Below are 72,089 nucleotides of genomic sequence, written 5' to 3'. Positions count from 1 at the left end.
TTTAGTTAACGTAGAAAGAAAACTTTCGGTCATTTTAGCTTAAATTTGTTGTCAAGGTCAAACGTCAATGTCTCATTAGACAGCCTTCCATTGACAATGTGGGAGAAGACAGAATGGTATCCATATGTATCAAACAATATCGTCGTCACTTGAAATGTTTGAGATCAAGGTCTTAAAAGAAAGCTCTGATCATATGGGTGTAGACACTTGAATGGAGTCATAACGTATTACACCTCCAAATTTTGCGGCATATACTAGTATGCAATTTTAACCTTCTGGTTATATATCTACCAACAAAATCCTTCGCGAGTCTGATCAAAGTCCATGATGTCGATGAGAATAACGAACAGCTCATAGTGAAATATAGACTTGGCGTAAATCATTCTACATGTATTTGCTATTGCGTGTCTAAATCAATGAAGTGTGTTCATTCTGGATATATTTGATTTGATATGGTCACGCCAGTCCCTGTTTAAAGTGATGTATACTTCCTTTTAAAACTGACGTTTCAAATATCTCATAGAAACCGCTGTTTCCAGGATAGTGTCGATGACCGCTGTAGAAATTTTGTGTTCGTCTATGTATCACTTACTGATTTTATAACGACAGGCGTGTGCAAGGCACACACAGAATAGTAATGGTGAGATGTGTAAATATGACACGCTTAAATCTAAGCCGTTAAATACCTGTTACAGCAAGACACATTAGTTACCGCTTTTAAAATGACAGTTGGAGAGGCAGATTATAGCACGAAGAGAATGGGTGACATGTCCACTGTTCCATGTAAAACTGTTTGTACCGAGGTTATGTTATACTTGTGTGTGTGTGTGTGTGTGTATGTATGTGTATGTGAGTGAGTGAGTGAGTGAGTGTGTGTGTGTGTGTGTGTGTGTGTGTGTGTGTGTGTGTGTGTCTGTCTGTCTGTCTGTCTGTATGTGTGTGTATGTATGTATGTAGGTATGTGTGTATGTATGTATGTATGTATGTATGTATGTATGTATGTATGTATGTATGTATGTATGTATGTATGGTATGTATGTATGTATGTATGTATGTATGTGGGCACGATGTCTCAAAAACTATCGATTATAATGAAACTTGCTACACATCTTCCATAAGTGATATGAATAGATTTTGGTAAACATCAATGAATATTAATAAGTCATTTGCATAATTGATGGAGTGGGTTGTTAACGAAAGTAATAAGTCGTATTGTGTCAAGGATACTTGTATGGTCTATCCTGTACTGTTAGCCAAAATTTGTTTTTAGTTTCCTGGAAGAAATTTAGGATATTTAGGATACTACACTACTGACTCTATGCATCGTACTATCACAAACGTAGTCAATTCTATGTACATCCCACAAAGTGCATTGTTATGTGTGATTTAAATACACAAAGCCATGACTATGAGCTGCTTACCATCAAAGTTGGACTGTCAAATCGTTGGCGAAAAATAACTAAACTCTTTTAAATTGAGACTTTAGGAATCAAGCAAGCAAGTAAACTAATGTGAATGAAGCGAACACGGAAATCAGAAATGAACCATAGTTACTGCTAATATACGGCAATCAAGGAATGGCCCTAGGAATAATCCAAACATTTAGGAGTACTGTGCCTTTCTTTGTAATGACATGCCTAGATATAAGCAACTGCCAGACGCATTGCTGTCCATTTCGTTTCTGATCTCGATGTTTCCAAGAGTTACATATTAAAATAATGATGTATTGGATAAATGTAGTAAAATATGAAATTGCTGCCACTCGAACATTTCTATGGCGATAACTTGTGTTGTTAGTTTCATTTTGATTTCACAAGCCGTCGACCCAATGTCATGCTCCACCTAATTAGTGCGAGCGTTAATTTTAAGTTGCTAGGCATTAATTACAGGAAAGAAATACCGACATCGTTCAATTTCATAAGTTTATGTTTGTATCAATTGCAACCAATTTCCCATTTTCTCATAAAATAAGACCAACATTAATTGAGTTATTGCAGGTCTGAACCCAATTGTACCGAGAAGATACATTTCAAAGGCGGGCTCTTTTTCAAATACTTTTCCAGCTGGTAAAATAACACAAACCGCCGATGCTCTCCAGTTGATAGTGGATTTGTCCGTTCTATGAGGTATAAAAGATGAACGACGCGATTAAACTGTAAACGTCGTACCTATTTCAAGCTAGTATGACATTGTAGTGTTCGGAAGTTGAATATAATGTTCAAAAGAAAACAATAAAACGTTACAGACCAATGTCCACTGATGACGCACGTGCCACCAACGGTCCACCATTGGGCAAAGGCTAATGACGTATGGTTATTCTCATTCATCATCATGTATCATTTTCATTGGCTATTATTGATTACGTAATAATAACAAGTACCTCTGCCGTTACTGTCAACGTCAGACATTAGGATCTGATGGCTTCAGTTATCATGATCATTATACATATATTTTAGTCTTTCCATTTTCTGAGTGTCTGTTAAATGGGGTAATCCTGTAGACATCTCAAATAAATCAATACATAATTATCAATAACATTCTTGAGAATCTATAGTGAGAATTACTAATGGAATAGGTCACAAAGTACGTTCACATACGCACAAGTCTCGCGTAATAGTACGAACCGGTCAACGGATTCGAAAATCCATTTATATTCTTGAATAGCGAGTACTCAATTCTTCTAATTTAGCTAATATACCTTGAATGTATCCCGGCTTTTGTCACACCTACGTCTTTGATGAACTTTAGAAATCTTGTGTATTAACTAAATAAGACTGAATGTCATCGTGGTTTTTGTTTACTACACACACTAGTCAGACACCGAAGCACTTATATATATTTAAATCTCTAACCGCCGCCAATTTGTGTTCTTATTACGTACGTGAGTATTTCATTATCTGTTATCTTCAATTTGAACAGTTCGAACAATTCTCAGACAGAACTACTTCGAATATACCGTGATTTCAACCGGCTAGCTTCCAACATCTCAATGGATCTAAGTTCCACCAATGCAGCTTCGCCTCTTGGCTGAGATAATGGTGTCACGAAGTTCATCAAACGGTTTCTTCACGTCGAATATTCATCTTGTTTCTGCCAACGGCCCTAATCGAACTAATCGTGTGTGTTAAACTTTAACGTTATCATATTACAGTGTAAATTTCCACCGTATAATACACAGTATAATATTGTTATTGTTGTTTGGGGCTTTTGAAATCAGTATCTTTCTAGACGATAGAGCTAAAGTAAAATAAAACCAATGTTTCTTATCAATACGTCTTTGTAGTACATAAAGAGGTACTAAAGGTTTAGCCAGAGACGTTTAAGTTCTCAAGTCTACAGCATACTTGATATAGGAAAAAGATATCGCTAAAACCCCGAAGTAAATTCATGCACAATCTAACAATCAGTAGAAGTCCGAATTATCATGGTTAGGTTGCCTCATCAACGTTGTGGTGCCGCTTTAATACAAATCACTCTCAGCCGTTGTTAGATTATGGTTGTAGTTTTAGTATTTTAATCATGTTCGTTGTTGTGATCTCATACCATATGTCATATGTTCATCAGAGCGAGACGTGCACAGGTCAACCATTCTGACAGGTGCGTCTTCAAGTTCATGCCATAAGCGATGGACTTACACACGAAATCGTGTACAAACAATTCACTAATAATGAGATTTTAATGGCCAACCTTTAAGCCTTAAAAATTACCAACAGACACCCACGTGGGGAACGAAAAGAAATCAATATTTAAGCAATTTAAAACACAACGTCAGAGTCCAACATACTGATTTACTATCGCCAATGTTTTATTGATTTCCAGAGTGACAATTGGTGATGATATATCTGTACTACGTGGAGACCGTTGAAGGGAGAAGTCTCGTGTAGGAAAGAACGAAACAAAATATAAAATACAGTGTAAGGGGCCGGTCATTTTTAACTGAATGGGAGGGTCGTGTTTTGGATTGAGGTGAAGATGGGTTTTCTCAAACTGACCCCCTCTCCTACTCCGATGACCAAAGCCTAAGTGACCCCTCCAATAAAATGAACCTTGACCCCTTACAAAGTATACTGATACTTTGCATCATTACATATACAAAGCCATTAAATATCGAAATGTGAATTTACATTATCGAAGAAATAGGATTATTTTGGACTTTCAAAGTTAATGAACAAAATATGGAATAGGTTGGCTGTGATCGGCCACAGACCTGAATGCTTCTAAAATAAAATATATGTTAATACGAATTTGCATATTTTTTAATTTTAAATCATTTTGAATGTTCGTATGTGATTGAATATTTATCATTTGTTGATTATTTATTTTCAATATAGATATTATTATAAATAATTGCATTATTACATCTTATTTTTAAAGAAATCAATCAGATAAAGTTTCAGAAAAAAAAACATGTTAGACTTGTATATATTTAGTAATAAAATACACGTATAACTTGTCTTTCTAAATCAATGGAATTATTGTTATGTATCCACAGACATAGAAGTTGAATTGATTGAATGCTGAAAGACTTGTTCATAAGTAAGCTTGAGTAAGTTTACCGTTTGATTCAGTTGCTTTACTTCTATGTTGCAATCAACCGAGTGCACACAATCCCTTCACATCGTTAGTTCCATTTCAGATTATTTCCGATTGCTTCGAAATTGTATTCAACAAATTCACGTTCAAAGCGATAAAGGTTATTACATGTTACCCGTAAACGATCATCTTTAAGGTGTCGTTCAACACAACGGAAACAGTTATTGTTGAAACATTTCAATTTTACTGCTGAGAAAGTTGACTGGCACCAATCCCATTGTCTTCACCTTTTTTGTATTTGTTAGGTTTTTTAAGGAAAAATTTGTCCTCAACTTTTTTTTTTATTTGCCCCGGTTACTACTAGTATTTCAAGGGCTGGACTTACTCGTCCACCCGTTTATTTTGCAATCACGCACTCAGGCTAACATTTCGTCTAGTTTTAATTGACTTGTTGTGAACACATTAAGTCACTGAAGAAGTTAATCGAGTCTAAACGAAATACTTGGACAAGGTAATGTGATAACAAAAAATTCATTTATGGTCTTGATTTAGTTTATTATTTTCAGAAGAAAAAGAAAAAAGGGCGATCTAGCGTCATATAGAGCAAACATAATTGAAGTATCACCTGCGTGTGATGTAGAGCATGCGCAATAGATATGTAAACAAAAAAAATTAACCGAATAGCGATGAATTTACTAGTACAAGTATACTCTCATTCAGTAGATTAATTTCCGTGTCTTTTGCAATCAGCGTTAATGTATATCACCACTTGCGCTCTAAGTCGTTCGGATTATCTCCGATTGCTTCGAAATTGTAGTTCTACAAATCCACGTTCAAAGCGATTACAAGTTATTGCCCATTTGCCAGTACAGAAAATTTTAGTTGTAATACCAACATTTTACTGCTGAGAAATAAGAAGTTAAGAACTCGTGTGCGTCAGCTTCTATCTACAATCTGAACTCATTCAAATGCAATTTTTGTATATTAACTTTTTTATGAACCCAAAGGCTTTGTGTATGCATTCAATAACATGCTATAGAGTTCAGATTTACAACTCTATCACTGTGACTATGTACTGTAAGATAGACTTCGATGTAAAATGGGATCTTTTACACTGCCGCACTATTTATTTATAGGTCTGAGATATTCCCCACCTTTGAAGGTAAAATTAAACATGATAGAAAAGTACAAATTGATTGGTTTGGTATATATTTATATTACTTCTGTAAATGTTATGATGTTGTACCCAATGTTCGTTTGCTTCATCTCAAAGTATGTCATAATCTTTATACCTCGGGCATCAGTTTCTGAGCTTGAGTCAAAATTGAATTTCTATATCCAGCTACCTCTGGGCTTGTAATAATCTGTGCTGCTCATTTCATTTTAACATTCGGTCGTGAAATCTACATGAAAGTTAACAATACTTTAAAAAGTATACTAGGTTCTCATCCCTCAAATGATTTCATCTCATGTTGAACTTTTAAGTGTCTAATTTTTGGGGATCTATCATCTTTATTCTTACTGCTCTAAATTCAAAATTATGAATATTATGATAACTGTGTATGTATGTATGTATGTATGTATGTATGTATGTATGTATGTATGTATGTATGTATGTATGTATGTATGTATGTATGTATGTATGTATGTACGCATACATACATGCATGCATGTACAATGTATATATATATATATATATAAATATTATTATTATTATTATTATTATTATTATTTTAATTTCTTAGAAAACGCACTACACATATATATATATATATATTTGTGTGTGTGTGTGTGTGTGTGTGTGTGTGTGTGTGTGAGTGTGTGTGTGTGTGTGTGTGTGTAAACCTGGTTATTTAAAATCGGTTAAAACTAAACCCCATCCCCGGAAATTACAATAGTTTACTTCAGCAATAGATCTAGAAGTCAATCAATATAGTGACTCACAACAACTGAAGTACGTTAGTCGTGCGTGGATCATGAGAACAGGAATAGTCTGAAACCTCTGCAGATTTATACAATATTCAGACTAGATACGGAGATAATTTAGGTGACATTGTATTTATGTTTTCTCCAATGCAAGTGAATTATATTTAACTGTAGTCCTTCCCAGCATGGTTAGCGATCTATACATTAATTTTTAATTCGGGGTCAGTTCCTTTGGTTCAGTGTGTACCTTTGTATTAGTATTCTGACTTCTAAACCTTATATATAAACACGTGCATCAAGTGTGCCTTGCAGTCCTCCAGTAGAAAAAAAAACCAACATTATCTCGGCGGCTTCTTCTATGTGAAAGGGCAACAATTAACAAGAAATACGATGATGATGTATTATATATAGAGCCGGAAGAACCTTGGGGTGCACGCCATCACCAAATTATCTTAAATAAGTACGAGTCTTAGCAGGAGATCTCAGAGTATTACTAACTGCAGAACCTGATTGTACTTTTTTGCACTTAGTACGATTAGGAGGTAGGCGTCGTGGCCATTGGCTCGGTAGATTACATTTAAAAGTAGTCAATTTGTAACCAGCCTTTCCAGTGGCTATAGTATTAAGTGCAGTCAAAGCCACGACATTGATACTGTAACAATACATACCAGCTTTATCAGTCTTTCTGTAGAGTATATGAGGTGGATAAGGGAGATTATATGATTCAAAATCTCCGTAGCGTAGGTCGACCACCACAGATATATGATAATGCAAAGACTTAGTACCGACCTTTCAACAGGTCTCTAGAATGGCTTTCGAAGACTTTATATGAAGAACTTGTTCAATCGATTTAATTGATTAATTAATCATTCTTTCATTCATTCATTCATTCATTCATTCATTCATTCATTCATTCATACTTTCTTTCTTTCTTTTTCTCTTTCTTCCACTCATCCACCAACCCTTCCACTTACTCACTCACTCACTCACTCAACCACCCACCCACCCATCCATCCACGGGCTGATGATAATCATGGCATACTGACAGTTTTGAACAATAAAGCGTGTAGCTAGTAACCATAGTTACCTTGGTTAGTGGGTTGTGTTGTAAACGAATAAATAAATTAATGGGATGTCCAATCTTCCAAGGTCATATTCGTACCTCACTATTATCAGACAGTCACTTGAATTCATTGGAGTCATATCATTCAAAAAGTACATGCTGTGTACATTGCATGATTTGGTAAATTTAACTTGAGTAAGGCAAAAAAAAAAGAATAGACGTGCCGCGATTGACATTTCATTGTCAGTAATCTCACAGTTGTATGGTATCACAATCTACTTTCTAAAAATCCGTCAATTGTTTGGTCCCCTTACACCTCCATGTGGTTATACTCAAAGAGAACGAGAGGGAATTGTGAAGGTGTACGGCTTCTAAAAACGTTGAGCGATATTAAAGGTAGAACTCGATCTCGTATGTATGTATGTATGTATGTATGTATGTATGTATGTATGTATGTATGTATGTATGTATGTATGTATGTATGTATGTATGTATGTATGCCTGCCTGCCTGCCTGCCTGCCTGCCTGCCTGCCTGCCTGCCTGCCTGCCTGCCTGCCTGCCTGCCTGTCTGTCTGTCTGTCTGTCTGTCTGTCTGTCTGTCTGTCTGTCTGTCTGTCTGTCTGTCTGTATGTATGTATGTATGTATGTATGTATGTATGTATGTATGTATGTATGTATGTATGTATGTATGTATGTATGTATGTATGTATGTCCGTACGTACGTACGTACGTACGTATGTACGTATCTGTCTGTCTCTCTCTCTCTCTCTCCCCTCCCCCTCTCCCTCTCTCTATTTACTCACATTTCACCGTTATCATATGTGCCATTAGTCTTGTTTATGTACACGTGGTATTGTACGTGTATGACGTCACTTTACATCACTGCTGACGTTGAAACGACAAAATCAAAGCGCGCGCTGAAGCGTTTCTTTGTTGTGAAATCTCCACCTGTCTAAACTTTGCACATAATGCTCTTTCTTACAACAGATAAAAAATCAGTCACTTCGATCGCTCATGGGTTACAAATGAACCTTATTAAATTGACATAGTACGTAGTAGCAGCTGACGTCTTACAAAGTTATATAAAGCACCGTGGCTAAAAATAAAATTTTAATTGTATAGACGAAATAGATATGGTATCGGTGTAGAAAAGCGTGAAACAATAAACAACACACCCAATTACTTGTATAAATCTGAGGAAATCTTGGGATATTTTTTCACTCAACAGAAATCGATGTTATACACCTACAAATCGAAGACCCAGGCAACTCCCACGTACTCTGTCGATGTAGAACTTCAAGCAAATAAACTAGGGAATGGTTGTACCTCGTTGTCTCTCAATCTACGTATTATTACTAATGACTATCCACAATTTTATTTTCTGTCTGTGAATTCCATTTAATTGGCAATGACGCAGTCATTCCAATGCGTGCGTGATTAGATAAGAAGAAGGAATGTCACCTAGTAGTGAGACCCTGACGGCAAATTTTATTTGTTGGATCAAAGGGCGCCCTCCTGCGAGAAAACTAGATTTATATTGATGTACGTTTTCTTACACAGACCTTGGAGGGTACGTAGATGACTATTGCATAACATACCGGTTTTACTTCTTTGCTGATTGGCGATAAAAGCTCCTAATTTGTTTTATCGTGTGATTTAAGACAAAAAATTAAGATGTATGTACTGAGGGAAAATGATGATAGAATCTCACAATTCACCTTTGTGAAAGTGGGATATATTTTGTATGAGAAATGAATGAATGCATATGAAACAGAATAGGATTGTCTCGATATTGCCTAATTTTCTTTGTTGTTGTTTTTGTCGTCGTCGTCGTCGTCGTCGTCGTCGTCGTCGTCGTCGTCGTTGTTGTTGTTGTTGTTGTTGTTGTTGTTGTGTTATACAAAACATCATTACTCGCTATAGCATCTCGAATCCTCTGTTATTTCATTGTTATTCATCATGTGTGTTATCTTCAACTTTGTACAAAATTGGAATAATCATGTTCACTGATCAAACGTCTGACGTAATATGTTTACCACTAAAAATAGACAATGTCCATTCTTTGCAATCCTCACCTCATTTTAAAGAAACATACCAAAAACATATTACGTAAGGCGGAATGTTTTCAAAATCAGATTCGGCTGACTTTATTTGTAAATTCTTAAGAGGTTTATGGAGATTGTAATGATATGTAAAATAATTGATCGATCGATTTCTTTATTTATTCATTTATTGATTGATTATTTTGTTGAATGATTGATCGATCGAATAGTTAAATATTTGTGGTAAAATAAAATTTATTTTGTGTGTGATATTTGATCAATTGACTGATTTTTGTGGTGATGTAAAACTTTTGTTCCTTCTTTCCCTGGCTACTTTTCTCTCTTTCAGCTGTGTATAGTCATAGACCCTACACGTGTGGGGTCTACGATTACAGAGAGAAAATTAGCCAGGAAAGGAAGAAAAAAAGTCTTATATCGCCACTAAAATCCATGAGTCAATTGATCAATATTTTTATTTATAGTTTTACTTCAACACAACAATTATTCATTCAATCGATCAATCATTCAATCGATCGATCAATCGATCAATCAATCAATCAATCAATCAATCAATCAATCAATCAATCAATCGATCGATCGATCGATCGATCGATCGATCGATCGATCGATAGATAGATAGATAGATAGATAGATAGATAGATAGATAGATAGATAGATAGATAGATAGATAGATAGATAGATAGATAGATAGATAGATAGATAGATAGATAGATAGATAGATAGATAGATAGATAGATAGATAGATATATAGATAGATAGATTGGTCAATCGATCGATCAATTAATTACATGCTCGCTGCACCCTGTGTCTCAACCAGTACTTGTACATCTGAGATTTAAATAGAAACACTTTTTCGAATCTTATTTTTCCAAATTTACCGCTACCACTAGTTTCCTAGGTGCAAGGGCAAGATAAGAAGATAGCCCAGTCAACCAAGCTGTATGAATGGGATCTAATAGGACAGTGAGTTCTTTCTGAAAGATTTAATCATATGCAAGCACCAATATAGAGGCTGCAATGGATGGTATACTCCCCAGGACCCGGGAGTTATGTAGGACCGTAATGTCAGTATAGGTGTGTGGCCTGCAGGGGTTATAATGGTTCAGCGCTATATGAAGGCACTTCATTTCAAAATGTGTGTATTGAAGTCGAATATAAAAAGACACAAATATGTATTGGGTGAATATTCAAAGTTGGTCAGAGTCTTCATCATTGTCAGAGTCGCAGCTTACTAAGTACATGAATATTGAAAATCAACCAATCATTTTATCAGTGGCGCTAACACTAACAAATTTTAGGAACGGGGTATAACTTGCCCACTGCGATCCCAAGGGGGGGGGGGGTATGGAAGCCGTTATATTCTTTCAATACATTGTCATAGAGTGGAGGGTGGGAAATAAGCGTAGTCCCACCAACCCCCCACCCCAACCAAATGGCGGTACAGGTAATCTGTAAATACTTCGCTTTTCTAATATGTTTCATCAATTAAAAGAAAACATCTTATCGATTTACAATTTCACTCATTGTCAATTATTATAGCGATGTGTACAGCCCCAGTTTAGGGTCAGTGCTTGCAAGATGTCTCAGTGGCTGGAAATTCACTATATGTTTTGTCTTTGAATGTAAAATCTTTCCTAATTCCATTAAGCTTACATGATGGTTTTGATGTGAATAGACGTGAATCCACTAATTAATGTTTTTCAATACATACTGTGATTCATTGTATTTTGTATCTTAAAAATATTACGACTTCAGATTTTTCCCCGACAACGCGACACGTACGCGTGCTTTTGTCAAACGTGCTTTACGTACTTGTATAACCTTGTGGGTTACCCGTCCAACGTATTTGAATAATCTATATTCTGATCTGATCTATTTAATCCTACTCAGATAGAGTCAGTGTCAGATTAGACTGGGCGATTTGGAACCACGCCAGCAAATCGTGATTTTCGTCATTGCTTACAAGTACGATTGATCTTTGATTATCAGTATCTCTATGCGTTCATGCAATCACGGTGTCCTCTTGTTGTACTGATATGAGTTTACCTGCTACTGTTTTTTACCCGTATAACCACCACACAGAACCTGATGGATTACAGATTCGAAAATGACATGGCTTCCACAAAGTGAAAAGACAGTGATCGCATACCTTCCCATATCTACCTTTAATATTTTCTTATTGATTATTGGTATTTAGTCATATAAACGTCATGAAATAAAGTACGTCTCGGGACACAGCAACTTTAACATTCCTTTTGAAACATTGCAGAATAACTGTAGAAATCAGGGGTTGCACTGTGTAAATACAAATAACGTACTGCAGTTGTACAGGTAGGGAGCTAGTACAGATACTATGCTATACAAGAGGGACGTGTGTGTGTACATGTAGCTTGCATTTATATTTTCTTACTAGTAAAGTTGTGTCTACGGATTATTATAGGGGAGATTGCATATAAGAAGGCGGCACTAAAGTATGGAATAGGGCAAATATCAAGGACTGGTTTGGCCTCTACAGAAAACTTAATACGCTCAAGATTTTGATAAGAAGAAGATTGCGTCGGATGGGTAGATTATCCCGAATTTCCTTGGAGACATAATGTCTGCAAGTCTCTATAACTAATATCGTGGGAAAGAGTTGTCTTCAAGTTTGCTGATACCACTCTTACCAGCTCTTGATATTTCGGGAAGCGAAACTAAACGAAACTAGTTGTTTAGGTGTTGGTTTGTACAGTCAACATAAATTGACGTGTTAAAACGAAATTAAGTATACTTTTATATCTGGCGTAGTTTCCAGGATAGGTTTTCAACTCTCCACCACTCTGATTTTCTTATTTAAAATATCAAAACTACTTATACTTGTACAAAATTGAAAATGAAAAAAAAATAGACATTCATATTTACTGCGACAGACACGTAGAAAGATCGTATGTGAAAACATAGAAGTTAATTTGTGACTTTCCTGTTATGCATAGAGTCACTATCATAGTGAAGGCTTGCACTTTTGAATGGTTTCACCATCACTGAAGATTACATGTAAAACTACTCGAAAGGCTTATACTCAGCTACATATATTTTGTGTTACATAAAATTGTTACTAATGTTAGCGGAAAGCCGGCATGAGATTAAACGTCTCTGTTCTCAGGGTATCTCTCTGCGGGGGTCGGGGGTATTACTGTTTTACATTCTATCTAAACTGATCTCAATACGCAACAGTTACTTAATGTTATCCAATTATATATACTAGCTACTATTTTGGGTATACGTATTTGGATAGAAACAATAGTTTTGTATATAAATACAACCGTTTGTTGAAAGGCTACCTTACCTTGACAATATCGGCTTAACTACTATTCGTTACGGGAATAATTGTATACCATACCGCGTTAGTAGTACATTAACGTATAAAAGAATATACATTATATTTAAAGTGTGTGATTTTGTTCATAATAAGTGGAGTCCACTAACCTTAGTTATGGAAAAAAAAATAGAACAGTTTCCCCAGCCCTGCATTACAAACGTGCATTAGGACACCCATTACTTACCATCCAGTCACACTTATCAAGCAACATGATGTTTAGTTTATCTAATGGAAACTGTGCGTCGTTGATATGGCCTGTTCTTATCATTTAATTTCGATTTTACGAATCAAAATGTTATGTTCGTATCATCAGTTTTGAGAGGATACACCGAAAAAAAGTATTTGCTATTGGGATGCTTTTGAATTATCACATATACTCACTTGTTTATGTGTTTCCTCGCTCCTTTTCTTGTTACATTCAATACGGTCTCATTTAGTCTTCAAGTTGAATTGGTAGAATTCTTTTCGTATGAAATACTTTCACAGAGTTGTTAGTTAAATTGCCGTTGTTCGTTCACTTGTGGCTACCAGGAACAAAGTAGGGTGTTCAGTGGAGAGCTCTGTTATAAATTCACTCAACGTTGTCAGTTTGTTTAATAATTAAATCTATTAATGTTTATCCTATTGTTATCGGTTTCAAGTAGGACAAACTCGTTACATAGGCGTGGGTGGCCTGAAAAACTTTACTTAAGTTTGCTACAAAGCACGGCATTCTGGGTAAAGCCGTGCGCACTGACCCCAATACTATAGCGGTACATGGCGCAAGGAAGGCTGGTGGTTTGTTGATATTTGAAAAGCCGGGTTTCATTCAGAAAAAAAATGTTGGGAGATCGCATTAGTATGAGCAAAACGTAAGTATTGGCGTTAAATTAACTTATATTTGAGCTACTGTTTTCGCCCGTTGCATAATTTTCTACCATAAATGATATTTACCAGGTATAACAAGTTAACAAACCGACCCTCCTCGCCACACTAATACTGTTGGAAGGCAGGCAGGTAGGCTGACGTCTATTTTTACCATACCGGGCAATACCCGTGGGATTGTCACAACTCTGACGTCAGAAGTGATGTAATTCATGTATTTGTACGTAATCATAGCGGAAATGATGGATTTAGATGATTGCAGTTTGTGTAATCGATCACACGACACAGATTTCAAAATTCTTACAGACGAGCGCATGGTCTGGGTGAAAGGTTGTGTATGTCATGTAGACACGTGGTTGACCTCATATTGAGGTACACTGATATTATCTAGGCTCTTGCTATTGTCAAACTATGCCTATGATGTCTAGACCTAAATACTATCATTTGATCTACAGTATAGCAGGACAATTGATTCCAGACTCATATTTGGTATTAGTATTTAATAATTAATTGACTTCCAAATCAAATTGAATATGCCCATCCTATAAATGGGCTTGCAATAGAAACAAGTCAGCGCATAACATACATACAAAAGAACATATTTTTAGAGCAGTTACAAATCTAAACAAAATAAACATGAGAAATTGTTCATTTTTTACCTTTTATTATATTTGTGTTGCTAGTAAATGTCATCTTATATTTCAGATGGCTCAGATTGGATTCAATATCATCGGCTTCCAGCAAAATCTTATCAAGCAACATCACAATACTGGCATTACTATACTTTGTCCAAGGACTACCATATGGATTTCAAGCCCGCTTTCTGCCAGTTTACCTGCGCACAAATGGTGTTTCTCTGACCAATTTGGGATTAATGAAACTGCTTCTTGTTCCATGGTTATTAAAAGTCATCTGGGCTCCATTAGTGGACACATGGGGAACCAAGAGACAGTGGTTGCTGTATAGTATTCTTGGATTAGCTTTGACTTGTCTCCTAGGGGCCTTTGTCACACCAGATATCCTTCCTCTCTTGTGTATGGTTGTCTTTCTTTTGAACTTCCTGGCAGCTACACAGGACATTGCTGTGGATGGAATTGCTATATCTATTCTAGGAGAGGAAGAACTTGGTAAAGGCAACACTGCTCAGGTTGTTGGATACAAGATTGGGTCTGTTGTCGGAGGTGGCTTTCTTGTATGGCTGAGTGAGTTTATGGGATGGTTTGGGCTATTCACCAATCTCTCTATCGTGTACTTTATAACTCTGATCATAGTCAGTAAAATACCAGAACTCAAGTCTGAAAAACAGAAATATAAACTTGGAAGTATTAAAGGACACATTGTCAAAAGTAAGACCAAAGACACTGTAAAAGTGGACAATGCCAATGTGTGTGATAGAGAAATACGAAGGCAGACATGTATGCATACAGTTTTAAGGAATGGTAAAACTGTATACAAAGATAGTGATCACAGTGCAATACGTAAGAAATCAAGAGATCTTAAAAGAAACGATACCCTACTTGATGTGATTGAAGGGTATGAGAACATAACACAGATAGCAAACAAAGAAATTGAGAATCAAACATGGCTAAGTTCAATGTTTGGAGTACCTGGGACACTCTGGATGATGGTATATGTTGTGACGTACAAACTCGGTAAGAACTTCTCATACCATCACTTCTATAACATTGCACAACATAGTCCAATTTGATTAAAATCCAAAGTAGATGTCGGCTAATCGTTCATTGCTATTTTACCTTCATTATTTTGCCTGAATTGACCTTTGTGGTACATGTTTACGTTTTTATCCTGATCGCCTCCTCTACATCTGAACTGGCGCCCATGCCCACGCCGTTCTGCTCAGTGAGCCACACAACCAATCAGGTTGTGTCTTACTTGTCATGGGCATACACATTGAATATCAACCACCAACATGGCGTTACTTGTGCACATGGACATGGGCGCCAGTTCAGATGTAGAGGAGGCGATCAGGATAAAAACATAAACGTGTATCACGAAGGTCAATTCAGGCAAAATAACGAAGGTAAAATAGCAATGAACAATTAGCCGACATCTACATCAGATTTTAATCAGATTGAACATAGTTTAAAATCTTGGCAAGAACCTCTCATACCATCACATTGGGTCAAAAAGGTGACTCTTAGGTGACAACACTCGTTTAAGGTTGTGTCAACGCATATAGTTGAATCGTCAGCTGTTTCAAGTAGATTTTCAAATCAAAATCAACTCAATTCATATTGATTTCCATTCTAGGACATATTATAGGATCTGTCACTGAGTTTGTGTATACTGGTTAGGTTTAATTATGGCTGCCATACATTAGCAACGGTGTGCTATGAATTAAATTAGAACTAATATTGAGTCATAAGGTGACTCCTTGGTGACAAGTTGTGTCCTTGTGAAGGAGGAATCAAATATATCACACAGATATTTAGTTTTGACTGCATAATTTTCTCTAATCAACTATTACATTGCTGAAGTAAAATGATGAAGTCTGGTTATGAAAAAAACCTTAATATTGAATATACTTAACATCTGTCAGTGTTTTTGCCAAGGGAACCTTGGTAACAGGAAGGGTAAAATCTGATAAAACTGGCATATGGTATAATTAATAACATGGCAGAATCGCTCAGTTCATGTTGATTTCCATACTAGGAAATATTATCTGATGTATCTAAGTTCTTATGCATTACACCATAATTTATGGGGAATCCCAGTATAAAAGTGAAAGGATTTGACCTACTTACCACACTTAAAATGGCTGGAGAACTCGGGTAGATTTACCTGCTTATCACTCTTAACAAAAACACTGGTAGGTCAACCACCCTTAACAAAAATAATGATAGGGAACCATGGTAGATTTTACCTACTTCAACCACTCTTAACAAAAAACACTGGTAGGGAAACCTGATAAAATGACAGGGGAACCCATGTAGATTTTACCTACTTACCACACAGAAACAGTCATTTTACATTTTGTCTAGTCTTTGGACAAATATTTATATTTCTGTTTTATTTTTTGACCAATGTTTGATATACTGTAAAGATATTTTTAGTCAGTGATATGTAAATTAGGTAAAACATGTTAGTTTTGAGCTGAAGAATCACATGTTGGGCAAATCAATGTAATATTTCATCTGGAAATTCCTTGGGGTAGCGAGATGAAAAGTGTTTAGCATTGTTCAAAGGTTTTCAACTCAACGAATGCTGTACAGATAAGTAAACTTTGGTGAAGGTGTGTGAAAGAAAGTGTACATACATAAGGACACGCAGCATTCCAAAACAAATATAGCAATGGTGATCAGATGCATGGCAACAAGGACTTTTTACCCAAAACAAACATAGCAATGGTGATCAGATGCATGGCAACAAGGACTTTTTACCCAAAACAAATATAGCAATGATGATCAGATGCATGGCAACAAGGACTTTTTACCCAAAACAAATATAGCAATGGTGATCAGATGCATGGCAACAAGGACTTTTTACCCAAAACAAACATAGCAATGGTGATCAGACGCATGGCAACAAGGACTTTTTATCCAAAACAAACATAGCAATGGTGATCAGATGCATGGCAACAAGGACGTTTTACCCAAAACAAATAAGGTCATGGGTAAAGTTCAATTTCTGAAATCCCAAAACATTAATTTGACCCTAGCAACTGCAAACTTCAATATCTCTTATGGTAACAACATGAACCATTTGTGCTACAATGCTATTGGCACTGTTTTATTTTGGTACACTCAATACCTAAGGTTACCTGCCTTTATCCAAGTGGCTAGTTTTCTTCATCACACTACGTGATCAACGTACTCCCAAAAGTAGCAACACACTTGCTGAATTGTCTAAATAGCAATAGTATAATATGGCATTTCATCACGAAAAATAAAACATCATTTTGAAGGACATCAATTTCATCTCTAGTAGTTTAGGCTGATTTCCACAAGCAGATAACCTTGTAGGGAATCATGGTGGTACAACAAACTGTTTTATAAAGTAATAATTTATATACATTTTAACAAAATTTCTGCAGTACTTGCATCATAAATGTACTTAATATCTGAACAGAGAACACAAAGATGAACAAGAGAGTACAGATGAAGCACAACCTTCGGACCACAGTCCCCTGTTTAATAGAGGAACTCCCTGTGATAGAGGGATTGTACTCAGACCCACTATCATTATTGTAAGGCATTGTTCTAATTGTCTAAACAGTTCAATTTTCTATATCTATTCAAACCTGATCAGATCTGTAGTCAGACTGTATTATGTTATCATTGACCATTGCTCTATGCTTTGATAATCTGTATTTGATTATTACATTTATCAGTCCTAGTGTTAAAAATAGTTTGGTTGCTATAGTTTTGTCTGCTCTACCTCCCTGTATCTGATTATCACTGATGGTGTTTGTACCGTTCATTCAATTGTACAAATTGCTGTACTTAGCCAAGTTGACCTGTTATTGGGGATGTATATGCCAATAACTGTCATTTGGTTGTCAACTTTGATACTAAGCTTAGATTACTTGATACCCCAGCTTGAAAAACAAACCCTGCAGTGGTACGTTAAAATGAACTGACTTGGTAACATAGTTTTGCTATACCAGTGCAAAGTAATATATTTTCCATCATTCTGTACCTCATCATATTGAAACATATGCTACTGAAGCAACTTTGGTTCTTGCCTAAAAATCTAAGCTTTGATCTGTTTGAGTTGGAATTAATGGAATCATAAACTTAAGTTAATTCTACCCATGTAGGAAAACACATTTGAAAGTGCTTATATTTAGTGTTCTGTTCAAAAATTATGATTTTTCATTTTCTGTCTCTTTAAAAAAAAAAGTCATGTTTGGTCACAAATCTCCACGGCTGGTACATTTAATCAGATCATAGCAAATGGTTTACAGTGACAAGGCATCTAATCATGTTTTTACATGTTCTGTAACTTTGATAAGTTTAACAAATATGTAATAACCATGACTGAATTGTAATTTCAAGTTAAACATAATCTATGTTATTCTCCTATATGGATAGCAATAGTAATATTTAGCATTTGTCTGGCCATCCATCTCATCAAAATCTTAAGAACTACCAGCTTGTACAGATTCTATGAGGAAATACAGCTGTATTAGTTTATTACTTTCTGGTGCAAATCTATGCATGTTTTACACTGTTAACTGTTGAAGTTAGGTTAACTCTATTTATAGGATGTCATTATGTGAATTACAAGAAACCATGTCCTCAAAGGTTTTGGTAATGATATCTCAATACTTTTCTTTTCTTTAAATTTTATTCACTGGAATTACTCCCAGCGATTTCCTTTTTATGCAGACATATTCACGCATAAACACATTTCTACAGAAATTCCATCAGGTTTGGGACTACGTGACAGGGCTATGTTGTATACTTCATATCACGTTGCTATGGAACTGTCAAAGTTATCTCAGTCAGTCTACAGTTTATCCTGGTGTCACCCTCTGTTTATACTGTTTATACAGAATTACTGACTAATTTAATATCAGAACTGATCAACAAAAAATGTTGTCTTGCATTGAGAACAGGTAACAGCCTTTTCAATTTAGTTTCTATGTTATCAAAAGTTGCTTCACACTGTATCCTGTAATGACATAAACCTAGCAAAATACACTAAAGTGGGGTCAAGCAATAGGGTTATACATCAAAACTGTGTAGGGCTTATCAGTTCAAAAACTAGTCAACACCTGATTATACAGAATGATACAGAAAAGAATACAAATAAAACCAATCAGAAAGTTATTATTCATGTCATTGACACAGGAGAAATTACTGGTACGGTTCAAATATTTCACACCCCCAACCCACTACTTTTGACAAAATGTCAAAATTAACAAAGAATCCGTGTTCCAAACACACCACTTGTTGACAACAACTTGCGACAACGAGGTCTTTTGTCGGCACTTGAGGTGAACAGTCCAAATGAAATGTCTGTTTGCACAGCAAGATATAAGATGGATAAAAGTATCAGGCCACGTGCATCTGCCCTTCCACCTACTAACATCTCACATGCTAACACAGTGACTCAGGTGGCAACTGTAAAGAGAGACAAAAAACACAGTCTGTCAAGTTTGACTGGGTTGAGGGGAAACTTCAGACTAGTTTTGGCACAACCTTTGTACAGGAATAAAGGATGGAGACAACTCTTGTCTGCTCTGGTTTTTAGGGGAGTCTGGTTTTCCTCGGAATATTTTACCTCAGTGGTACATAAGTCAAGACATCAAAGATTCAGTATTCCTGTGTTTTGGATACTAAGTATTCTCACTAGTTTATCTATGATTCACCAAATTTGGTGATACCACAATTCTTTGCCTAACATTGACATCAAACTTGTAGAGGACAGAGAGTCAGACAAGTTCTTGTGTAAGGACATGGAAATGCACTGGCCATCAAAAGAGAGTATAAATTTAGACTACAAGACAGGCTTTTTAACCATACTACAAGAGCATTTTGAATGTCAAGTTTGGTTTAACACATTGGATTTACATGGTGTAGTCCAGAAGTAGGTCATTCATCTCCCCTCATTGACAATGACAATATTGTGATATGCATAGAGTAGCCTTGGTCAACATGTTAGACTGCATGTATCTCAGGCATAGTGTTTTTGTGTGTGCGGCCTCTAAACACACACACACACTACACACTACACACCAACAATTTAATGTTCAATGTGACTGAATTCTCATCAAATGAATCAAATCACATTTATGTATGGTAGGAGTGAATATAATGTGAGTATAATATCCTCCATATTGGAATGGATATACCTTCAAGTTATGTTTTAGAAATTGCCAACAACTAAAAAATGGAAATGATTCTATGCTATAATTCCACCACTTCACTAAGCTGGATTCAGATGTAGACATCTTTTACAAATAGTTAATGATGAAAACTCATGAAATGATATTGTTTTGTTAGATTTCATTGAACACTTGCATGTAAGACACAAATGTTTTTTTGTTTGATTTCTCACAAATTGTTTGGATGTACAAAACCCATATTAACCCCAAATTTGCTTCCTGGACTCAAATTTAACCTGGCAGCTGTGCTTTATTATGTGATTTTTCATTTCCTTGGGAAGGCAAAGATTTTATGACACTCTAAATTTAACAAAGAAGCTAAGCAATAGTTTGGGGACATACTCCATCGAGGACACAATATTCCTTTCCATGATGGAGAGGTTGGCCACCAGCTATCTAAGCAGGGTCTCTTTACAGGAGAGGTTGGCCACCAGCTATCTAAGCAGGGTCTCTTTACAGGAGAGATTGGCCACCAGCTATCTAAGCAGGGTCTCTTTACAGGAGAGGTTGGCCACCAGCTATCTAAGCAGGGTCTCTTTACAGGAGAGGTTGGCCACCAGCTATCTAAGCAGGGTCTCTTTACAGGAGAGATTGGCCACCAGCTATCTAAGTAGGGTTTCTTCACAGGAGAGGTTGGCCACCAGCTATCTATGCAGGGTCTCTTTACAGGAGAGGTTGGCCACCAGCTATCTAAGTAGGGTTTCTTCACAGGAGAGGTTGGCCACCAGCTATCTATGCAGGGTCTACTCACAGGAGAGGTTGGTCACCAGCTATCTATGCAGGGTCTACTCACAGGAGAGGTTGGTCACCAGCTATCTAAGCAGGGTCTCTTCACAGGAGAGGTTGGCCACCAGCTATCTAAGCAGGGTCTCTTCACAGGAGAGGTTGGTCACCAGCTATCTAAGCAGGGTCTCTTCACAGGAGAGGTTGGCCACTAGCTATCTAAGCAGGGTCTCTTCGCAGGAGAGATTGGCCACCAGCTATCTAAGCAGGGTCTCTTCACAGGAGAGGTTGGCCACTAGCTATCTAAGCAGGGTCTCTTCACAGGAGAGATTGGCCACCAGCTATCTAAGCAGGGTCTCTTCACAGGAGAGGTTGGCCACTAGCTATCTAAGTAGTGTCTCTTCACAGAAGAGGTTGGCCACCAGCTATCTAAGCAGGGTCTCTTCACAGGAGAGGTTGGCCACTAGCTATCTAAGCAGGGTCTCTTCACAGGAGAGGTTGGCCACCAGCTATTTAAGCAGGGTCTCTTCACAGGAGAGGTTGGTCACCAGCTATCTAAGCAGGGTCTCTTCACAGGAGAGGTTGGTCACCAGCTATCTAAGCAGGGTCTCTTCACAGGAGAGGTTGGCCACCAGCTATCTAAGCAGGGTCTCTTCACAGGAGAGGTTGGTCACCAGCTATCTAAGCAGGGTCTCTTCACAGGAGAGGTTGGTCACCAGCTATCTATGCAGGGTCTCTTCACAGGAGAGGTTGGCCACCAGCTATCTATGCAGGGTCTCTTCACAGGAGAGGTTGGTCACCAGCTATCTATGCAGGGTCTCCACAGGAGAGGTTGGCCACCAGCTATCTAAGCAGGGTCTCTTCACAGGAGAGATTGGCCACCAGCTATCTAAGCAGGGTTTCTTCACAGGAGAGGTTGGCCACCAGCTATCTAAGCAGGGTCTCTTCACAGGAGAGGTTGGCCACCAGCTATCTAAGTAGGGTCTCTTCACAGGAGAGATTGGCCACCAGCTATTTAAGCAGGGTCTCTTCACAGAAGAGGTTGGCCTTCAGCTATCTAAGCAGGGTGAACTTATAAGTTTCGCTGTACAAAATATCTTTCCCTACACAAAAACTGGATAATTTTAAGTTGTCCTCGTAATTTGGTGTATAATATGTATGTGATGAAGGTGATAAAACGGTTTTCTGGATAAAATTGTTTTTCTTAAAATTTGTGAAATGTGTCAATGATTCATCACAAGGTATAACATTAAACAGTGACAACCACTGTGGTCTGAAACAGTAAAAAAATAAATTAATGACTTAAAAGGTCTGTTTGAACATGTCTGAAGAAGGGAAGTGTTATAAGTCTAATAAGAAGACGTAAATTTTCATTTTTTGACAGTTTGTAAGACAAGTGGACAGTTAGAAAATGACAGGACAATGCTTGTCGGTAAAATAAAAGACTGGTTTTATTTGGATAGTTAATAGTTTTATGAGAGTATTTAAGAGGTGTTAGGGTCAAGATTATTGTTTAGGCAGTACTGGTAACTAATGCTGAAATATTGATTATTGCATTGTCTATTTGTTTGAATTCTAAATAATCCTAACGAAGCTGGAACTTCTGTTGACATCACTTGAAAATCATGCCATTTCTTTGTACATTGAACAGGGTCTAAAAAAATGGACCACCTCTAGATAATAGAGGATTGACATGTTTGTGACAGACGAACTTTAGACAATGCTGAGCTTGCAAAGTAAGGGACAAAAACATTTTACAATATTGAGGTTGTTTTCCCAAATTAAGGCCTAATAAAAAAAATTGTGTGGTTCCGATTTTGCTCAATTTTAGAATAGGTAGTCAGGGTTCGCACGGTCCTGGAAAACCCTGGAAAACCCTGGAATTTCAAACCCTCCCTGGAAAACCCTGGAAAAATGCGCCCTACCCCTGGAAAACCCTGGAAAATGATCATGTTCAATCGATCGATTAATATTGACGATCGTCATGTCCGTGCTCGAGCCACCCATTCATATGATTTTGAATCTCGTAAATGTGAAATCGCGAAAATATTTTCAAAGTCTTTCGCCACGCTGGGTGATGAATCAAAATTCACGCCGATTGAACCCAGACAGTCAAGCGATCGTTCCACGAGACACTTTGCCCCACAAACCGTGCGTATTAGTTGAATGGGCGCCGCAGTGTTCCTTTCGATCTTGCATATATTGCTACTCCGTACATCTCCCAGTCGTCATTTCAGGGACATGATATTGTAACAGTCCCGGCCGGGGTAACATGTACAGTAGGTCTGTTAACAAGATTATCGTAACACTGTAGCGAGTATCAAAGCATCATCAACCTCGATTAGAAATTGTTACAAGTTCGGCGCACGAGTCGACTGATACTACAAGCTAGGGCTAGGGCCTAGAGAAGTGCAGTTGAATTTCCGGGTTGTGGAAGTACGGTTGTGACTTTTATTTCGTCGATAAATGGGTATTTGTGTTACATGTTCTAAAAGAATAAACTACTGTTTTATGTTGTCGGTACAGTAACATTCGTCAATGGCCAAGTTGAGTTGAAATCGCGATGTTCCGCAACTCGTGGCATCGGTACATAAACATCGAGACGCAAGCGATGAATGTATTCAGTTATTCATAGCTCGAAATTTCGTTACGTAAATGACGTTTTTATTCTAAATTTTGAAGAAAAAAATTATTTTAGGTGGCTTATAAATCTAGTAACATCAAACCAAACAATAATGAGGACAAACTTTACTTTTTGATTTATTTTTCTGGATATGTCTGAATTAGACTGACGAATGCTGTGACTCAATCTTACACGATCAATGCACCAGCTTGACGAAACGGCTACTTAGCTAGGGGGTAGGACAGAGGTTTCTCCGTTAATCTTAGCGTGCAAACGTGGTTTTGAAACCAATATCTTGCATAGTGTCGATTGTCTTTAAAATGTTTTGTGACATATTGTGGGAACTGTTGTTGATTTTTCTCGTCCACATCAGACAATTAGATGTCATTCAAAAAATATACTTTAGTGTCAACACCCCTGGAAAATGGCCAAAATCAATATGAATACCCCTGGAAAACTGACGAAAAACCCCTGGAAAGTCCTGGAATTTTGTTTTGCTTTAAGTGTACGAACCCTGAGGTAGGTAGATTTTTTAGTTTTATTTTATTATATATCTTTTTTCTGTGTGTGTCTACTTCAGGTTTTCCATTGTTTACCAAATGGTCTCAGTGTTTTTTATTTCTCTCTATCAGATGTACAGCCTATAGAGTGAAAGAACAGTTTTATTTTGTCTTTTTAAGTTGATGTCAGTTTCCACATGTTCTATTTCTCATGAGACTTCACTATTTTTGCAATTTTATTATTTTTTTCTTGAATACGTAAAAAAATAGTTTAGGGTTGGCAGTGTAAAGCTAGGTGGGGTCGGGTAATCGGAACCAAACAATTATTTTTTTTAGGACTAAGATAAAAGAACATTTTTAATGATTTTAGAATGTTAAGTTTGCAAATTCAAAACAGAATCCCTTATAAAGACAGTTACAGTTAAAGCCACAGTTTTGTTTGTAACATACATGTATATAAGTATATCTGTAAATTTCATATGTAATGACTTATTCGTTTTGTTACCTGCAGATTTTGTTCATGACATATTGACACAACTGTCCCTAGCAACCATGACCACATCTTTAGCAACAGGTTAATGCCAACGTATTTCATATAGATGTGAATTCAGAATATTGACACACATGCCTAGCAACAAGACCATACCCATAGCAACAGTCAGCTGGTAGTATTTATTGTAAAGATAACAGGGATGGGTAGGCAAAAGATTGACTGATATTCACCTAGCAACAAGACCACAGCAACAGGCAAATCCCAGTGTCCTTTGCTAAGATGACAATGATGAATCATGTATACAAGTATAAACATGACTGTGCATAGCAACCATGGACACGCCCATAGCAACAACTAATAGTATTGTGTGTGCAGAGGTATGGTTATGATTCAACTTGCCAAGACAGAATAATGTCCTACCATCATTAATCAGAGTGTATACTCCACAGTATACCATTGGCAGTATTATAGTTTAAACAGATGAGAGGTGATAGATTCTAGGGCTATCATTCATCATTTTCTTTTCCCCCCATGTCTTCTCTATAATGTCAAAGGTCACACAATCACATGATCTAACCATGATGGTCTATTTTTATAGGAGAGCAAGGAGCCATTGGACTGTTACCATTGTACCTGGTTGACTGTAATATCTCAGCCAGTCATGTTGGTCTATGGACTGGGGTCATAGGTCAAAGTTTATCCATTCTTGGGTCACTTGTTGCTGGTTGGATGCTTTCATATTACATGTAAGTTTGTAACTAACAAGTGTACAATGTGTTAGTGGGTGTTGCTGTAGTTAGGTAGGGTGTAAGTGGGGCAGGGGTGGCTACTAGTTGCCAGCTCTGTGGGTGTGCTACCAATACTGCCAACCCCAGACCCCATTTTGATCAAAAACCAATATCCCATTTTAGATAGTAAATGAGGAAAAGGTGGATTACGAAATGTAATTTTCGTGCTTGTATTTTTTTTCACAAGAGGCAATATTTTTGGGCGATTGGTTAAGGACAGTGGACCACATTTTAGACCAAGCGAAATCAAAAACAAAGTAGAGTGCACCCCATTTTAGATTTTCCAGCTCAAAAAAAAACCATACCCATTAATTTTAACCTAGAAAACGCACCCCAAAAGTTGCACATATACATACAGGATGAGTAGCGTGCTGGTGGCATGGAGGTCTAAGTTCCAGAAAATGGGTGATCTTACTTTCATTAAGAGCTGTTTAACCAATTTAATGGCAATTTAGACTCAGAAAGATGAGTGCAACTGTGACTGAATCAGTCAATTATATTTTTCACCTCAGATATTGTGAATATATTTCTGATAAAAAATTATTATCTTTTTCAAATAATTAATAAAGTAATAGTATTCAGGCTTTCATTAAAGTAAGTTTTGGACACAAAATCGAGATTTTGTCACCACGGTAACATCACTAGGTCACAAATGAAGATACTAGTTTATCATGTCACATGCTGGCCTGCTTTGATAGGGCTTGACTGATGTGTGAGGGCGCCCTCTCATGGCATACATTAAAGCCAAAAATGACCCTTATAGCAATGGATGGATTCTGATACAGACACGATAACAGTAAATTGACAGTTTCTCATTTTGGTATGAAATGTGCTTTAATACCATACTGTATGTATATTTTGTTTCATTACAGGTTAAAACCAATGTCCTTGCTACCTACACTATTCTTTGTACGAATCATCCCTCTAGTTCTAATGAATTTCATCCTGTGGTGTGACATGGTGAATGAACAATCGATATTTCTCTATGGTATGAAATCAATATTCCATTCTGAGATTTCTAACAGAGTAACTGTCAAGTCTGCAAACAGTCAAGTCTTTGTCCAGTTTCTATCCATAGCCTGTTCCTATATTTTGCTTTCCAACTTATTTTCTGAACCAGCAACTCAAAATCACATGATTTATGCATGCATATACCTAGAAAATACACAGAGTTATATAATTTCAGAACCATATCTGAATTTTTCTATTTTAATAAATCTAGGGACTATGCACTTTATTAATTTAAAAAAAATGTATTTTGAATTTGAGTCCATTCAATCATACATTGCTCCTGATGATCAGATAAAGACACATTGTCTGTATTTGTGTTATCAAAATCGCTCTCAAGTTCTAAACACATTGGTGAACAGACATGATGTACTAACACTGAAATAGTATAGTATGACCTGATTGACACCTCCAGTTTGCAAGTGTTGGCGCCCTCTATGTTAAAAATGAAAGTTTCTTTCATTTATGTCTAACAGTAGATGAAGTCTAGGATATCAATCAATAGCACTTCAGTTCTGTGTGTTTCACTGTACTACAGTAAGATTCTTAGTTTGGTATTCTGAATAACAGAATAGTTAACAAATACCCCCAGTGTTGTACTATCATCTTTTTTCTGTAACTTTTGAAAGATCAAAATATATGTCCTTATTTCTTGTTCAATGTTACAGGGCTGTCCATTACTGCCATGTGTCTTCTGCAATTTATTGGTGGCTTGATCACCACGGCAACATTCACCATGATGATGCAATGTTCTCAAAACGCACCACAAGATATGCAGGCCACACACTGGACAACCTTGGCTACTCTGGAAGTCATGGGCAAACTTCTATTTATGTCAGCGGCAGGTTTTCTGACTGATTGGTTAGGATATCCTGTAGTTTTTGTTTTTCTACTCTTGTTATCTGTCATCGTTATCCCATTATTTGGTGTGAAAGTTACCTCAAAACACTCTCAGAAAATGTTATAATTTTATTTATTTATCATATAAACTACCTCTTCACTTTTTCTACAGCCTCTCATATCTGTGCTTTGATATTGAGGTCAAGGGTCAAAGTCAAGGCTAGTATAGAAGTAAATGTGTAGGTACTTCTCATTGTGATCCATCACTACAATTTCTACCTAAATGTTTTACCAGTTTTGTATGAGTCTCATCATAATCTACAAAAAACTTCATTTTCTATTGATATTCGACACTTATATTTTGCGTTGTGTGGGGGCGCTATAACTCTACTTAAAAATATGGCATGCTATCAATACTGACTTTCCTTTTCCTCAGGGTTTCCAACATTTACCTTACCCTTTTTCTGTCAAACTTAAATTTCATTTATTACAAATTTTAATTATGTTTATAAATGTAAACATAAATAACTGATGGACACCATTAATCAGAATATCCTATGTTCATCGGTCACATGGGTGAAAGCAAAACTTTGGCAATATATTTCACTTGTCTACAATATAACATCATTTTGTAATAATCCAGAATAAATGATAAATGACACTGTCAAAATTATTATAATAATGTCATGTATTTAAATAATCACACACACTGACCAACAGACAGTAAGACACAATCAGTAACACACACACACACAAACACATACAAACACAGAGAAAGACATGCACATATATCTACATTTAAAGTGGTCATATGGATTGGGTTGTTATTTTGGATTTTTAATTTACAAAACAATTTTATCATGGCTTCCTACTTGAGTGAAACAACATGTCAAGTCTGTGTTTGTAACTCAATAAATTGCAAAAGATTAATAAATGTGTAAAATGTTTGTTATTACATTTACATTAACAAAATTTTCAACTACCTTTGTAAAGCAGGTTACTGAATATAACCTCACTTTCTCATGTTTTATAAGACAAAATCAGTTGCATTGTAATGGTCTGATCCGATCTGATCTTTACATTGACAAAGAATTCTCGGTACCTGAAATAGAATATTACTACCTAGGCGCATCATAAAAATAATAAAACCATTTCTTGGTCGACACAATAACTTCCACGCCACATGCTTCATATGCATTACTATAGGCACACAAGAATAAGTTGATTGTCTTGTTCTATTTTGACCCTCTAGCATTAGGTAAAATGCTATTGCAGGTACCTAGAACTAATGGCTTGGATTTTCCCACTAAAAAGTTGACAAGAAAACAGTTTCTTTCAAACATTGACACCATTACACTGTCATTTTTTATTTATTTATAGTTTATTACACTTTTTCAAGTTCATTACTACTAGTTATAACACACACAAGAATCCCTTCAACAACCACTTCACATTAATGATTTCACCAGGCAATCTTAGACATCCACATGTGCTTTTTTAGCTGGGTCTAAAAACACTTTCATTGGTGGAAGTGGTCTGATCTTTCGTCCAGCCCATCCACCCTTCCTCTGCCACCAACCACTCTGAGGTCTCCAACCAAGCTGACGAAGTTTACCAGCTGTACCTGTGTAGACAATGAAAATACAACACAATCTAATGACATAAACACTGTACAAAGGAGGCTATAATTTATATCAAGTGTTATCCCAATAATATGAACACATGAAGGACCATATTTTCTCTCTAAAATGTATGGGAGTATTTTCTGTGATTACATTAACTTAATATATCCCATTTATAATAGAGTTAAAATTTAGTAATTTAGTAATGGAAAGCTCTCCACTTGCCAAATTATGTTATGTGTATCAGTTAAATTTCTAATTCCAAACAATTTGATTATTGAAAAAATCATGAAAGCTTTTAAATATAATCTATGTACTTCATACTCTCATACCAATTCTGAACTACTGTAAGTATACACAAATATATGTATATGTAAATGGCAAACATATATTTGCTACTGCTAAGTGCATCGCTAGCTCAGTATCCAAAGCAATTTCGTAGTCAATTGCTATTGCTAAGTATATCACTAAACTTAGTACTTAAATTGCATAATGTATGGCTTTGCTAATATAATGTACATCACTAAACTTACCTAAAATTATTTTATTATGGAACTGATTTGAGACTCTGCCTACAGTGGCTACACATCTCTCACTGACACTAATTTGTTGTTTTGATGGCATTTGTAGAATAACTTGGCCACCAGCTTTTCTGATGAGTTGACAGCATGTACCAGCAGCCCTTGCTATGCTTGCACCATGTCCTGGTAAGAGTTCCACTGAGTTGACAAGTGTGCCCACTGGTAATGCACCGAGACAGTATGCATCACCCTCATTGGCAGCAACTGTAATTAGGGAAAGAGAGAGAGATGTACCTTATTATCACAATTCTGTATCTGTGAATCTATTTGAGATCCTTTGGTTGAATGGTAAAACTTTTTTAAAAAATGAGTTGGCTTCTCACCACTGCCTCGAGGAAAGAAAGTACACATCAAGAACACTTCATGTTATCTACCCGTTGGTACGTTAGCTCAGCTGGTTAATAGAGCACTCTGACTAGTGTTTAGGGGATGTGGGTTCAATTCCTAAACACATTGGTTTTCTTTCCTCATTTATAACAAATTTAATTCTATAATGGCCAGGCAACTTGCAAACGATCTCTCTCTAAAGGTGCATTGTTGGACATGTTGTGTTATGATGTATCATTCTATTGATAAAACTAACACCAGTCACTTTTGTCAATAATCTGTCATATTGTTTGTAATCACAAATAATCTAGTCTTGCTTTATAACACTCACACCTTTGACTTGAAAACCAGAGACAGTGTCCAAGTGAAGAAATGAAAACCAGAGACAGTGTCCAAGTGAGGAAATGAAAACCAGTGACAGTGTCCAAGTGTATATAGTGAGGAAATACTACTAATACAAGAACACTGAAACCTTGGATTTGTGTGTGCAATTGTTGTCTCAAGTATGGCTTACATTGTGTGAATAGTATGTCTGAACAAGAGTTTGATCTTGATCAATTACATTACACGTTGTTTTCATGATTATTTTTTATTCTGAATTAATGATGTAAGGAGTTATTAAGACTCTTTAAAGTCTTCTTTTGATATGAAGTTGTAATAAACAAGGATGTATACAATGTAGTTATCATTCACTTGTCTGGAGCTACAATATAGAGATGTGTATTATAGTTGGGGTATAATAACATTACTTGTGATGATGTGTATACTGCATACAAGACTGTGTATGGTATGATATAGACAGAATCCTTATGGACAATAACCAATGAAAATACTTTAAAAATTGGTACTACATCATTCCAAGTTGTTAGTCACAATGATAATAGTCTGGACATAGTTAGAGGGGAAAAGCTAGGGTTACCACATAAATACTGCTAGACCCCCCCCCCCCCCCCCAGACATATCAAACTTTTTTTATGACCTGTTTTGCATGGTATGGCTTATACTCCTACACCCCCCCCCCCAAACTAAGTTATACCAAATTTAAATAGCTAACCAACTAAGTGTGGTTCACTATACTTTATGATTTTACCTGTCATTCTTCCAATATGACGTGATGTCTTGACAATATCACCTTCCTTCATATTAACGGTAGCTGTAATATATCTCTTTCTGTTACCCCCAGCAATGAGGGCGATATTTGCTGTTCTGTTGGGGTCATACATTATCTTCATAACTTTCTCTGTAACATCTTTATCATCTTCAGGCTTCAGTCTATTGAAGTCAACCATGCGATATCGTTGTTTATGTCCTCCTCCACGCCCATGTGTTCTTATCCTACCTGTGGGTGTTCAGTATTACAATACTATGGTAAACCGCAATAAATCATATACCATACTGTAACTCAAACCAAGTTATTGTCCTCAAACAAAAAATATGGATTATATATCCTGGTCGTTGTAGATCATAACAACCTATGTCTGCATCACTGGTTTGGCAGTGTCCAAAATATGGGTCACAGCATTCCGCATTCGCTTCATTCAGCTGGAAAATACTCATCACCTAACGGTTTGTCACTATGAATTGCTAGATTGCTAGAAATCTACCTGAATTTTCTACTCATCTTACTGGGATAACCTATGGTTAACTGTAAACTGAGTTTAATTTTATGGCAAATTATGCAAATTTCATCAGACTTCCCCTTTGTTGTTACTATGCAATGTCCTGTTCTGAAATGAATTATCAGACAAAAACACACCATAGAATTTCACAAAAACAAAAAGAAACTTGCCTGTATGATCTCTTCCTCCTGTCTGGTTAAATCCAATCGGTCTCACAGTATATTTGTCAGGATTCCAGAACTTTTTTATGCCTGTAGTAGCAACTGATGTGTGTAGCCATGATGCTGGCAAATTACTTCTAAACAATGACTGATATTGGAGATCATGACACAGTTGTGTGTTTGTTACTGTCAATCTTTGCAGTAAAGTATTTAGAGTCCGAAGTGACATGTTTTCTGTATTCCAATCTTCTAAATCTCCAAAACCTTGTAAGTCAATGGTCTTAAGGAATCACAAATTTCCTTTAATCAGCTTTAAATAACCAATCAACTGTAAAAAAACCCACCATATAACATGTATTAAAAATTTATCTTTCTAGTGTACATTGTCACCAGACTGACAGAGAAATGACTCAGAAAGTACTGTAATTTTTTTATTTCAGTGAAGGACTAGTTTCATAACTGCCCTATCTGTAGCATTATAAATAGACTCACTCTCTGCCCTATCTATAGCATTATAAATAGACTCACTCTCTGCCCTATCTGTAGCATTATAATTACTCACTCTCTGCCCTATCTGTAGCATTATAAATAGACTCACTCTCTGCCCTATCTATAGCATTATAAATAGACGCGTCCATTGGCTTTGTTGACTTGTCTTTACTTTATATTAACTTGGACCGATTAGCTGTATAACTTAGTGTTCATAAATTTAATCCACTTTTATGATGTGCTCTCAGTTATACATAAAGACTAACTACTGCCAGTGCCACTGAGTCTTAGTATGTAACCAGTATATCACAATACGACATGTAGTTTCATACCATATAGCATTACATAAGGATATTCCAGCAAAGTGAGTCAACTGAGTGAGACTATGCATATGCCAAATACCATTCCACAAGGGCTTCATGTGATTCATCATACAAAAGGATATATGCTAATTACATTATGGTTCTTAGCGTTTATGTCCCTCTGCAGCTACAACATGGCGAGTTGATTTAAATATCTATGTATTTCTTCGGAAATGCAATAATAAAACCCATTTTGGATGAATGGTGTTGTAGATTAGTTGTCAGGTATGAACAAATGTTTTAAACACATTGCAATTGTGTTCTGGTTTATATTTGTTTATTTAGGATTTATAAGATGGATCATTGAAATTGACTAGTCATGGGGTTCATCCTGCCTTAGCATGGTTCGGTTGCCTGACTTGTGTTGTATCCGTGACAGATGCTGATGACGGTATTTTTTGAATATTTGTAAAAACATAATAACCGTACGTCATGTATATAAATATTTTTGTACTATGATCACCCTGGAAGTTGGAACTGTCGGAACAGACTATATTAGCTCATAATAGCTCTGGATGTATACGCTACGAGGTTCGGTGTACAAGTACTTTGATTAGCTTGTCTAACATGTAGGTGGTGCATTAGACTGGATTCAAACGTGCGTGGAGGTGTAAATCGTAAAAATACCGTATAGAAATTAGACTAGTGGTCCATGGAATAGTATCTGCAAATGTCAAAGCAGCTAGCATAGCAATGGCTAGGGCTAGCATAGCAATGTCTGAGCATGAGGGCGCTATCAGTCATCATCCATTGCCATGTGTGCAGTGCTCGGTTGTCATTCACATGGCTTTTTTACTCGATTCCAACATAAATAGGTTACATCGAAAACAGTGAGGTTTAAAAAGAGAATTTTCTGAGTTTTTCACTTACATTGTGCCTGACTTCTTGCTAATAAAGGCTGAAATTCACAATATTCTCAGAGACAACAAATCAATTCTCACCTGGGCGCCATATTGTAACCTCTAACCTCTGACCGCAATGACCTTAACCTCGTTCTTATTATTCATATTCACTATGAAATATAAGTACATTTAATCGAACCTTTTAGTATATGATTTTCACTTTATGTTGAATAATGTGTATTAATTTATTTTAAATTCTGGCTAGTGTAAATTTCTACTATTAATAGGGCGCTATGTAATTACAAATAAATGTTCGATCGAACGAGACTAATCGTACAGCAATCGTCTGCCACTCTTCATGTTCATGTTGTTTTCTCTGTTTTGATCACAGCGCAGTGTAGGACTAAATTGAAACTCAAACTGTAAGAACGCATCTGTGCTTTGCTTGTATTTATTGAAACCGACGTCTCATTTCGTGGATATATTTATTTCCTTACCATTTCGCTGCAGAAGTTACAACGTAAATATTGTGTGTGGCTCAAGCTCAAGTTTACACGCTACTGACCACTGTCAACAGACAACACCAAACATCAGGATGGCATCTGCGTTGGAAGGCTATGTGAATCGTATCCTTTTATGTACTATGGGTTATACCCCAATTATGGATAGAAAATGTATGATTTGTTGAAACGTTGCCTTGTCCTTTTCGGCTCCTGTGGTTGATAGTATTTGGTTAGTCCTGCTTGCATACGGAGTCATTCGGGACTCGATTCTGTCCCTTCCTTCTCGCTTTCTCCAGTATTATTACATCCATGATTATGCTATCATGGAGGTAGGAAGGATTCCGATGTTTGTATTGAAGATGGGTAATTAGGGTTGGCCATGGCATGGGTTGCTAGGTTAGGGACAGGATAGGATAATTTTTTTAGACTCCATAGCCATTATGAACAGTAATACATGTAATACATGTAGTATGTAGTATACTTAGTAAGGGAAGCTGGACAATTGGACCCGCGTCTATTGGATCCAAGTGAATTGGACCCATCGCCAAACCCTGCCTCAACACAACTAGACCCAAGCAACTATCACCCTGTTATAAGCAACACGTTTTACAATTACACATTTTGTTATTACTAGCAAATATAGGAACAATTATTAGTTAAATCGTAGTATTGACACGGCAAAGTGCGACCTCGCATGCGATGCACTGGCAAGTCAGTGTTGTAATGTTGATCTGCTTCTAAGTACGGTAATCAACTACAGCCGGATTTGCAATATATACACATTAAATCCAGTCAATTTCAACCGATTTTCTGTGACTTTGTCAACCAAGTAATGAAATCAAAAAGTTAAAATTGACCAAGTTGCTTGCGCAAAGTTATATTGCGCCAGGGTCCAATTGACTTGGCTCCAATTGACTAGAAAGCATAGTAAGCTACAAGGTAATGGTCTTTGCCTGGACCAAGGGACCTACTTAAGTGGCCAGCTTGGCTTCTCATGCTAGTTTGAAATAGATGAATTGTTCAATGGTGCTACATATTTCAACAGTTACCTGGTCAGTTTTATGCATTCGATATGCTGGGGCACTTGTTATCACACTGACAGGTAACCAGTACATTTTTATGTTGGATTGTCTCCACACACACACACACACACACACAACTAAGGCAGTAAAGGTGAGGCCTGTCAGCAACACATTGTCTAGGGACAGTCGCCTGTCAAAAGACATTCCATTTCACTATAGGTAAAGTGTCAATAAATGTATTCATCATTAACCTTGACCATTGAACACAGATACAGTGTCAGTTGTGACCAATGATGGACGAATGATTGTAGGAACATTGAAGGGATTTGATCAAACTATCAATTTGATCTTAGATGAAAGTCATGAAAGAGTATTTAGTTCAACGCAAGGAGTAGAACAAGTTGTCTTGGGATTGTATATCATCCGTGGTGATAACATGTAAGTTTAATGATAATCATTCCAACCTATCATTAGTAAATCTAAAAACTATCTATATGATATGCAATACTCAAAGCTATCTCAAAAATATGACGTTGCAAATTACAGTGTGATGAAAAATTAGTGTATTTGAACGTACATCATTATGAAACAATTCTCTACACAATACCTTACAGTGTTTTTGCACCCTGGTAGTAGGTAGTTGGAAATTCAGTAAACATTTGCATACAATGACTATGGACAGTAGTTTACTCTAATTGCATGTCTTGGGAACATACTAGTATACACTTTACCCTCTTGTAACCCCTGAAAAACACTGCATGACACAATTTACTTTACACGACAATACATTATAAACAATACAAAATTATTCAACAGATCCGTATACAATTTCATGGTAATCGACCGAATGCCTTACAAGACAATGCAATTATACTAAATATTCATGTGAATCAAAACAATTGGATTATACAGTAGACTAGTAATACATTACATTACTAGCTGTGTTATTCACTTTGAATCCGTCTCCAAAGCCACAGATAGCCTTTAGATTGTAGTTGTGTATGTTCAATGCATGTTTTTCAAGGTACTTATTTCTACAATCAATACTTGCTCTACCACCTTATATCGGTAGACCCGTGAGATTATTCAATCTGACCAGCACGAGTCCATCTGATTCTAAATATGCACATTTGATGTATATCATCTTATTTTGTCTTTCAGAGCTGTTGTTGGTGAAATAGATGAAGATACAGACAGTTCCTTAGATCTTACAAACATCAAAGCTGAACCTCTCAATCCAGTAGTGCATTAGCAATACAAAACATTTTTTAAACAAAGTGACTTCTGTCTCAACATGCTTGAAACCCAATTGTATGTTCAACATTCATACCCCTGACTGTGTGCCAACAGACAATGGAATAGTTTGTCTACACATGCTCTGTCACCTGCAATCTGTAAATGAACAGCTTTCTGTTCAATTTGGTATGGAGGCAGCAATGAAATTAATATTGCAATACTTTGTTTTACCATCCTAAATACTGATAAAAAGTGTAAAGTTTTAACCCTATAGTTTGAGTTGTTGTTTAATAAACATTTTCAACTAAGATGCCTGCAAGTGCATTCACTGCCAAGAAATGTTTGCAGCATAAGTGTGAACTTTAACTTGTGCTTGAATATTATGGAATAGAGAATTTGTATTTGAACCCCTAAAGTTGATTGTCTTTCAAATTTTACTAAGCTGAAGTAGAATACTGTGTTTTCAATGTCATTAAAAAGTTGATCACGTAGAGAATCATTTATGCAATCTATACTAGTCCTTTGTGTTTTGTCTATGTTGGGTTTCCACCATCTTAACTTATGAAGGCCAATGTACAAAAAAGATTGCAAATCAAAATAACAGTAAATGTGAAAGATGGTAATATAAATGATTTAGACCCTCTCAAAGTCTATACCACTACATCCCTCAAAGGTATGATCATAATAATGTACCATTAACAGCCCATTTCAAATGAAGCCTGAATCATGCTTGATATACACTACCAAAACATCAGTGGAATTACAGTGTGTATGTGAATTGAAAGGATAACTTAACAGACTACAGTCACAGAATTTGACGAAGTCTGATGATCAGTTCAAAAATATTATCATTGTACTGTATGATTGTCTTACTACATATTTCAGCTCAGCAAAGTATAGCATCCATAGGATATCTATTTTTATAAAGATCTTTTCAGGGTTTGATATGACATTCATTTTTTGATAATTTGTATTTAATAATTCTCATCAAGAAAACAGGCTCGCATACAACAGTACAGAGTTTTAGATGCAAGACCCATTCAGACTGATCCAAATATGATGGAATAAGAGGCTTGATTGTCAGTTTTCTCTTTGTGTTGTCGTCATTGTTTCATAAGTTATTCGGAAAAAAATGACAAGACATAAGAGACAAGCATATGCATGTACCTGTCTTGAAAGAAACTGGCAGATTTTATAAGACAATTTAAACAAAGATAACAAAGTAATAGCCATAGATATCAGCAAGCCAGCTTGTTTATTTTTCACCAGATTTGTATTCTTACTTAACAGACTCTACTATGAGACACAACTTTAAAATTTTGAAGTGGGAAATCTTCATAAAAGATTACAAACAATTTCAGTGTATTATTTGATGGATTAACCTTGTTTAATTGCTTTAAAAAATTACTTTGAAAATTAAGATAGATTTCATTCTTGCAAACCAGAGCTGTTATTTCTTCAGCTTCACTTCGAAATACTTCATCCAGTTGGACGGCTCCTTAAGAATGGTGTCGTAAAACAAGCCACGGTTTGCGATGATGGATGGATTTCAGCTTCTTTAATATGGTTCTTTACATATACAACTATATAGTAAAAGTACCCAGAACAAAATCAGATGTTTAGTGTACAAGACTCTGTTGTCATGGTTCCACTTATCAGGGAAGTCAGTAATAACCCATTGCTTTATTTTTCTGTTTTTCAAATGTAAGGATAATCTATTGAGGCTTAAAAATATTGTGTGGTTGTGATTACACTCAATGCTAGAATAGGTGGGGTAGGTAGAGTTTTTGTTGTTGCTTTTTATTCATGTGTGAGTGTCTAGTTCAGGTAGTTATGTATTCCATTGTTTTCCATATGGTCTCTGTGTTATCGGTTCTTCACATCAGATGTACAGCCATTACAGATTGGAAGAACAGTTTTAGATTGTCTTGTTTCTGCATCCACTATTTCTTGCGAGACTTCACAATTTTTGTCATTTTATTTTAATTTTTCTTGAATACGTAAAAAAATGTTTAGGATTGGCAGTTAAAAACTAGGTGGGGTCAGGTAACTTGAACCACTTTTTTCAAAGCCTATATGAATAAAGAATATTTTAGTCTTGAATTGTGCATTGATTGATTATACCAAACAGTTGTAATTTTCCTATTCTTATGGTGGTACTTTTTTGTCCGAACAAAATATATATTTTGCTGATTATACCAAAGTGTCATTTCTTTACTAGATTTGTTTTATTTTAAGTGTAATCTTTCATCTGATCATGATCATTTTCTCTCACAGAGAGAATGATAATGATTAGCTTATGACCTTCACTTGGTTAATTTCAACTATATCCTCTCAACACATGGGCAGACATAGTCGCAAGCAAGTGAAAGTCCGCCCTATGCATTAATGGTGATTCATATTCAAGATTATGTTCTATTTTCAACTTTGAACTGTAGACAAGTATTTCTCAAGTGTAGATTTTTGTACATCTTTTTAAGTTTGAATAAAACTTCAAAACTTTGACACATTCTAGTATCATGAGTTGATTGCCTGAGAGTGATTCTTTAGACTGTGCTTAGGTTTGCTGCAAAGTCACAAACTTGTAAAAGAATTTTAATGGCCACACTTAATCAACCACAACATGTATGTTTGATAATGCTGTCAATTTCGCATTGTCTGAATATCACTTATCTCGTACATGAAACCATGGAAATGTCGCATCATACTTTTTTATTTTATTTTTCTGTGTTTCTTGGCTTTTCTAAACAATTTACACACAGAATAAAATGGACAACATGAGAAAAAAAAGACAATGACAGAGACTGGGAAAAAGGTTATATCTCAATATAATATATCAAATGTAGAGATGGTAATAATATAAATAACATTGCAGTTTGAGGTCAAAACACAGGCACTTATTTTGCCGAGAAGCAGAATACAATGAAATATCGATAATATCGTCTTATTTAATAGCCAACTATATATGAAAGGGGTAAAATTACAATTGTTTCTGTGATCACTCAAGTTCACTCACCTCGAAAGAAGATACTTTCAAAAGACCATTTATCAGTGTTTTGGAAATTTTCCAGTATGTTTCGAAATGTATTTCTCTATTTTACATTTCTCTTTCACCATATATATATATATATATATATATATATATATATATATATAACTCGGTGAGTATCAATCTGCTAAAGACAGTGCTCTATACCGCAGAGGCAGAACGCAATATATACTAGTATATATATATTATATGTAATATTTCTCTTTCACGTCATATTTCCATGGTTAAATATATACTGATTATCATGACATGATTATGCTAGAATAGTCATGAGAGTTCGAGCATTGTTTATTGCAAATGTGATGGTTTATAAATAGATGTCGTAGAGGGCGCTCAATATTACGTCATTACCGATTCAAGTCAGCAAGCAGTCGCCATTTTGCAGTGTGTTGTGTTTTGATACTGAAGTGTGGAATTCTAAGTCGGCTTTTAAGCCACATTTTCCGCCCTAAAGAAACTGCTGTGTCTTTCAGGGATTCTATGTAAAGGGGAGAATGACCATTCTACCAAAAAAGAAGGTCAGCAAGGAGAAAAATGACACAGAAGTTGCTGAAAACCGCTCCCACCCACACGCTTCATCGCACAGCCAAAGTGACCCGAGGACCCGGGCGGGGAGGAATTCACCCCCGAGGTGGCCTCTGACTTCATCAAGAGAGGAAGGACCCCCTCCTCATGAATCTAGAACTAATTACGAGAGACATGATAACTTAGGAGGAGCGAGTGGAGGTACATCTCATAAACGGAGGCATCGAGCATCGTCGTCGCCTCATAGAGGTGGACGGAAACACAGGGACGTAAGCGACGTTGACCTCGATGCCTCGTCGGCCGGCTGCTCAAACGATTCTGAAGCCGGTTGCAACAGCGGCGATGAACACGATACCGTTTTCTTTCCCGGGCAAGAGCAGGATGTAGATGAGGTATTTTAAGAAATATTCTTGGCTCAAAATTTATTGCAGTTTGAGTAAATTTCACTGTTATATGCAAATTAGTACACAGGTGACCCCCTGCATTCGGAATATAAACAACGTTAGAAATGCGTTTTACCATAGACCCTACACATTCGTGTAGGGTCTATGGTTTTACATGTATAAAATGGGTCTCATTACACAAAACGCTCAATGTTCCAGTAAAACAGTAAAAGTAATTGAACACTTCGTGCAAAATCGAGGCTATTTTTTGCCTAGGAAAATCCCTAAACGTGGCAGACTAGCCAAGTAGCTTCTAGAATTGTTGACATTGTAAATTTGTCCAACCAACAGGCATATTGGAAATCAACATTTCTACTAACTCTTATCATTTTTGTACCCTTTCGTCACAGAGTATTTTGCATAATTGTGTAATTTGATAACTTTGATAGATTGGCATATGAGAACCCCACATATTTATCCACAGCAAGCACAATTTAATTGTTTAAGAACACAGTCCTTTCATAACATAACAATTCATTTACCTTACTCTCAGCCATACTGTATTGGTATCAGATTCAAATGCTATTTTGGGAGTATGTTATGTAACTTATTTCTTTATATTAATATAAGCAAAGAGTATGGTGTGAAGGTCAACTAGCATTAGAGGTAAAAGTTGCCAGCATCATGTATCATGATAGTTATTCTAGCAGATGGGGAGGGGTGGGGGGGTGGGGGGGGGGTCCTATGGAAGACTTTGCATGAAACACCGTAATAAAAGCCTACGTTGTCTAATACCATGGTATGCCAACATGGTATCTAACTAAACCAGGGGTAGCGGTGTAAATTGTAATGATACACTATATAGGAACTAGACTGATACCATGGAGGTGTTAAGCTGATACTTCTATATAACTGCCAATGTTATCTTGGAAACAGTGTTACATCACTCAGGTGAGGTGATTGCTAACAATCAAACAATAAAATGTTCGCTGTTCAAATTATACTGTTACTAGTAGTAGTTAGAGTTTAGCTTTACCTTGATCTGTGATACCTTAGCCCTGCTACTTGCCTAAATTAGCACATTGTGTGTGTTTCATACTCGCCATCAAATTGCATTCAACCTGGTGTAGGTTTTACGTGAATCCATGGTTTTGAATCCCAAATCCCATCTTCTCGAAGAGATTCAAACTAACGGATAGCATCTACATGTTTAGGCTACTTACCTGTACATGTACATATTTACTGTCAACCATACACTTCCTCGGTTCCTGTGTCATTCCAAATTACGTGTGAACAATTTGTACGAAAAATCTCAATCAAACAGAAACTTTGAAAAAAGATCACCCAACCTACAGGCCCAAGATTGTGGTAATACTTACATCTTACTGGACAATGGAAGTTCAAATTTGGGGTAAATAGTGAGAGGTTGCCATATTCAAGGGAAGTGAAAAGAACATAATCCCATACCCCAATGTGCCAAATTGGTTTACATGATGAGTCAGGGACAGCAGGCAAATGTTTCACAGAAATTCCCTAATGAATTTGAGATAGTCCATTTTAGACAATTGGTAATTAGGATTAATTTGTTCTTGTCCATAATTTAATGGTGAATTAAATAATGTAACACATTATTTTGCATATTTGTATGTGATTCGTATCATTCCACAGTAGTCTCTTCCATTTAAAATATAAAACTTATACCAAGCATGTAAACAACTAAATGACAGTCTGCTCTACATTATGATTGTATAGGCAGTTGCGAACAAAATGAAGTTTTAGCTACACTGAACCAAGTTATAGCACAGAGACTTGGCTGTCCATAATTTGGCCCGAAATGGTATTTGCCAGAACTGTGTCGTCAGATATCCAAGTCTCTTGGTATCCATTGATTCCTTTCAGATTACTAGGAATGTGAGAATATAAGATTGTAAACATATGGTAATGAAAAGAATTAATCAGCAATTATATATATATGAATGCCCTTGACCCTAAAATCTTATGATAAATTGGATTAGGATATTCCTGTTTCAGTCTTACCTGTAAGGCTGTTCTAGTTACTATACGGTATCGTTACGATTTACACCTTCACTAGTCTTACAATGTACCTAGAACTGTAGACCAAATGGTATACATGTATGTTGCAACAAGTGACAACATTAGAGTAACAGTGGGATGGCAGTGCCCTCATTTATTTCACAGTGTTGAAATTCACAACCAGTATATTTCTATCGGTTTTTTGTTGATAATAAAAAAAAAGTTATTTAGATCACATTTTGAAAGACATTATTTTTCTCTTTTTTACAATCTAATTACATGCACATATCATTATTTATCAAGTCAATGATGATATGCTTCACATGTATCATTTAGGAAAATAAGAACAATTCAATGAAGATTCATTAAAGTAATAATGTTAATTAAGTAAATCATCGTTAAAATATGTTAATTGCAGGTTACTATTGAGTCCATAATTAGTAATGATAGAGAAACATATTGTTCAGGTTACATTTTCAGTGTGCCAGTTGGGAACAACTAGCATGGGGACTGAACTTTGGATAATTACATATTATCGGTTTGTTATCACCAATATTATCTACATTCAGCCAAAGAAAATGTAAATGACTTATGGGGCCTTATAACAAAACAAACCCCTTAGGTCACAAGTATCCTTATGAAGAAATATATTAGGGAATAATATTATTATACCTTTGGCATATTTTATGAGAAATTAGGGACAATAATTGTGACTTTGAATATTTGTACTCATATTATTATAAGTATGTTGAACCAATGACACAATTTGTCCTGATGTAGCAATACCAGGGTATAAACCCATATTTATTGTTTGAATGCATTCAACATGGCTTGTGTGCAATTAAAATAACGACACTTCAATAGTATATATAACTACATAATTATACCATACATTGTAGGTATTTCAGTGAGTGCTGTTCTTGATACTTCCCCATCAATTTACCCTCTAGGTTCTACAAGAAATATGCTTTGATTGAATCACAATATAACATGATAAAATCAGAAAATGATATTTGGTGAACACTATTCCTTGAAACTGTAAGATCCCTATGATGTAAAAAGTTATAATATGGTTGTATTACATATATATACAAATGTTAACATTGATCTTTTTAAATTTAGTGGTCCTTTTCATTATAGATGGAAAGAAGATTTGAAAAAGCGCTAGAGGAAAAAAGAGGATTTATTATCAAGAAAATGGTCCCTGATGGGGCTTGTCTATTTAGAGCCGTTGGTAAGTATATTGTAATGCTTTCTTGTTTCCACTAGAAATACTCCCCAGATAATATTTATATGCACAGTAGACTGTGTGTGTTTTATTTGCCTTCAATTAAGATTGTATGAAACTTGTTATTTGGGGTCATTCTACCGTTACATTTACAGTTCAAAAAAATTAAATTGAAATATGGTCAGCGTACCTTCCTAATATTTTCCAGATTAGGAAATGCATGTACATTTGTCATAATCAGTTTTCTCTGAGTTAGGAAGTAGTCTAATGAAAATACATGCAAGTTTTGAAAGGACAGTACAAAATAGTTGTCAAATAAAAATGATTTATTGTCATGTGTGAAATGTGTGCTGTATTGGCAACTCAATTTATTTGTATAAAATTGTGTGATTGTCAAGGACTTTGTAACAGATTGGTTTAAATTTACATTGTTGTGACTGTTTAATCAATCCACTATCGCCAGCAAGTCTGAATTTAACATTTTCTAGCTTTGCTAGTAACAAGCCCAGCAACCTTACTCTACTGTCCCTCATTCCAAAGTATACATATTTTCATTCCAAAGTATACATATTTTCATATCAAAAGCACATACAACAGTGTTTTTGTACAGGTATTAAATATTAAAATCAAATTTACCTGCACTATCAAATAATTTTACCCAGGTGTATTACTAGCATAATAGCATGATATACTAGTTCAGCCAAGGAAAATATAAGTGACCTAAGGTGGCTTGGCCACTACGAGTTGCTAGATGAGTAGTGACAAACCCTTAGGTCAAGAGTATTTTCCGGCTGAATGAAGAAAAATATTAGGGTACCTGTGCCAGTAATATCAAAGAAGAATTGGGGAAGTAATGGCAATTTTGTAAAATTTGAATTGTATATTGAACACAGCAGAACCAAATGATATAAACACACATTGTTGTCATGTCACTCACTCTTACTTGGAATTTCATGAAAATGTCATGTATCTTAGTAAATAATTGTTATCAAGACAGCCATGTTTTATCACTGTAAGATTTCATGAATTAAACCCATCAGTCACACTTCATGGATTTCTATTAACATACATTAAAAATCAGACATTATTTTTTCATGGCTGAAAGCAAATTGATTATTCTTCAAGAGAGGAAATTGAAGGTGACATCAATAAACTGATAGTAATTGAGTTATAATTTTAAAAGTCATGTCACAGATGAGGCATATAATTTTCAACTAATGTTTGCATCAGACATTTATTTTCCAAATATTTATTCTTTCAAAGAGAATTATTATTGTATGTAGTGGATGTGTTGGTTGATCAGACACTGAAGTGTACATTCAGATTTTACCAGTGTATTTTTGTGTTACTTATAAATGAGGTGCCATATTTTTGAAAATACAAAGTTTGGCATTTTCACAGTATATGATGACACATATCGGATAAAATTCAGGTACAAAAGTCAATGTCAATATTGTAATTGTTAGTCTCTAAAAGAAACTAAATGATAAAATGTTGTGTGAAATTGTATATTCAACGTGTTCAGTATGGCAGCAGATAGACATTCCAAAGAATGTGGATAGTCATAATGGCTTCCCTAACTCAGGTATTGTGTTCTTTTGTGTGGAGAGATGGAATGACAAGTTAATAGCCTCATTGCTTAAACTTTTATTACTGTGACAATGTTCTGGTATTGTTTAAATACATAATCACCATTCATTTACAAAGACTTGGATTCATAAAATTCATAATTAGATTGTGCATATACTGGAAAGAATGGCATGTTTTTGTAACAAACTGATAACCCAACTACGAATGTGTGTTTTCTGCTAGAATGAATAGAGGAGGTACTAAAGCATTCAAACTCACTAAATGTGATCAATAATTTGGATTACATGAACATTATGGTATAGTCGAGGAATGAACATTATAACATTGTAGGTGTAGTGCAAATCTTTATATACACATTTATTTACAAAAAGGAATGCCTCATCTGCTAATACTAATAGTATATGTTGCTATGAATTAATATTTGAGATACATTTTCATTTACACATCTCAAACACAGTTTTTTACACTGAAAGGCAATCCTTTTTTTCCTTGATGGCAATCGTGATTTTCCAGTATTTGTAGCAGCATCGTGCCATGAATATTGACAATGGTGTGATTGTAAATGTACATGTACTTTGACAATACTGATATGCAGTCCAATGAATGCCCACAAGAAGTAATGTTAATGTTATTGTATGAAATTTGAATTTGGACCAGATTTGATTGTCTCACAAACCTATAGAAATTGTAGCACAGATATTATAGATATTGTAAAATACGACATTGTCTCTGAAAAATGAGTCATGTTATTCTTTCCAGTGTACATGTGTATGCATGTGTCTGTCGGCTTTCAAATGTATATAAATAGTTATACTAAATGTGAAAAAGGAAGTTACATGAATTTATCATTAGTAACTACTGAGGAAAACAGTTTATTGTAATAATGATGTTGAATTCCATTTGAAATATAATTTACTGTACAGTAATCATAAAAATGAATTATGATATCGGTTGTACTTCAAGTACATGTATTTTATTGTGTATTTGTCTGTATTATAAATCTTCATAGACAAATTTATGTTTTTCACAAGTATTTGATATTACTAGGCAATTGTAGGGATGTGTACTTTATCAAATTTTATGCAGAAAACCTATAGCTCAGTTACTTAGATGAAGGGTTGTCGGACTTTTGAAAGCAGAGCCGACGTGATGATCAAATTCAGCTCTATTCAAGACAATCCAAAATATGTGAACAATATTTTAATGCAAAAGTACATATTAAGAATGTCTTTGATGATCACCGAGTGTGTCCTCTACAGATGCCAGTTCGACATGCCCACTGACTCAGAACAACCTCCTGTGATCCACCAGAATTTGGTGTTCCCCTATCTCTTTGTGTGCGTGGTGACTCACAATAAAACACATATTTTTATCATTTTGAGCCCTAGCCAGAAATGTTGTCTTTAGTAACTGACAAAGGACACACTGGTTTTTGATGTAGGTATTTATGGTATACATTGTGTACAAACTTGTTTAGATTTCTGTGCTGAGGCCAACCTGACATCAAATTCCTATTTTCCATGTCTCTTTCCAGCTGATCAAGTTTATGGTGACCAGGAGATGCATTCCATAGTCAGAAATCACTGTATGGATTACATGGTAAGTTACCTCATTAATGGCAAAAACACACATCATATATTGTTGAAACTTCTAGATGAATGTATTTCATGTTATATATATTTCTTATTTCTTACAAACAGTCAAAAAAATTTGCTATGTTGTCTCAGAAAATGTTGGTAGGTTCTCGCCAGGATTTTCTCATTTTGTGTATGAATAAAGTGATTTCCAATGTTGATTGGTTTCACCTGTTTTACTGAAATGATCTGATATCATATGGGACATATATCTTTTAAACTATGTGAGGGGAACACTAATATGTTAATGTTATGATTACAAGTTTCGCAGGGACTGTGTAAGACTGGTGATACTGTTGTCAATAAAAATTCATTGGGTGATTATTTTTTCAAAACATCGAATAAAGTTAGAAGCAACGATTTTCTAGAGAACAAACAGACTAACTTTGACTATCTCTTTGCAGGTAAAAAATACTGATTATTTCTCCCAGTATGTAACTGAAGATTTCAATGCCTATATCAATCGAAAACGTAGTGACCATTGTCATGGCAACCACCCAGAAATGCAGGCCTTATCAGAGATGTATAATAGACCAATAGAAGTGTACTGTTATGGAGTTGGTAAGACATAATTCTATATGCATACAGTTATACTGCTTATGGGAATAATGCCACTTTCTTTAGATGATAAGTTCAAAATACAGTAGAAATTTCTTCCATGGAGTCCTCCCTCAAAATTAAACAGTTGCATTTGAGATGCATACGATGAGTGTAGTAGTATCCACGGCATTGAATCTCAAGAATCGGGGTGAAGAGATGATTTTATTGCACGAATACACTAGACTATAACAGTTATAGGTGAATCATTTTCCCCTTTGATGTATACTTCTGAAGGGTGAACTTTTAATCTGGAAGGAAATGGAAATAAGATGTATCCCCCCCCCCCTTAAACTCTCAAAATGACAGTTTACTACAAAAAGAAAATAAAATAAATGCACCTTAAACTCTCCTAGTTTTCTGTCACAGATTGACATGTGTATCTTTATGTTTTGTTGCAGAGCCAATCAATATCTTCCATGGCCATCATAGAACTGACAATGAACCATTCCGTGTCAGTTACCATAGAAACGTACATTACAACTCTGTAGTGGACCCACAGAAAGCCACCATTGGTGTTGGGTTAGGACTGCCTTCATTTGTACCTGGGGTAAGATTGCATTACATGTTACAGTTAGTACAAGTCATAACCTTGGAATCTGACCATTGGTTTGAATACAAATATACTGGATACTTCCTAGTGCAGTGACACCTGTATTGTAACATCATGAAATGTCTCTCCAGAAGCCATAGTTTATAAAAATGCCTTTATTTCCTGGAATGGTGTTCCCCTTTAAAGAAATGAAGAGTGACTATGAATGTCCTATCTATTATTGTCTTCCCTTACAGCTGGCTGATAAAAATCTAATGAAAGATGCAGCCAAGATGTCAGAGGAATGGCACATTGAAGAAACTATGTTAGAAGACAAGTTGAGGGCTACAGACTGGGAAGCCACTAATGAAGCTATTGAGGAGCAAATTGCTAGAGAATCTTATTTACAATGGTTACGAGATAATGAGAAAAGAGCTAGGAAAGAAACCTCAGTAAGTCAGAAATATTGTGATATTCTTAAAATAATGCATTTAGTGTACATTAGAACTATGGGTGACTATTTGATCATGTTACTGTAAATTGTACAAATTGATGTGAAAAAGATCTATTCCCTGGTATAGAAAAATGAATCAGACATAGACTAGCTTTGAAATACTGCAAATAAGTGAACTCCGATTATGTTGCTCTTACAGTCTAGATGCTATCCATCGTATTGATCTTGAAATTCGATCCCAGGATAGCACTCGACTAATGCTCTTATTATTTGGTTTGCACAATGATACTAAAGCATTTAAAATGTGTAAATTCTAACTACACCTGTCATCCCTCAATCAGTTCAACTTTGACTGTGTTCTGTTTACAAACATACATTGCATGCACATCAACCAGTGTATCCATTTGTTGAATCAGGTACTTGAATAAAACTAGTGTGACCTCGTTTCTCATTCTAGAGCAACTCATCTTCAGATCAAGTTTTGTGAAAAGACATTGTAAGAGACCAACAACTGATAACCATGTGTACCCATATCCAAATTTATCTGTAAGAAAACCCCCAACCTGTAGTGTTCATGTTTACATTCAAGTAAACATTCATTGTCACTCCACCTGATATATGTTCCATTGAGTACACACAGCCATTGTTGACAAGTACAAATGAACACCTGGTGCAATGATACTTAGTGACCCACTTATTGTAACATTTCTATGTACTTCATATTTTATATCACACAGACAGTGTTAGCATGATGGTTTAATGGGCATTCACAAAAATCTTGAGTTTAAGGATGACTTATTTTCAAATAATTGTTTCTGACGTGAATAAAGTTTATGCAGCCAATGGTGACAATATTAAACATACAGTGCATTGTCCATTCATGTCCAATGCAGTGTTTCTCCAGGTCACGGAAAAAGGATTTCTCATAAATTTGCACTTCATGCATTTGTCAAGATGGGAACCTCATTCAAATGTAGACTGATTGTAGATTTTACCTAGCTACCTAAAGGAGAACATAAATAGAAACTTTATATGCTTAGAATAAAATTGGTGTAAAAAAACAAAACAGGAACATTGTAGTTTGAATAAAGGTAGCAGTGTGGTTGATAACAGATTGAGTACTGCTATCACTTTGTTTTAAATTAAATATGTCTAAAAATGATGTCTGCAATTACTGTATAAAATACATGGTTATTTTAGTAGTGAGATCACCAAACAGTTGCTAAATTAAAGCAAAACTTGTCATTCTAACAAAGATATTTGTCAAATCATAGAATGCATTAGTGCTTAGAAAGGAAAATAGTAGAAATGCAATATTTTCATGTATCTTGTTCTTTTTGTAGGCTTGTAGTGCAAGTGCAACCTGTGTTAGTGACTGTGCAACATCCAGTAATTGGTGGGATTCTGTGTCTACCTCTGGAGAGTGTTCCCAACAACAACAACAACAGCAACAACAACAACAACGTCGTAATGGCGGTCATTCCCCACTTAGTCGCAATAGTAACCATGGTTCTCCACCTCACAGTCCGGTAGAGAGGGAAGTCAATGATCCTAGACAACAATCTCCTTTACATAGCAATGTGGGAAGTCCTCCTCCAATTACTACAGGTAAGGACAATATGTACAGGATCACAACAAAAGTGTAATTATTCATAATATTTGGTCTAGAAAAATTGTAGCTTTAACCCGAACCAAGGTTCTGATGACTGACTGGAGAAATGTTCACATTTACTTGGCTGGGTACATGCATTCCTATTTGGTCTACTGGTAGTTAGCAGGCTAAAGATTTTATGCTCTCGTGAATAATCTCACCTAGGACAGGCTAAATTTGCCTGGTTCACACAAAGCAGTTCACATTTGTATTTCTTAGACCAAAATGTTTTCCCTGTATACATACAACACTGGTAATCCAGCCTTCAGTTTACTAAGAAAGACACCTCAAGAAAGATGCAAACTAAATCTGTAATGTTGGTCTTCAATGTGGTAGAGTACACAAGTGGTTGTAGAGGTTCCTCTGTTGTGTGATTCTAATCACCCTGTGTTACATAGTGTAAACATTGGAAGTCCCAATTGCACTGCAAGTTCATGGAATTCTAAATAAACTACTTGTAGTTTTCAGAGATGCCTCCCTATTGAGACTATAATTAAACCAACATCCATTCAATAGTTTATCACTCTTGTATCAACATGTTGCGACAATAGTTTTAGTTATTGTCTATCTTAGAAAACCGAATGTTCAACTACCAGGGTAATATCTACCAGTAGGTATATGGGGTACACAGTAGCAAGTACTGAATATACAATGAAATCTAGTAAGCATATAAATAAGAATGCCTGTAAGATTATATCCTTTCCTCATGGCATAGTTATTAATCATACCAGTAGATAGGCTACTTCACTTCAGAAAACAGAAAGTGTTCTGTCAGAGTGGTTACAGTGCAGCTGTTAAATGTGTTATGTTGTTTCTACTCATTTGATCAGCTAGCGAATTCCTATCTATTAGGCTCCCAAGCAGTGTTACTATGACAGAATATGATTCTCAGTGCACTCATGAAATCTCCACTGTTCTTGGTTATAGAAAATTCCATGATCCCAAGTTTTGGTTCTCCAGGATCTACCTCCCCGGCAGGGTCCCCCCGTGGTGCATGTGGGCCTGCGTCACCACAGCAGATTAGCAGCACAGCAGCATTAGAGGCACTACAACAAGGAGAATGCTCAACTATTGTCAGACAGTTGTCACCCTCTCATTTTGGTAAGTCCTTGACAATTTGTACAGTGGAACAGTGATCATCTGAACCCATTTTTGTGAATCCATTGCCTTTGTGGAAAAGTAGTGTTGGTGCAAACATATTTTTGTTAAAATAATAGAAAATGTTGTCGGCTGTAGTGTACAGATATAAACTGTCAACAGTATAAATAGGAAGGAAACAACAAACAATGCTACAATAAACATGTTCAGTGTTTTACAGCTACAAGTTCTCACAATAAAGAAAACCACCATTGCTCAAACGCATGCTATTTTTATTTGCTATGAATAGGCCATTACACACATGCAAATGTCTTTCTTATACCCATGATAACATTTTCACAAAGCATTCTACTGCTGAAATGGCAAAAAATTATGATCATAATGAATATTTTCTTGTGTAGAGGGATCACAAAAGAGTAACTTTTGAGACAGATTAAAAGACCAAGAAAAGTTATGGAAAGATTTAGGCTTATTGTAGATGACATCATACATTGTAAGTCAAGTTATTGCTACAATGTCTGAAACCAGCAATAATATTACAGTGTGTGAAACAATCAATGATACCAAGACATTCACCATACAACATTTTGAATTCTATAAAATTTGAAACATTTTCATTAAAACTGATGTGAATACTTTTGTTTGTTTCCTACAGGTTTATCAGAGTGGGACGATGATGAAGCCATCCTTGCATCAGTGCTAGCTGCATCTCAACAAGAATATTTTGAAAATCTAAAAAAATCTGCCAGTGGCAGAGATTTTAATTTACCAGGACCCAGCAGCTAATGAATAATGTATCTCTTTCTATCTACTTCACTCTTTACCAACTGTAAACAACACAATAAAATAAGTCATTTTAGACTTATCTACAGAGACCTAATCTATGTTTATAGATTTTCTCATCAAACAATAAAGCTTGACACACCTGGTTAGGTCTAACAGACTTTATCCTATTTAAGTATCTAGGGGTTTTTTTTGACAATAAGAAACAAAAACATATTTCATATCTCACTTTTATCATGATTTGATGGAAAGATTGAAACATGTAAATTTGTATAATCAGAGGGGAGGGAGGGAAGTGAGGTTGTGGAAGATGTTGTTAAACCTCACAGTCTTTTATTTACTTTGGTAACTTAATCTGTGTTGTCCTTTAAAAATATTTACTACGATACAAGAGAGCTATGCCAAAATTTTTAGATCTGTAGCTAACTGTGACCTCTGACCTGACTTGATCTCCCATGTACAGTCCTGTTTTAGAGCTGTTTCTGTCAAATGTCAGAAACCATGGCAACCAAGGATGCATGCATTAGTGTTGTATGTATGTATATTTAATTTCTTTTTTTTATTATAATTTCATCAAAGTTTTTAGTCCGAGAATTTTTATTTGGATTTACAACAAATAATGTTGTTGATTGGGGTTGTAACAGTGCACCGATATTTACTACATGTGTCCACTGTGTTTTCTAAACTGGTATATAGGGAAAGATATCTGTGAAATAAATAAGGTGATTTTCCCCGCAATAACTGAAACAATAACTTGTGTGTTGGGCTGTTGATTGCTCTGTTTTGAAATACAATCATTTATCATCATTTATTAGAGATACCTGTGATCAGGGTGTCGGATAGCCGTGATGTACAGTTACAACTGGCTATGCATGAGGGTACCCACAAGTCTTCTCCATATCACACTACATGTATCAAACTAACATAAATTTACTCACTGCCAGCCACACAGTATGATACAACATACACAAAGACACAAACTGAACACACCGATAATAAATCAATGACTTGCAGAACTCAACATCCTTACAGATTACATCCTACTGTGTTCTGTAATTATGTGTATACATGTATGATTTAATCATATATATATGTAAAGGAAAAGTCTTCAGGGACCTTGATAGCTAGTTCTAAGTGTTCATCACTGATAAAACAACATTCTGAGTAGAGGAAACTCTAAAAACAATAATGAAATTTGTATTTGACTCAAGCATTCAGGGTGGGAATTCAATCACTGTTTTGTCATTGAATCAGAAACTTTCACATCCTACACAATAATATTTTGACAGATTATCTGCAAGTTGTATGCATAAAGTATCAGTGATGCTTTCAAAATACAAAGCTTTGATGCCACTCCAATAGTTTGTAATTAGATTTCAGTACCAGTGGTGGAAACCATATATGGTAAAAAGCTGTAGAAAGGCTTGCAATAAGGAGAGTACTGTGATATTATGTGTGGTATTGTTTGTAGAGTTGAAGCCTATTTTGAGAAAATATATGTATAATTCTGGATAATCTGATAAAACTATACTACATTGTATGACCTGTCTGTTTCTATGACAAAACCAGAATTTCATTTCCACCTCTGGTGTTTGGTATACAACATTCTGCCATATGTAAGCATGTGTTTAGGAATTACTCATTGTTCATTCCAAATGACACAGTGCCACAGCTTTGCATTGAAATGTCTCATATTGTCACCAACTTCCACAGACTGTGTACCCAAGGTAGGCAAGACCAAAAGGCTGTGCGAATGTAGTATGTATGAAGTGACCAAAAATGTTCATCAGCTTTGTAGGTCAAATGACTTCCACTGGTACATCATAACGTATAAGCAGTTTTTAAGCATTGAGCTTTCCATCTGTCATGGCCTCATCAGAATGATAAAGTCCATGGTTACATAGAATTAACAGCAGTGAAAGATACTGTGATATTTAGTGCCTAGAGTTCTAAGTGGTAGGCGTATCAATACTGTCTTCATGACACCGACATTGTTCTTGGTATACCAATAGATGTCTCTCAAACATCTATAGTATACCTGTGCATATGTTGTATCCATATATATATTACTCCTCCTATACCTAACTGCTCACCGAAAAGTCCCCTATATTTCTCATCATGAATTCCTTGGCCATGCTCCCTAAGTAACATCTCACAAACTTGATGACAATCCCCTTTTGTAATTCATTGCAAATTCACAAATCCATTGCATATATAGCGCCCTCCCCCCCATGATAAACCCAGTGACGAATCCCTTGCATAACTCTTGACAAGGGGAATGACATTGAACTCCCCAATATGTAACGCATCAGAACTCCAGTGTATATAGCCCCTCACAAACTCTAACAATATGTAACACATCCTAGCACCAGTGTATATAGCCCCCCCCCCCCTCATAAACTCTTGACAGTGTGTGTACGAATGTGACTTGTGTTTCACATAATTCTAAGTGTAAGTAAACATGTGGCAAATAATTGTGATGAATCTCTCCTGACCATTAATGGTGTATTAGGGGTATGCAGATATAAAGTTCTCGTTATACGATTCTTTTCCGGGGGGGGGGGGCGTTAACAGAAAAAAACAACAACAACCCTTTAATTACATTTAATGAACACATGCATGTATTGTGAAATGGACACATTCTACCAAGAGTTACATGTAAGGTGTGTTGGTTATAACATATGGACACACTACATTTCATTCCTGTGAGATCCACTTATGCACTTATGTATGGTTGTCAGTAGTGAATTGACTGACGTGTTCTGATATTTCGGTATAACGGTGGCAGTGGTGGGATGTTTGCAGTGGGGTTTTCCAACTGGTGGCAGTTATGGGATACCAAAAAATCACAAAATAATGTAAATCTAGATAATACAATGAGTCAAAGTAGAATGTGATCCACCGGTAATTCCATTTCCTAATATATGGCCCTCCTATCCCCCAAAAACCGCTTTGTGAAATGTGACCCCACCATGGCCAAATCCCCCGTTTACTGAAGGCTTTCTAATATCTCATATTCAAGTCGATGTTCACATAATGTATCCGTTGCTCAACCCCATACATTTCATGATTTGTGATAACTTGAGATAAATTTCATGATTTGTGATAACTTGAGATAAATTAAAAACATTGCGAAAGATATAGTACTAGCCTCGTGCGACTAAAAATGAAACAAATACAAGCAAATAATACACTCGTGAATTCGTATGTCGGACAATTTAAAATGTACTACATCACATGACTGCAATGATGTCAATGACCGGAACAGCATTTTTGCCAGCTGGGTGTACTAATTTAGTCATTTTCTAAATGAAACAAATAACAATTGTAGACACAATCTAGAACGTTTATCTTTCATATATATATCTTAATATTCATATCCCAACTCGATTGATGTGTTGTGATCTTTGATTCCCGTTCCATAACATCTGTATACTAAGTACTTGCTTTCATTCTTGTATCACCCCCTAAGCTTGTGTGTGTAGTATGTTCACTACTATTAAAGACAAAAAATACAGTTCGTCACCTGGTTTGTCAGTTTAGTAACTATTGTTTGTTCCCTCGAACTACGTAAAAACTGACAATCTGGAGAGAAACATGTCGCTGTTTTATTGAAGTTTTGATAAGATATTCCGATTTAAAATTTGATATTGAAAATGTTTTAAATTTTTGTTAACCTTTTTCACATTCAACGATAATTTCATCCTTCTGTGTACAGTTATATACACCATGTACTCCGTGTACATTGTAACTATTAATGGTAAGGCACTATTTAAATAGACTCGTTTTGCCAATGCAATAATACATCACAGGGGATGTGTCAAAACAAGAGTGCCACTTCACTTCCACTACTTTGGACACATTTGTCGAGAAAAAGAACTTGTGATTAAAATGCACTTTGTACCCCCAAGTCAGTGACCTCACAGCTCTAGAATAGAAAGAACCTTTTTACGGCTCATATATCATTGAAGTCTGGACGTTTGATGTCTTTCCGTTTCAATGGTCATACAAAGTTTCACCGACGTGTACTCAATGGATTTTTTTATACTTTGACATTTATGTACATTGAACGAGATTATTAAGATAACAAAGTGTGTGTAGTATAGATAAATCATGCATAATGCAGGTACAAAGCTCCTTCTACCTCCATGGACAACAACCAATGTTATACCGTAAGGCCTTGGACCAGGGTCAATGAGGACAAGGATGACGTCACTCCTTTACGCAAATTATCATGGTTTGGTTATGGAAAAGGGGGAACGAACTCATGTATAAAACCTTTGTTTCAGAGGATGAACAAATAATACACTGCAAACTATTTCTTTTTATAATTCTTTCGCCTAAATGAATCGATATAAAAGTCAGACCCAATTTGTTTTTTCATTGTCGCAAACCACGGCCTGTTTTACGGCACAGTTCTTAACGTGCCGCCCCATTGGTTTTATTTCGAAGTGTAGCGGGAGAAATAACAGCTCTGGTTTGCGAGAATGTTTTTTTTTTCTGATCTTGCTTTGATGCGTGCACCATATAAAGATGGAGATAATAGACCATCTTTGTATAATTTTATTGTTTGTTACTTGTACATTTTGCAATCTACATCCAGAGTAAGTGTATTAACATACCATCTTTAATTTGTAGGGTACCTATAGAATATAAACACATTTCCATTCATTACAAAACATTATTATATTTTCCCTTTTGCAATTAAGATATCACTCTTTCATGTACGTCGTTTCTTTATTTTTAAATCTGGATACCCTTGGTTTTATTTTCGGAGTTTTTCGTATTTCTGTGTTATTTCTTTTACCAATACCACAAATTTTAATCGACTCTGGTGGTACTCATCAAGGAAATACCCATTGCTAAAACATAGGGAAACTTTATTAGACTTTCGTTTTTTCTTCCAAGTCCATGTATCCTTGCTTTTGATCTGTGACGAACAAAAATGTACGAGTGAAAATACTTGAAATGTACATCACATGTGTAACGTGTCTTGTAACCCGCACATTTGTTTATGACGAAGCGACCAATGAACTCATTTCAAATGGTTTTGTCATTCGTTATCAGTTTAGCTAGTGTTCCCAAGGTGACCGTAAATGTAATTATATCCACTGAGAATATTAATAAAATATACGATTTTTTATGAATGATTTAATACCATGTCTGCATTTCCCGACATGAAAAGCATTGTGACTTAATAATGTCGTACACCTTGGGTAAATAAAATCCCGTAGTATTCATTCATTCCCAATATGCATAATTCTAAACTACGTGGCATATGTTGTTTAGTATTCTAAAAATAAGCATAACCATCAAAACTTGTTTACGGGAAGTGATATTGTCATTACTATGACTCGATGTAAATCCATTGATTGATCTTTGGCCTCCAATACATCTATAGACGATTTATCTATGCAATTCATACAGCATTCATGGTATTCTCGACACCAACTTCTCTATATCTATATTATTCGAAAGTATTTTCTGGTCTACACTATTATACATATATCATTCACTTCAACCAAAAACAAAAACCCTGCCCAACCTGAATACATCGTTGGGGTCAATGACCTCGCAGCCATAGAATGCACAGAGCAGAATTTACGGTGCCATAAATTATTTGTAATGTGGACATTTTATGTCTTTCCGCCTCATTGGGCCGATACTGCTTCAACTTGTTCATTAGTTCATCGGTTTATTTTTCTTTGCATTTATTTTGTATTTTAGTTTTACACACCTTTCTGTAGATATTATGTGGACTAAGATATAACCTAGCAGGCAAATTATTCATCAGTTTTAAGGCATATTGTTTGTTCCCTGGACCGGGGTCAAGTGAGGACGAAGCCAGTTCGATGTTGACGTCATCTGATATATGCAAATTAGAATTGCCATCTCTTTCAAATTAATCATTACTTGAAAACTACATGTACGTACAGTAAACAGATTCTTCAGAATGTTTCCAGTGAGAAAAAGAATATTTTTGGGTTTTTATGCTTGACTTTCTTCTCTGGTCACCTTTTTCTTTCACCCCCCCCCCCTCTCTCTCTCTCTCTCTCTCTCTCTCCCTCTCTCTCTCTCTTTCTCTCTCTCTCTCTCTCTCTCTCTCTCTCTCTCTCTCTCTCTCTCTCTCTCTCTCTCTCTCTGTTTTCGATACTGCTTACATCTCAAATTATAAACACAGGTTGTATGAGCTTATTTTGAGTTGTCCATCTTTTTTACGAAATCTCAGAATTCTATGCATACATGTCGGCATGTGTGTAACTTTTAATTCATTCGTCTTTTTTTTTTATCACGGAGGGCACTCATGTATACCTTGATATAATTGGATGGGGAATACAAATAAGAAAGCCTAGTCAATAGCAAATGCACTTGGTACTCATAATAGCTTTATTTCTTTGTAAATGCATGAACGGTTTCCCGCTAGGACTATTGTAATTGTACAGTACTGTATGTCCTTTGACCTCGTACTGGGTAAACACGCATAAAATGGCACGTAGTTCCTCTGGCCTATCACAGATAACTTATTTTTAGTCAGAGTATAGCATTTCCGCAGCTGTGCTGTTGTTTACTCCCCCGTTCGCCGCGAGACCGCGAACATGTTACTTTTATTTACAACCATCCCATATCGCACGTGTGGCGGAATACGGTAAAATTGTTGATGCATGTTAATAATGAATGACGACGACACCTTTTTTTAAAAACGGAAATCACAAAACACCATACCAAGTCACGTCAGCCGCATACTGTGAGCCCAGCTTTGAGGATATACCAGGCGTCGGTGCGATCTCTTTACCTACCCGAAAGCATGAAAGTGGTTGATTCTCGTTCCCGGCGGATACCGAGTCTAAAAAATATATGTGGTGCACACATTCATTCTTGCCAAAGGATGTATAGGCATGCGCCTGTATCAACGAAAAGTATTTGAGTTCTTTCTTACAGGTAATTGCAAGTTGTGAAAGTTTTTTCAGGATAACCATTCATTCGTTTAATATGTACGTGACATACTATGGTGAGAAGTTCCAGTATCTTCTTCAATGGAAACCGCTTTCCTGATCAAAGTTGGATTTTGTCAGTTTACGACATGACATTAGCGTACAGGTCTATTCAAGCCTGTAATGGTGCAACTGCAAGGAATTGCCTTCACAACATCTTCGGATGAGCCACAAAGGAGCGGCGTACGCCGGATGACGATACGATGTACGTGCAGAACATGTTAATGTGATAGAGTGCAATAATACGTCACAAGGCAAGGCAGGCCGACGACCCAATAGCCCAAGCTACCGTTACGTGTAATATATGACTAGCTTTACATACACTAGACGTTGTGGATGAGTCATCTATCGGAGCTGTAGGTCTTTGTTGTGTAACTGCAAGACTGATATCGTCTTCTTTCTAAATTAAGTGGATAAATATTAGTTTGCTGAATCTGTTTTTTTTTTAAAGTCAAGATGCTTCCAGTTTTCAATGCACATGTCACTGGACGGATATAAAGTGTGCCGATTGGTGTTTACCTCGTCGAGTTTGTAGCATGTTAGTATGTTATGTGACTATACACAGTGTGACTTCGGATGATCTGACAGTCAAGTAGTTCCATTCTAAAATTGGATACGCTAATATGGCTTTATCTGCTCGCCTTGTTTATCTTCTACGAACGTGACAGAGATATGGTTAGTTAACAATACCACTTCGATTCTTACGTGGATTCGCAGGACGGTGAACGAGCGACGTCAACAGTAAGCTTCATATAATCGGAACAAAATCCCATGATACTCCGTCAGCCATCAGGATTTGTGCAGTTCCACGACAAAACGTTGAAAATCGTCAATTGGATTGGATTACCGCTTGCATATGCCGGTGTTGGAATTGGGGGAGTATTACAACTGTAATAATATAAAATATACTATTTATTAGTTGCTCTCCACTATCTTCATGTGAACTTCTCCTCGTCAATTCTGGACGCTGCCTTTCGGGAAATATAACCGACGTAGTTATGGTAACTAGGCGTATATTCGTGGATCTAGATTATTAAGAAACAACTGGCCACTACTTGAAGACGGAATATTTGGTAGACATCTTCATTTACAGTTTGTTTTTGACGTCGAATTTATCTACTATTCTACAACCGATTGATGGGATGCTGACCATGGAGAGTCGAAGATGAAAACATAAAGTGTTAAAGTCGACAGGGAGGATTTTTAGCAATTTTCACTGTTCCAATTCTGTGCACGAGTCCAATACCTGTTTAAAAGTAAGTTTAGATATAATACTACTAAAACTATTGTAATCTCTATATTAAAAAGTGTCCACAACGTAATAACGAACATCTGATCATTTTCTCATCCATGAGCAATCCTGGTGAACGATCGATAGTGAAGGCTATTGTGCGCCCTCGTCAGCATTATGTACGATGCTTTCTTCTTTATTCTTGCTCCGCGGACGGACTTGAAACACCGGGACTAACAAAACATATCAACACAGCATAATTCATAAAATCAACAAAAAATACGATTTTATGTTAAACAGACATCTATTCTTAAAAGCTTGTTATTCATTATTATCAATACATAACGATCGCCTACTAAATTTACATATTTAATTTTATCAAGTATTTTTCGAGACTGAATATTTTCAATTGTCAATGTGTTCACATCAAATGCATACTCTGGTGAATGACAGGATTGTTCCTTTTCTATAACTTCATGAACGTTATGGATTGATGACGTCATACACACGTCGCTTATACAAAGCTTCACGACCACGACTTGAAAACACAGCAACAGCGTCTCTTACCATACCTCTGAACTACAAACGGAAGCGAGACTCTGGAAAGTTTATGTAATATTTTATTTGTGTTTGCATCAGTAAACAAAACCAAAGGAAGTAATCTTTGTAAAAAAAAATGTAATTCATATGTCTTCAAGTGGCCATATGGGGAAAGGGGTATTTGATAATGTTTTATTTTTAATCTATGAATAAACTACGCTGTGTTTTTCTACTTGAAAAAAACAACGTGAAACAGCCATACATTTGTAAACCAATTCAGTGTTTGTGATACATTGCAAAAAGCTACACAATATGTGAGAAGTCTGTTATTGTATGTACAATATTAATGATAAACTTTTTGCACATTTTTTGCAATTTATTGAGTTACAATCACGGACATATACTAAGCTTATTGTGTCACATTATGTTTTTCAAGTAGAAAAACATAGTAAAGTTAACGTCTTGCAGCAATTAAAAATGTTACATATCACCCAGCAGCGTAAAAGTTTGAACAGCGCCCTCATTTTAAATCGTGAACTACATACATAAGTCATAAGCCTTATGTCTTTTACAAAGAAATTAACCTTTTTTTAATTGCGGAATAATTACAGTGATTTGGCATAAACAAATCAACCCTAATATTATGTATCTGCCGTACGATAGCAACAATTGCCAGTAAACCAGTCAATCCACAGACTTCCACAGTGGGCAACCTCTCCAAGTATCTCCACGTACTTGAATCGTAGTACAGCCGCGTTATATTGCAGGTGAAGTGCTTAATTAGCAATATACCAACCCATATAGAAAGCGCAACACCCTCTCAACACAGCGATAATTCAGTTGGTCCCTGGTTGGTCACAAACGTTGTCATGACCCGTTGCACACGACCTAGTGCACTGTGTAGATTTTTTCACAATATCGCCACCAAGTGGCCATAGTCAAAATTATTTCGTTTTGTGAAAGCACCAAACTAATAGTATTCATTTGTAGATTTATATGGACAGTGAGGCTGTGACCCAGTGTGTCTATATGTTTGTTCAAATTTACCATATTCTTTAGTGTCTTTCATACACTTGTAATACTAGGTTTATAAAATACTATTCTTCATCACCATGATAGAATCATTCAGGTTGTATATATGTAAGTAGTTGTTATTTATGATTTGTTAATTTCTTCTCATCGATCAGCATGTGGTCAGATGTGCTTTACTTCAATAATACAGGGCAAAGAAAATTAGACTTTCGAGTTTAAAGTGTCGTTATGTGGAAAAGAGGGTGTGTGGCGCGCGCCGCTAAAGAAATCGTCGTAATCGCCTTGCTTTGGTAGGATTTTTACAACATCGCCACCAAGTGTTCACATTGTGATTTCGTTTGTTTTGTGAGGGCGGCGTAGATCTTTCCTGTACGTGATTGTATGGTTCGTTGAGCAATCGGTGAAAGGCACAACGTTGCAGCCTGTGACCGAGTGCATGTAACTGTAACCAGAGATCTCATGAAATCGTGCACCAATTAACATTGCGTCAATTACCTTTTGTTTGCCTTTTCATCGTTGAATGATATCTTTATAATGCCTAGCAAAAGCGAAGAATGAAGCGTAGAATTTTTCTATTTTGATAGTATTTAGTTTTGTTTTTCGTTTTCTTAATCATCAATTCTGCAGTGGTTGAACTTATGCGACTTTCATTATTCTCAAGAACAAGGCCAGGGTCAAGTTTCACCTGAACCATCTCGTCAAAACCTCGGTTGCACTATCGATGCCAAGAATGACGTCTTTATCACCGCGTCTAGCAGAGTATGTCAACGTTGCTGTTTTAATACATACGGTCTTATCTCTTATCAGTATTTGCACATTGCAATATGATATGAATTATTTCAAGTCGGGTCTTGACAAGACGAGAAGAAAATCAATTACAATGTAAAGCTGTCTATAACTTAAGATATATCTTGGTCCTGGGGAAAAAAGTTCATAGTGATCATGACTAAGGGAAAACTCACTGTATCGTGTATCTTAAATAGTCAATCCATTGATATTTTAAAAAAATGTATTTCTTCAAATGTATGTATATTGGGGTAGAAGTATTCGTATTTGATATTTGTTATCGTCATTAAATATGGCAAAATATGATTGATTCGATGGTATACAATTATTCATATGAATATATGGTTGTACGAAGTTAATAAAATGTTATATTTTAAACGGCTCAAGACTAATTCATTTTATTTTCAATGCTCGCCATGCCAAGCATTTCATTATGAATTCAAAAGTGCATATATCTAAAATTGTCATTTTTCACTAGTCCGGTTGTATATGACATCTGAGTGACAAAGCACTCTGACACACTAAATGTCGTGGTGTGATCGGGACATAGTGGTCACATGACGTGAGACCTTGAACTGTCTGGCATGTACTGCACTCGTCAATTTCACCCAGACACCATTTAAAATCCTCGGCTGATATCCCGTTCGATGCCTAACGCTTGCTAATTGGTAGAGTCTTTCCATTTATATTCAAACAGCTTATCCACCATGTTCGTGACATTCACATTACAATAGTATTTTCAATTTGCTACACTAAGCCGCACGTTTGTTGTAAAAAGTGAGTGAAAAGGGATGGATGGATGGATAGATAGATAGATAGATAGATAGATAGATAGATAGATAGATAGATAGATAGATAGATAGATAGATAGATAGATAGATAGATAGATAGATAGATAGATAGATAGATAACACATACGTACGTACATACATACATACATACATACATACATACATACATACATACATACATACATACATACATACATACATACATACATACATACATACATACATACATGAAAATTATGGCAATTTCGTAAAAGAATATTTAAGAATGAGTGGTCCAGGAGTAGAAAAATATTTAAGTGGAAATTTAATTTGTTGCCATTTAAAGATCCTTGATATTCTGTGTTGAACGCCATGGTGTATTATGATAGTGTCAAAAGTAATATCGAGTGTATGTAAAGTCAGGGAGACCGAATGACTTTGAGTTATTTTAATGTAATAGTCATAATATGTTACATTACTGGATATCAATTTTTTATAATAGAATAAAAATCTCATAATACATATGCCACAGAAAGTTGAATGAGTGTGACGAATTCATTGACGTCATAACCCTACTTCACATCTTATGAACTAGTGATGTTATTGGATCGTCTCATGGCGCTGTTGTTACTTATCTATCTGTGTAGAAACGATGACACCATATAGGACAGATTAGATTCCAGACTAGTATAGCAACTATGGATAAACTAAAACCGTGAAAGCATCCCAGAAATGTGATGCACTGAAGTATGCAGATCGGATATGATTGTATTGCTGGAACGTGGCTTCTGCATTCCCCGTCAGGGTAATGACTGAATGTAATGTCTTCAATCCCAGACACGCTTCGTCCCCGGCTGGCTGAAGAATTTCAACCGGTCAACTATTTCTAACCTTCAATGTTATAAGTATTCGTAGCAGAGAAAGTTCATCAAACGTTGTAATATGTTGCTTCTGACCCTTGTCATTTCATCAATACAGAAGACAAGCAAACTTGGCCGTTAATTAAAAATATATTTTTAATGGTCTAGGGCTAGACGCAAGAAAGAGGGATTGCAAATTGGGTAGTCCAAATCAAAGGCATCAAAACTATGTGACGAGAAACCAACTCAGTCATTGGTGATACCATGATACTGGTGGTGGGCTTCAGATTATCACATATGTGTAGTGGGCGGTGTCAAATACTATATTTACGTTTGCAAAAAAGTTGATCTTTAAAGACCCTTGGATTCTTGAATCATCGTGTTTGACTGATATCAATTTACCATGCACACTTCCCAGATTTTAAATTGTTAGTGTCGGTTGTCGTTGAAATATCTTTACAATGTGCGCACAAAAATATTCGTACTTTGACGACACGTTAGTCATGATGAAAGTATTAAAATAGTGGTTTATGGAGTAATATTTTTAACTATACCATATTTGATATTATGGATCTGATTGCGCATGCGTGACCGAAGTGTCCCCAGGCCAACCCAAGCCAATACCTACAGCCTGGGTCGTGACAGTGCATTCACACGAGACATTAGTCGGGCATCGTTCGAGTGACATCCAGTGACACCATCTAGTTGTCTATATATACTCCATGTATAATAGTCCCATGCAATGGGTCAACCCACGCACATGGTACTACAACTCTGTTATTTTGTCGAATATACAAGATGTAATCATGTGTTTGTTTTTAATTAAAACTTGAAGAAAAGACTTCTCAGGTTTATGACAAGTTTGCTGACGACGAGAGTGATATCGTCCGTAATTCGTAGCGTGGGACTCTTGATTTCTTTAGTCGAAACTTTGAGTGTCACCATTTTATTTTCCAAAGGAGGTCTGGCTAATTTCATTGTTAGTGCAACACTTCAAGTTCGTTGAAACACAAATTTCTTAATTTTTACCCCCACGTGTACGGAAGTGCGTGCTATCAGCCAGGACTTCGCGTTGTATACAGTATAGTAAAAGTAGTCCCGTCCCACGACAACGTGGAAATTGTACGAGTATTAGGAGTTGTTTTGCGCATGAGCAAAAAGCTCGTCTTCATGACCTGTAACCTATACTTGTATAGTGTAGTACCTGTATGCCAACTATTGCAGGTATGCCAATCTTTTGTTTTCAAGTCGTGGGAATATTATCCCAGGCCGATGACCTTCCCCTCTCGTAAATGTACATGGGACTAAATAGATAATACGAACATCGGTACTACTTCAATAGATGGAGGTACCATAGTTTTTATAGGGATACCTGTTAAAATTACAATGGGGCGGATCAGTCTCTTTTCGGCATCTTTTGTTCTTTCAAATTAACAATAGACGTATTGAACTTTGAGAGCGACCTATAACGGTTTTTCTCAGGTGAATGACTATTGTCCAGAAGATCAATTTTTCGCGCCAAATCTTAAGAAATCGTCTCCCACGTGGTGTCTGGTACTCACTTACGGACTATTTCTTTTTGTTCAACAATTGTTAATTCACCATGGACAAATGCCACATGGCGTTATTTGAAGGTGAAATTCACGCTTCAGATTTCAGGTTAAAATGTAAAACTTGGAAAACTCTACTTCAAAATGTAGCCGTTCATAATTTTTTAAATTAATTTTTTGAACCATTTTATTTATCCTCCTGCAATGAACATTAAAACGAAATATTAAAGCTTAATATAACTTTAACCGCTTTGACACGTCAGGGTTCACATTGGTAATCGTGACGAAACCCAAATATGGGATGGACTGATTTGCTGACATGATGCAATTGTGAGGTTTTTTTTAAATCTAATTCTGAAACTTGAGAGTGGAAAATGCACGAAATGCTGTGACGTACAACTCACCATCAATCACATGGCCGTGTGCGTCGCACTATGAATGAACCTTGAAATAGCAAAAAAAAAAAAGAAGAAGAAATACTCACAATCTATAGGATGAGTATAAAAGTTTACTGTCAAATTTTTACAATACTAATAATATTTCTTAGGGGGCCGTAGGGGAGCATATTGAAAAGAGTCCATTTATGAGTGAGATTAAACCTTTTAATCGTGTAAAAGAATATAGCACATGGCCGGTGAATTGAAGTGTTGGCATCGTGCCGAAGAACGACGATTGCGCATGCGTATAACCTATCGAGTCGTGGCTGCTTAGATACCATTAATTCTGATCAGGATTTCTCCAAATGTCATATATAAGAGTAGAACGTCGCGACCATATGGGGGAATAAAATATCATGGTCACCGGCATCTTTATTCCATAAAGACAAACCGAAAATGTTGTACAAATTGCTAAATTTAGTGTCAGCTCCTAGTTTCAAGTACAAGCTTAAGCTTACTGCATGAATTTTATAATTGGCTGAAAAAATAAATTCGAACTTTGTCCAGAAATTATTGATCTCAAATGTTCATTTTGTAGTAAATTCTTTTTGAAACAAAAAAACCCTATAATTCTTAGATCTATGATCCATTCACGTATATTAACACTTTCTCTTTACAAGTGTTATCTTACGCTAAAATGTTGAAATACGTGCGAAAAGAGGCGCACACGTTCATGTTATATGAACAAGCGTCGGCGGGGAGCACTCATGTAACACAATCAATCAATTGATTTATCAAAATTACATTTTATCCCATGAACCGTCTTCCAATTATTACATTCGGACATTCCTATCTAAATACACAAATACATCGTGAAAAACATGGGTAGGCTGATTATTTTACATTTATCCGGATATTTCAACGCGATATTTTTACATCATCAATTTTTCGATAATTTTTCTTATCACTTGTTTTCATTTTTATTCTTGATGAAATACGGTTACTTTTTGGGTAAATAAACCAAACGGTCTATTCTATTGCATTAATAGAAAAGACACACAGACTAAATCATGTTATACATTTTTGTAATTACAACATGTACTAGATATAACTGAGCTATAGGCAAGTCGTCAGTGTAACTCATCTTTCTTTACTTGTTGGACTATTCCTGGATTTTTAAAGTTTCACAGAGGAATTGTTGATGGTGTTGATTTTTTTAATTTTTTTATCGAAAACAAAGTTTTTATTTTTGTGTGAAATAAATGTACATAACGTATACGGTTGACCGTACCCGGATATCATGTCGGATTCTCACCATGAAGCCCGAAGCTTGATTATTTCCATTCAATAAACTCAGATAATAAAATATTGTGAAATTTTTTTAAAATGTCAAATGAAAAAGAGAAGTCTTGAATAATATACCTCTATGTATAATGGTGATATGTGCCACTCTTTTGCCAAATTGAAGGCTCGCAACGGTAACTTTTCACGGGTAGTTTCGAACTTTATGTCTGTAAGACTTACCCTATGATCACGATAGCTACTTGTAAGTAAACGATAAAAACAACTACAATATGTTTTTGTAAAAAAAAAAAAACAACCACCGCAATTGATACCTCTGTATTATATAGTAACACGTGGGTGCACTCAGAATTGTTCGCCTGTCATCTCTCCTCCCCCTCACACCTGTTTCATCCCGGAAATAAACAGATCGATAAAGAAACTGGTATAATACAAATGACGATTTTACTTCAGAGAGCCATTAAAATGAACATTTTTAAATCTCATGATATGTTTTCGACAAATTAAATACAAGTCCGAGTCACGATTCTGACCCATTCAACTATAACGTAAGTTAAAGTCGTGACATTAAATACCTTTAATTATTTTGGCATACATCTATCTGTTCATCATTCGGTGTGTAGTCTTGCGTGAGCTGCATTAATTTCACTGTAGTAATTTTAAATTTTTGTTTATTCCATTCACAACCACGCCGTATTTTGACACGATGATTGATATCAAGTGAAACCTGTTTGTGTTAGAACCGTACCTGAATATTTAATTGAATAGTTGGCTGATCTAGAGATATTCGCTACAATGTATAGATGTGGGTTTTTAAGCCACTCACCCACTCAGTTTGTGTGATAATTTAATCGGTCACAAGCTGGTCCCATGGTACGGCTATTGAACTTTCCACACGAAGTCGGGGGGGGGGGGGGGCTTGAAGAAAACCAATTTACCACCCAATCACATTCTAGGTAGAATTTGGGCACAACACGTTGAATTTATTCGTAAAATTTGCATTCAATATTGCCTTTAAAAATTCAATTTTTATAAAAATTTGCTACTACAAATTGAAATATATGAGAGAATGTTTCACAACGATGTACACTATGATAAAGTTATTGGAACAATGCCGTAGTGTTTAGCTATGGTTGCCACGACACACTCCTCATGGTAAACATGATTGCGTTCCACACAGCTCTCTGTGCTGATACTGATAGATCGCGGCCTGCGGAATAAACATTCCAAACCCTATGAACTTTGCCTGGACAAACGGATATTTAATGTTTGGACAATATATCACCTTTGTCTCAACACCTTTTCCCTCTGCGCCACATCTCGGCCAAGTATTTCTCAATGAGCTTTGAGGACCCGCACGAAAGAGAATATCCGCCCGCATTTGACTCAAATTATAGCCATGTTAACATATTAAATTTGCTTTGCCTCTTATTTTCACCAACGTGGCAACCGGAATCGAGTATTTGTTTGTTGACAAACTGTCATCTCTACGCAATGGCTGACGTAGTGATGACGTCAGTGTTCACAAAGCACACGTCGTTTTGAATACCTGCATTATCCAATGTATCAATGAACGCAGAATGAATTATTCCCATCGTTCTATTTACATACAGATTATAACTAGTAACACTTACACGCATGCGTGGGTTCATTATCCTCACCTATGTCGATCCAGTTTTAATGAGGACACGTAAATATAATATGTATTTATAAAGGTTGTCCAAGCCTGCACTATTTTCACACAAATATTTAGATTAATGTCGATTTAATGTGACAGACACACGTTTAATTTTAGACGACTGTGTGTATATCTTCCTACGTGGTGTATTGTAGTGAATATTGATCGATACCATCGATGCTGAAGTGTTGCAGGCTTATAAAAAATTACAAATACGATAACAAAAATAATATGAACCATTGAAAAAATGTGAATGGAAATCATGTCATACTACTACTATAATTGTACATTTCAGGAAATAAAATACTTCACGATAATTCCATGCTTACATTAAGGTATCTACATACATATATCTGTCCGGGTTCGTTGTCGGTTTCCCGCATTCGTCCGTCATTAGTAAAATATTCACAATTTTCAATAATTTTCATTATTATTTTACTTTTTTTTATTATTTCATTTTTTTTATTTGACCCTTGAATGAGTTCAAGCAATGAAAGCAGGATCATAGTCCCTTGACAACGGACCTAAATATTGATAAACTCATTCAGAACTGACCCGGCCGATGACATACCACTAGACAGTGTACACCTAGCTAGCGAGGTCGACTACTATTGGCTGAATTGCAGCGGTGTATAGGCTAGCGCTATAGTAGCCTTGCTGTCAGTGTTGTTGTGTGTTATTATATTGAGAAAGATCCGAAATATCTTCAAATGGATACCAGATCATGCCTTGACCACCGCGACCACAGTGAAAACCCCTGAAATTAAACTGTTAACACACTATTGAATTGTTGTTTTTTGGACCATGTTCAAAATGTGCCCACGATTCTATAAAGTATAAGGTTGTGTAGTTCTCGTACTGTCCTAAACAATATAGTGTTTTAAATATTAACGTCGACGTTCCAACGAAATCCATGTCTATGCTTTATCTGTACTGGATACCAGGGTCCAATTTTATACATTTATCAGTTTGGCGGTTTTAATAGATAAATTTAGAGGGAGTTTCGTTTTCGAACATATCGAAAGCATACAGTCTGGTTTACGTTTATAGTTTATATTCGAAACTTCCACACGTATTCGGTTTTCAATCAATTGAAAAACAAACTTTTTCGTGGAATTTAATGATAAGGACTCGGTTTAATATTAACAGTCACACATTCATTTTCCACGAAGACGCTTCGACTTTAATGTTCCGACTAAAATATTTCACCGTTTTCGAAAAACAACTGACACGTGTCTGTTTTGCGCGGCAAATGTAGTGATGTGAAGTTACTTGGCTTTATGTTACGGTAATCGGTGTGAAAACGCATGAGTGTTATAGACACGACACACTGCAACCATAGAAGAGCATAAAAGAGGACTCTCTTATACAAACTTTGCGTTGAAATGAGGAAGTAAAGACGTAATTTCATATTTACTCGAGTTTTCGTTCAGAAGAAGGGGGAAGCAGACAAGTGTGGGATTGTTATGAAACAGGGAAGAGAAACAGAGGACCGATTTCAGTAAAACAAAAAGTTTCTTACGTTCAATACCATGACTGAGTTCTTTGTCCTTTTGATTGTGGTTTCGTCTATTGCCTCGTGATCACCTGTACATCACACAGGTACGGTGTATTTTAGTACTTCCTGGTCCCTACCATCTCTGTAAAACATGCCACCAATGTTCACCTGTACCTCTGTTCGCATGCAGTGTGCGCAGAGATTTGATATCGATTATTTTCTTATTGTGTTTGGGATTCCCGAAAATGTCGAGTGCAAGTAGGACTGACACGGCAAGAGATAATGTCCAAACTTTAGTATCGTTCTGCATTAAAATCCTTATTGAGATACCATAAGGAATTGAGCAGACAACAACTTGAAACGGGAAAAAAACCAATAAACAACCATCCACCTACCTATCCAATCAACACCAACACAGTAGGTAGGTTACCAAGTCCTAGATACACACACACTCCATACCACATCACACACCACACACACACACACACACACACACACTCTCTCTCTCTCTCTCTCTCTCTCTCACACACACACACACACACACATACATACATACATACATACATACATACATACATACATACATACATACATACATACATACATGAAAATTATGGCAATTTCGTAAAAGAATATTTAAGAATGAGTGGTCCAGGAGTAGACATACATACATGTCTTGCCTTTGAATACCTTGAAAAAGAATTTTTATTCGGATTACATCTATTTATTCGGACCGTCTCACAAGAAAAGACACTCAGTTGATATGAAAACCCTCCATGTCCTATAACATTCTTATCACACGGTATATCCATACAAAATTATGCTGTGACTTTCACATCACGCGGGATCGTACACCAGTCTCATCAAACAGCCTAACGTATTATCTCGACTTACATGTACATGTAAACCCTGATGTATATGTATGGTACTTTTTTCGATTACTACAACACACAGGTGTAACATTTGATAGTTTTTGCACGTGGGAGGGGTGGGGTGGGGAAGCCAGGGGGGGGGGCTTGACCTACAACACTATCTCAGCCTTCGGCGCATGCAATGAGTATATTGTAATAACATGAACAATGTCTATTGTAAGGCCTACATGGACTTTGGAAACTAGTTGGAGATAATCCCATAGAAGTCGTCGACTTTTCAATTGTCGTAAAGATAGTATAACGTCATAGATCATGAAAAAGTGTGAAGTCCACTAGCTTTGACCAGGGGCCTGGATGGTGATGTTGACTTGTATACACAGTACACCGGTACCGTGATTATACGGAAATGATATTCGTAACCTGGTACTGTATTTAGGCCTTTAACGAGTGTAGGGAGGAGAGGTGGGGTTGGTAGTCGATGTGAAACTTAAAATATTGGGTCAACTTCATTATAAAGTTACGAAACTTTACTTTGAGTTTTATTCCAATACGTCTTTTCGTGACACACACACACCCACACACACACAGACACACACATATATACATACATACACACACACATACATACATACATACATACATA

The 72,089-nt window shown here is 36.1% G+C and overlaps 4 protein-coding genes across 5 annotated transcripts; 3 read left to right on the top strand and 1 right to left on the bottom strand.

Moving 5' to 3' along the window:
* The first annotated feature begins 13,708 nt into the window (after positions 1-13,708).
* Positions 13,709-27,763, top strand: LOC144443339 (major facilitator superfamily domain-containing protein 3-like). Its single transcript, XM_078132798.1, has 5 exons — positions 13,709-13,795; positions 14,514-15,460; positions 25,599-25,746; positions 26,661-26,776; positions 27,465-27,763. The coding sequence occupies exons 1-5, from the start codon at positions 13,764-13,766 to the stop codon at positions 27,761-27,763; spliced, it is 1,542 nt and encodes a 513-aa protein (XP_077988924.1). The 5' UTR covers positions 13,709-13,763.
* Positions 27,764-28,548: 785 nt separating this feature from the next.
* LOC144439031 (large ribosomal subunit protein uL2m-like) lies at positions 28,549-33,758 on the bottom strand. Of its 2 annotated transcripts, none has more exons than XM_078128276.1 (5): positions 33,668-33,758; positions 31,952-32,274; positions 31,257-31,501; positions 29,792-30,043; positions 28,549-29,260 (listed from the first exon to the last, which is right to left on the bottom strand). In XM_078128276.1, exons 2-5 carry the CDS (start codon positions 32,173-32,175, stop codon positions 29,112-29,114), a joined length of 870 nt encoding a protein of 289 aa, XP_077984402.1. In that variant the 5' UTR covers positions 32,176-32,274; positions 33,668-33,758; the 3' UTR covers positions 28,549-29,111. The 2 variants fall into 2 exon arrangements, with proteins under 2 accessions (XP_077984402.1, XP_077984410.1); XM_078128284.1 differs by having other exon boundaries at positions 33,739-33,758.
* Positions 33,759-33,998: 240 nt separating this feature from the next.
* On the top strand, positions 33,999-38,786 carry LOC144437330 (U6 snRNA-associated Sm-like protein LSm8). The gene is made up of 3 exons (XM_078126257.1): positions 33,999-34,265; positions 35,434-35,602; positions 36,326-38,786. The coding sequence occupies exons 1-3, from the start codon at positions 34,235-34,237 to the stop codon at positions 36,414-36,416; spliced, it is 291 nt and encodes a 96-aa protein (XP_077982383.1). The 5' UTR covers positions 33,999-34,234; the 3' UTR covers positions 36,417-38,786.
* A 1,019-nt stretch (positions 38,787-39,805) lies between these two features.
* LOC144448536 (OTU domain-containing protein 5-B-like) lies at positions 39,806-52,724 on the top strand. The gene is made up of 9 exons (XM_078138841.1): positions 39,806-40,366; positions 43,532-43,625; positions 46,744-46,808; positions 47,248-47,404; positions 47,842-47,990; positions 48,230-48,424; positions 49,770-50,034; positions 51,005-51,178; positions 51,831-52,724. Exons 1-9 carry the CDS (start codon positions 39,944-39,946, stop codon positions 51,959-51,961), a joined length of 1,653 nt encoding a protein of 550 aa, XP_077994967.1. The 5' UTR covers positions 39,806-39,943; the 3' UTR covers positions 51,962-52,724.
* The last annotated feature ends 19,365 nt before the right edge of the window (positions 52,725-72,089 follow it).

This window comes from Glandiceps talaboti, chromosome 1, assembly GCF_964340395.1.
Source record: "Glandiceps talaboti chromosome 1, keGlaTala1.1, whole genome shotgun sequence".
Classification (NCBI taxonomy): Eukaryota; Metazoa; Hemichordata; class Enteropneusta; family Spengelidae; genus Glandiceps; species Glandiceps talaboti.
The sequence above is the reverse complement of the archived record's forward strand: the minus strand, read 5'-3'. Positions and strand labels throughout refer to the sequence as shown.

What these genes read in the sequence shown, in the direction of transcription:
- LOC144443339 (XM_078132798.1), top strand. Translation starts at nt 13,764, where the DNA reads ATGTTGGGAGATCGCATTAGTATGAGCAAAAC. An exon ending in TGGATGCTTTCATATTACAT is followed by an intron (nt 25,747 to 26,660) that starts GTAAGTTTGTAA and finishes GTTTCATTACAG; the next exon opens with GTTAAAACCAATGTCCTTGC. An exon ending in ACAATCGATATTTCTCTATG is followed by an intron (nt 26,777 to 27,464) that starts GTATGAAATCAA and finishes TCAATGTTACAG; the next exon opens with GGCTGTCCATTACTGCCATG.
- LOC144439031 (XM_078128276.1), bottom strand. Translation starts at nt 32,175, where the DNA reads ATGTCACTTCGGACTCTAAATACTTTACTGCAAAGATTGACAGTAACA. An exon ending in GGAAGAGATCATACAGGCAA is followed by an intron (nt 31,502 to 31,951) that starts GTTTCTTTTTGT and finishes ACCCACAGGTAG; the next exon opens with GATAAGAACACATGGGCGTG. An exon ending in TCATATTGGAAGAATGACAG is followed by an intron (nt 30,044 to 31,256) that starts GTAAAATCATAA and finishes CCCTAATTACAG; the next exon opens with TTGCTGCCAATGAGGGTGAT.
- LOC144437330 (XM_078126257.1), top strand. Translation starts at nt 34,235, where the DNA reads ATGGCATCTGCGTTGGAAGGCTATGTGAATC. An exon ending in GTTGGAAGGCTATGTGAATC is followed by an intron (nt 34,266 to 35,433) that starts GTATCCTTTTAT and finishes CATTGAACACAG; the next exon opens with ATACAGTGTCAGTTGTGACC. An exon ending in ATCATCCGTGGTGATAACAT is followed by an intron (nt 35,603 to 36,325) that starts GTAAGTTTAATG and finishes TTTGTCTTTCAG; the next exon opens with AGCTGTTGTTGGTGAAATAG.
- LOC144448536 (XM_078138841.1), top strand. Translation starts at nt 39,944, where the DNA reads ATGACCATTCTACCAAAAAAGAAGGTCAGCAAGGAGAAAAATGACACA. An exon ending in TTGTCTATTTAGAGCCGTTG is followed by an intron (nt 43,626 to 46,743) that starts GTAAGTATATTG and finishes GTCTCTTTCCAG; the next exon opens with CTGATCAAGTTTATGGTGAC. An exon ending in GTTGTCACCCTCTCATTTTG is followed by an intron (nt 51,179 to 51,830) that starts GTAAGTCCTTGA and finishes TGTTTCCTACAG; the next exon opens with GTTTATCAGAGTGGGACGAT.